This window comes from Malus domestica, chromosome 16 (genome assembly GCF_042453785.1).
Source record: "Malus domestica chromosome 16, GDT2T_hap1".
NCBI lineage: Eukaryota > Viridiplantae > Streptophyta > Magnoliopsida > Rosales > Rosaceae > Malus > Malus domestica.
In genome coordinates, this window is record NC_091676.1 from 20125878 (window position 1) to 20197966 (window position 72089).

General features: G+C 36.7%; 3 protein-coding genes and 1 long non-coding RNA gene across 6 annotated transcripts; 3 read left to right on the forward strand and 1 right to left on the reverse strand.

The window, feature by feature from the left end:
- Nucleotides 1-4636: 4636 nt before the first annotated feature.
- On the forward strand, nt 4637-8458 carry LOC103407756 (uncharacterized). 3 transcript variants are annotated; one of them, XR_011577444.1, is made up of 9 exons: nt 4637-5075; nt 5254-5337; nt 5579-5767; nt 5891-5987; nt 6724-6813; nt 7232-7504; nt 7591-7692; nt 7776-7867; nt 8041-8458. It is a non-coding gene; the product is annotated as an uncharacterized lncRNA (long non-coding RNA). The 3 variants fall into 3 exon arrangements; XR_011577443.1 differs by having other exon boundaries at nt 4677-5075; nt 7976-8458; XR_011577442.1 differs by having other exon boundaries at nt 4677-5075; nt 7983-8458.
- A 30216-nt stretch (nt 8459-38674) lies between these two features.
- LOC139193045 (uncharacterized) lies at nt 38675-41817 on the reverse strand. The gene is made up of 5 exons (XM_070816001.1): nt 41337-41817; nt 40945-41195; nt 40691-40835; nt 39844-40212; nt 38675-39006 (listed from the first exon to the last, which is right to left on the reverse strand). Exons 1-5 carry the CDS (start codon nt 41815-41817, stop codon nt 38675-38677), a joined length of 1578 nt encoding a protein of 525 aa, XP_070672102.1.
- A 5079-nt stretch (nt 41818-46896) lies between these two features.
- On the forward strand, nt 46897-47851 carry LOC103404043 (ethylene-responsive transcription factor 1B-like). The gene has a single exon (XM_008342898.4). The coding sequence runs from the start codon at nt 46899-46901 to the stop codon at nt 47646-47648; it is 750 nt and encodes a 249-aa protein (XP_008341120.3). The 5' UTR covers nt 46897-46898; the 3' UTR covers nt 47649-47851.
- Nucleotides 47852-60533: 12682 nt separating this feature from the next.
- Nucleotides 60534-61667, forward strand: LOC139193046 (uncharacterized). Its single transcript, XM_070816002.1, has 3 exons — nt 60534-60626; nt 60720-61095; nt 61498-61667. Exons 1-3 carry the CDS (start codon nt 60534-60536, stop codon nt 61665-61667), a joined length of 639 nt encoding a protein of 212 aa, XP_070672103.1.
- Nucleotides 61668-72089: the final 10422 nt, after the last annotated feature.

Genomic DNA, 72089 nt, shown 5'->3' on the forward strand with positions numbered 1-72089 from the left:
TTTTCATAGAAAATGGGTCCCGAATCAAGCCACATCAACAATTAACTGAGAAATTAACAGAAAAACTGACGGAGGTATGACATTGGCACAAATTCGTAAGATGAGGTATGAAATTGTCAATTTTAAAAGATGAGGTATAAAAGTGTCATGACACCAATAGTTGAGGTAGTTTTTTGTACTTTACCCTTTTTTTTTTTTAAATATAACTTGCGTGACATCACAGTTGGGTTGTTGCGCAAACACACTTTGCGAGACGCACCACCAATGTGTTACACAATGACTGTTTGTGTGACACACCAACCAATGTGTCACGCAAATGTTGTATGCGCGATGGCCCAACCAATGCGTCACGCAAAGGTTGTTTACGCAACGAACAAACGCAAAGGGTTTTTGTGGTCCACTTGTATAAATATTTTAAATTGAAGATCGAATTAGTTCATTGTATTCATATAGGATCAAGGATTGTAGCTATAAAAAAATCATCAAAATCGGAGTTAAAACTACCGTTAAATCATGATTTTTCATTTATAACTGTCAAAAAGTTTTGTCCCGTTACATGATTTCTGAACATTTATTTGTTGCAATTTTTGGCGTATGTGATCTCGAAGTATATACAAACAAGTTTGATGGTTGAACCATTGAAGCTAATTTCGTAGAGTGTGTATCCCATCAAAACGGTAGATTCACTAACACTGAGTTTCATTTATACTTTCATTATGTATAACATAAGATTTTGTGGTATCCACTTGTGTAAATATTTTAAATTGACAATCGAATTAGTTCATTGTATTCATATATAGTCAAGGAGTGTAGCTGTAAAAAATCATCAAAATCAGAGTTAAAATAACTGTTAAATCGTGAATATTCGTTGATTACTGTCGAAACGTTTTGTCCCATTACTTGATCTTTGAATCTTTGTTTTTTGTGATTGTATGTGATCTCAAAGTATAGGCAAATAAGTTTGAAGGTTGGATCGTTAAAATTAGTTTTGTAGGATCCCATCAAAACGATAGATTCACTAACACTTAGAGTTTATTTACTTTTCATTAAGTACAACATAAGATTTTGTGGTATCCACTTGTGTAAATATTTTAAATTGAAGATCGAATTCATTCATTGTATTCATATAGGATCAAGGAGTGTAGTTGTAAAAAATTATCAAAATCGGAGTTAAAACTATCGTTAAATCGTGAATTTTCGTTTAAAACCGTCAAGTTCAATGATATATATGTTTATTAAGTAGCTTTAAATTTATTTATTTTGTTATAACACTTAAGAAATTGATTGGTATATATATTTATTAAGTGGCTTTAAATTTATTATTGTTGTTCGATCAGGTTTTTTTAGAAAAATATATTATTGTGTTTTATCTAAAAAAAATGAATTTGAAAGGAGTAAAGTCACATTTTTAGTAAATTTTATAATAATTTTTTTTTAAAAATATAACTTGTGTGACATCACAGTTGGGTTGTTGCACAAACACACTTTGCGAGACGCACCACCAATGCGTTACGCAATGACTATTTGCATGACACACCAACCAATGTGTCACACAAATGTTGTTTGCACGACGGCCCAACCAATGCGTCACGCAAAGGTTGTTTGCGCAACGAACAAACGCAAAGGTTGTTTGCGCAACGAACACACGCAAAGGGTTTTTGTGGTCCACTTGTGTAAATATTTTAAATTGAAGATCGAATTAGTTCATTGTATTCATATAGGATCAATGATTGTAGCTATAAAAAATCATCAAAATTCGAGTTAAAACTATCGTTAAATCGTGATTTTTCGTTTATAACCATCAAAAAGTTTTGTCCCGTTACTCTTTGGCGGTTATAACCGTCAAAAATCACGATTGTCCCATTACTTGAGCAACAACGCCAGAGATAGCTTTGGCGGGGAAAGAGAGGGACTCACCGTTGCTCTTCAGAGGTGTTTCAGAATCACCGACGACAAGCCCTGATACAATCCTAGCAGACCTTGCTCTTGCACAATCTCTGAGGCGACCCGAAACGCACGTTGGCATGCTAACTGCTGTGCAGCGGAAACCAAGTCTTTGTTACGTCTACCGAAAACATCATCGTCTCTGCCACCATGGCCGAGAACGATGCCATTAAGATCTTCAAGTTGTGCCATGGCTGAGGTTTGGCAAAAACCCTCAATTTTTTCCAGGAGCTCTCTCTCCCTTGCCGTGTATCAACTCTCCTCTCTTGTGGACGCTTGCCCCCTTTCGTTTCTTGGGAGAGCCGGATGCTCTCACCTCTCTCACTCTGCTTAGCTCTATTCTTATTCAACCAAAAGCAACAACCTTTATTTCTTTTCCCTTAAATTAAGGCACGGAAAGGCAGCCTATGCCTTTCATTCTTCTTTGCCCTTTCACATTGGCTTTAATCCTATACCTAATAAAAACTTCAAGGAGCAAGCAAAAGCAATAATCTAATTTATACGTTGCCAGTAATCATAAAAAGAATCTATGAAGAGTTAGCCGATGCTCTGATACCAAATGTTGGAATTTATCGTTAGCCACATGCATAGATTACAACGTAATACAGGGGACGAAAGAGCACACAAATATGATGAAGCCATTACTAAATGATTGAGGAAGAGTCTTCTACTCAATGGGGACCTTATGTTCTCACTAGAATAGGGCTAGTTGCTAAAAGAACGTATTCCTCTTGAGCAAGGACTAAACCATTTTATAGACGTATAACCACAACCATTTCCACCTATCACAGAAACTGCTTGGCAAAACTGCATGCCCATTTACACTCCAACATGGGATATCCACTCAACAACATGTTTAACCTTATTGTCCTACTTTAAAGGAAAGAAGACTTATTCAAATATTAACTCTAACTGATTCAAGTTTCAACTAAACTCAAAACCCTAATGAGATAAGTTTAGAGTCCAATAGGGTTCCAACATTGTCCCATTTGGACCTAAACTGATCATCCTTGTTTCGAGCCATGTTTCCACCAAAACCAATTCCTTAGTGATCACGTGAGTTAATAAACGAATAACCAATTCCTCACTCATCCACCATGAGTGATTCGAGACATAGAACTTCAGAAAAGACATGCACTATCATAGCACAACCACTCTGAAATCACCATATCACACAACCGTTCACGTATGATGCATAAACATGTTGGCCAGAAGGGAGTTTTACTTTATACTCCCATTGGATAAACCATTACCTTATCATTGCTTGGTTTTAACAAAGCATCTTCAGCTATCTTTCACGCTAAAATAGTTAAAACCACCTGAAGTTTCAAATAAGCAAACAATGCTACAAGGGATAGTAAAATGTATAGAAACCCCAATAGCCAAACATTTGCTTATTATTAAAACCAACATATAGAACCAAATCAGCAAGTTTTCTCACATTTATTTGCAGAAATAGCTATAAAGTAAACAAAATCAAATTATAAGTTTACTGTCACATAGCTGCTGAATCGAATAATTCCAGCACTCCCATCCTTGCAACATGCTCTTTAAACACAGAGACTTTGGTACTTTATCAAACTCCAACGAGTTTGCCTAAATACTTCCAATGAAGCATCAATATTGCCATATGCAACTATGAATTTAATTGAAAGTCTTAAACAGAAACAACATAGTGCGAACAACACTCCCACTAATTCAGCATATCAACAATGTAATGTCTAAAAGACTTTCTCATAGTAGTAGAATTAGATAATTATTCTAACTGGTTAGCCACAAGGATTCTTTATTGCGTGCATCCTTTAAACAAGCCAAAAGAAATCCTTACGACATAAGTGTACATTATAAGTTAATATGCAAGATATAAGGCAAAACAATACAGAATTATCTCCCCATTAATCTACAACATCATAACTTGATTGTAGAACAAAAACATATTATCATAAAATTTCCTTTTCCTTTAAACTTTCCTTAACCATGTATGATTGAAACACAAAATCATACCTAAAGTAATCAAACAGTTAAAGTTTTGTCCTGTTACTTGATCTCTGAATGTTTGTTTTTTACGAATTTTGGCATATGCGATCTTGAAGTATAAGTAAACAAGTTTGGCGGTTAGATCGTTGAAACTAGTTGCACAGAATGCGTATCCTATCAAAACAATAGATTCACTAACACTTAGAGTTTATTTATACTTTCATTAAGTATAACATAAGATTTTATGGTATCCACTAGTGTAAATATTTTAAATTGAAGATCAAATTCATTCATTGTATTCATATAGGGTCAAGTTTTGTTTGATCTCTAAATGTTTTTTTTTTTTTTTTTTTTTTGCGATGCGATCTCGAAGTATGTAAAAATAAGTTTGACGGTTGGACTGTTGAAATTAATTTTGTAGAATGCGTATCCCATCAAGTTGAATGGTATATTTATATATATTTATTTATTTATTAAGTAACTTTAAATTTATTTATTTTGTACGTATAACACTTAAGAAATTGAATCGTATGTATATTTATTAAGTAGCTTTAAATTTATTATTGTAGTTCGGATAGGGTTTTTGTTAAAAAAATAATTATTGTAGATTTTATGTAAAAAAACCTGATTTTGAAAGAAATAAAGTCATATTTTAAATACGTTTTATAATAATTTGTTTTTAAAAATATAACTTGTGCGACATTATGACACGATTGTTGTGCAAAACCACTTTTGCGCGACGTAGTAAAAGCGTTGCGCAATTTAAAATTTGGCTGGAAAAAATAGGCGCGTTTTTTTTTTTAATTTTCCCAAAAGAGCCCAGGCAGAGAGTCCGTTCGGTCTCTCTCTTCCCACTCGCTCATCTCGCCCTCTTCATCTCGCCCTCTCTCTCACTCCGTCTCGCTCTTTCCTCCCATTTCGTTAGACGAAGACGAAGACGAAGGAAGATAGCAGCCACAACCCATTTCTTTAATTTTTGTTTCTTCATGGCGATTTTTTGCTTAATTTTGAGTATTTATCTTGATTTTGCATAATTTTCTTGTTTTTTGAATGGTTTGGATATGTGGGTATTTTTGGCGATCTGTACTCCGGCGGACTACAACACCCTCCCGCTCGACACCGTCTACAACAACTTCATCGATGCTTTGCCGGTGGTGGGTTTTCAGCTGCTGCATTTCGTTTATTGTTTTGGGTTTTTGGGATGGTGAAATTTGATTGCGAAATTTGGGATTTTTGGTTGGTGGGGTGGGAATTGATTGAAGTTGATGTGAGATTTGATGTGGGTTTTTCTAAAATTTTGCTCTTTTTGTTTTTGTGACTAATTTTTGTTAGGTGAAGTACTGCTCCGAAAACAACAAGCGGTTGATTCAGTGTTTCACTGGTCTCTAGACACTCTCGGCATTTCGCAGGAACACGGTATGTTGTAGTTTGAATATCACACCACACCATCTTCATTTCTTCTAATTATTCACATAGCTGTCCACATGGCATATTGAAACAAAAGTCAAATTTTTTTCAGCAATACATTTTTCTTTAATTTAAGAAAAGGTTTAAGTCTTTTGTTTTGAGGGTGAAATTTCACTGTTATTAGCTTGGGTAATGTTTTGAGATACAGAAGTTTCTTGTTGTATTAATCATGTTTTCGATTGTGTTGCAGTTAATTGAAAAGGGTAGTGAATTATAGGGGAAGAGTTGCAAATGATGTTGAGACACAGCAGATAATCCTCGATGAAGAAGCTGGCTCATGCAAAAGGAAAAATGAGTTCTGTTGTCCAGATGCGTGGCTCGATTCCCCTTTTCGGGTCACAAGAAGCTTCAAGATTTAGTCTTAAGCCTGATATTATATGTAAGAACACTATGTGATGCATATTAATTTCATTCGTTCTGAATCATATGCTACATGTCACACACATTGTTACAAGGGTAATTGGAATTAATCATTTTTTGCATGTTTTTAATATGATTTTAGTACAGAGATATGACCCCACATATCAAGCTACCAAACTACATTTCGAAGACATGGCAATGAGATATGGCACCCAGTTATTTTGCTTAATTTGATCAAGGTTTGTTTATTTCTAAATGCCTTCTGAACAGATGCTGGGACGACGTTTATTGTTAGTCCTCTTTAATATTACTGCATGTAATGGGAACATTTTTATGTGTTGGATGACCAATTACTATTTTATTCTTCTTGTTTTCATTTTAATTAGATGGGGGTGGGGGATTCTATAAATGTGAAATTAGATCATTATGAAACCCCTCTTTGTTTCATTATGTTGTTCCTACATTGGGAAGGGATATACCACTAGACCGAGAGCTAGTTGGTTATTGGATATTTACCATAAACAACCTATGCAATTTTTTCAGCCAACCTATGTAAACTCTAATAAACTATTAGGAAGAGAAAGAATACAAAACTAGAAAAGTCTGACAATGATGCCGAAGTTTCTGGTTAATAGTTAAAAGTGAGGTTTTATAAGTCTTCCTGTTGTATGAGAGAAACATTAGTTTAATGTGCATCTATTCTGCAGGGGCTAATATTTATGTGATAGCTATCACCACATAGTAGATCCTCTATTTAATAAATTTGGTTATTTATAGAATGAGATGAAGAATGAGTTGTAGCTATTTGAGGATTGTATAAGTATGGTGTTATATTGCGGGGCAATATTGAAAATAGAATGCATCTCTTGTTTCTCACATCTCTCTGATGTTCAGTATAAGACTATAAGTTGACGATTTTTTCTGTGCTTCTGATCTACAATGATTGAGTTTTCTACTCGTGTGTGTGTGTCATAGGGAGGTTGCGGTTACGAGGATGTTAATTGGTGTGAAGTGTATGGGAAAATCATTGGAAGCTATCTTCCTAAAGATAGCCCTCTTCGTCAGGTATCCCCTCTCTTCCTTTCTTTTTAATTTTCTTTTATTTATTGTTTTGTTTGTTTTTGTTGGACACTATTCAGATCTGTGCCTTTGTTGGTGTTTGTTTTATCACAAAGTTCTTCATTTGGATTATTTAAATCGTTTGATTGCGTAATTATAATCGGGATCTACAATTATTCGATCTTATGGCGTTATCCCCATTTTCTTAAACGTGTAGCATGGGATCTAATACTAATTAGAGTACGTAAATTGTAGATCCAGAACATTATTTAATGGTTTTTCTTTGGATATGATGCATTTCTTTGTTTTCATTGTGTAATGTGACTTCTTCAGATTGAGTCACTGATCGATGCAATAAGTTGCATTGAAGTTCGTTGATTTTGTTAACGGGAAACTTTACTTCTTGCGTGCTATGTTTTCATAGGATCCTGCTTACTATGTGCTTAAAGAAGATAAGTCCCCTTCATTTTTGGATCTATTGAGAAGCAGAGATGGTCCTATGCATGTGCAAGGCAATTGATCGAGAGGCTGATCTATGGCTAGTCATTTCTTTGTTCTACTTTTATATGGTGCGGAAAATGGTCTTCAATTTATCATTGTGAGACCCTTTAACTGGATTGGACCTAGGATGGATTTCATTCCTGGCATTGATGGCCCAAGTGAGGGTGTTGCAAGAGTTCTTGCATTCTTCAGTAATGTATGTCAGATAATAATTGTAGCATTCCCTATTTATTTGGTATTTCAGTATGTGTTGTGATCGTGCTCTGCTTTCATCTGTTACAGAATCTTCTTCGCCGTGAGCCTCTCAAGCTTGTACATGGCGGCCAATCTCATAGAACTTTTGTCTACATAAAGGATGCTATTGAAGCTGTTATGTTGATGATCGTAAGTGAAAATAAAAATCTCTTTTGGTCAAATTTTTATTTAGCATGCAAAAGTTGCTCAGTAATGTAATATGTTTGCCTCAGGAAATCCTGCTAGGGCCAATGGTCACATCTTCAATGTAGGCAACCCTCACAATGAAGTTACTGTAAGGCAGCTTGGTGAAATGATGACTGAGGTGAAGAATTCTCTTTGATACCGTCTTCCTTTTAGTTAATGTACTATGTCTCCTTCTTTGCTTCCATAAGTTTTCGGTTAATTTTTCTAATTTTTATGGTTCAAAAAGTGTATAGATGTTGCAGTTGATCACTTGTTGTCAGAGTGTGACCAATGTGCCTCTCGCATTTTCAGCACCTATTGCTACAACTGTGAGTGCTCTATTGATTGGGGAGCCTACACCCCTTACTGAGGCTACTCCTAGGGCGTCCCAGGTGCTCGCATCATCGATGTCATTAGTGTCGGTTCAGCCGCTCAATGCACGGCGGCCTCACCGGCACCGTTGTGATGCGGAGCCTTCTGATCACACTTGGGACCTCTCAACCTTCTAATTACCGGCGCCCAGGACGAGAAGATGAGTATGATCTTATGGGCCTTATAGATGTCCGGCATCCAAATCCCAGTGCCAGCACCCGATCTTGCTCCACCTTCGACCTCCTAACCACTTCGCCCAGCCGATATCCAGACTACTTGTAGTTTTTTCTTTTATGTTCGGACATCTTGTATGTACATTTTCAAATATTTTATAATTAAATACTTTTTTCTTGGTTTATTAATTATTTTATAATTTAATTAAAATATTTATAAAAAATTAAATAAAAAAATATTGTGTCAAAAAAAAAAAAGGAAAAAAGGGATTGCGCGATGCAAGCATGGTCGTCACGCAAAGGCCTTTTGCGCGTCGCATAAGATAACGGTTGGTCTGGGCATACACGTGAATGGTTATAAACGATAAGCAAAATATTAATTTATTAATTTTATACCCCTAAGAATATATATATATATATAATTAAATTTGGAAAAAATGAGGTAATATAATTTTATATGGTATAGTACTATTGTTTTATTTCTTTTCATAATTATTTTGGTAAACTTCTTATAATTTGAATGGTTTATAATATTTGGTTTTTCTATACTTAATTTATGCGGAAGAGAGTTTTGATGTGGAAAACCTTACTGAAAACATCATCAACATAACTCTTGAAGGCAATAGATCAAGCCAAAGTTCCAATACAATTTTCCCATGGTGATCAATGAAAATTGAAGAATTTTGTAAAAGGAATAAAATGCAATCTTTGAGTTTCATTGGCAAGGTTTTAACTTTTGAGAAAAACTTCACAACTTTGAAAAGAAAAAATCATTCATTTTGCATACCCTTGCACATTTGATATTTTGTAGTAGACTAGTAGTGTATTGGTGCTTTTTTTATTAAGCTCTTATTTTGTAATGTAGATGTAGTACTTAACGACAAATGTGTTGTTATGTTTTGAAATAATATTTATATGGTAATGTGGTATGTGCAAATTTAAGGAAAAAAAATATTTTTCTTAACGGGTCATTACGGTTCAGGTTATTTTACTTGTTGGGTAAAGTGACCCAACCTGTTAAGGACCTATTAAGATAACGGGCATGACATGACATGATCTGTTAAGATAACATGTGTTACATGAGCACGACACGAAACATGACAAACACGATCCGTTTGCCAAGCATATATGAGACCATCAGATTGGGTTAAAGATGCTTCCTTGCAAGGGGTTACAACCAAAGAGACTAATTGTCTTAAGGTTGGTAAATTGATACAATGCAAAAGTGAAAGTAGCAGAGCAAATTCTAATTGGTAGACTAATGGAAGGTTTCCTAAATCTCTAAGGTCTTGGTTTCAAGTGGTCTTTTGATAAGGCAAAAGAAATGAAACAAGTAAAGATAGATTCCTTTTAGTTCAAAAATTTGTAGTCTATTTTGTTGAATGATTTGAGTATCATTTGCTCTAAGTCATTTACTTGAAGGGTAAATCGCCAAAATTGTCCTTGAGATTTGCATAACTCATCACTTTGGTCCCTGAGATTCCAAATCGATAAAAATGGTCCTTGAGATTGTCCACCATCCATCATTTTGGTCCTTCCGTTAAAAACTCCGTTAAGTGTCCTAGAGCTCTTGGCCGGAAGTTTGGGCAATTTTCAAAGCTTCGTAACTCATTCGTTTCTTAACCAAATTCGACCCATAATATATCAAAATGAAGATAGGAAAGTGTAGAATAAGATTATACCTATTTTGAAACCCAATGGTTGCCGGAGATTTCCGGAAAATAGCCTCAAAGTTGACTGGTCCGAGTGAAAACTTGAAAACTCGCCGGAAACTGGGTAATCTTTAAAAGTTCATAACTTCTTCAATACTTAACAAAATCAAGTGATTCAAAATTAAAATCATACTTCTTGACGAGACGAAGAGAATGGTACCACGGCTAACTTGAGGCCAAGCAGCCACTTTTGAGCCATTTTCCGGCCAAACCACCGCAAGTTAGCCATCGAAAAAGGAACCATTCTTTTCGTCTCGTCGAGAAGTATGATTTTCGTTTTTGAATCACTTGATTTTGTTAAGTATTGAAGAAGTTATGAACGTTTAAAATTTACCCAATTTCCGGCGAGTTTTCAAGTTTTTACTCGGACTAGTCAACTTTAAGGCTATTTTCCAGCAATCTCCGGCAACCATTGGGCTTCGAAATAAGTATAATCTTATTCTACACTTTCTATCTTCATTTGGATATATTATGGGACGAATTTGGTTAAGAAACGATTGAGTTACGAAGCTTTGAAAATTGCCCAAACTTTGAGCCAAGAGCTCTGGGACACTTAACGGAGTTTTTAACGGAAGGACCAAAATGATAGATGGTGGACAATCTCAGGAACCACTTTTATTGATTTGGAATCTTAGGGACTAATGTGTTGAGTTATGCAAATCTTATGGACCATTTTGACGATTTACCCTTTACTTGAATGTATAGATCTTTCATTCTTCCTTCTTTCACCAAGCATTGTGTAGCTACTTGGAGCCGACTTGGTAATTACCTTCCAGAAAATAATTCTTTGGAGGGATTGCAATCCCAAACTTTATGGGTGGTTACCCAAAACTAACTTAACCAAGACAATTATTTTGTTAATGAGGGAAGCTAATGAGACTCTCTTAAGGTGAGACTATTTATGAACTCTCCGTTATCTTAATTATGTTTTTGGCACAATATTTTATAATGTTGACACGAAAATTTGTGCAAAAAATATAAGGTGACAGAAAACCAAAAAACAGTCTCACTTTTAAGAAAGTTTTTAACATTTCCCTTTGTTAATTTCTAGAGTAATGCTACAAAGACTAAATTTTTTAAACCAAATTGCAAACCAAATGATGTGTTACCAATAAGAAACAAACACGTTAATCGATATTTAGTTAATAATCAAATCATCTACAACTACATAATTTAGTTTGCAAATTTAATTTAAAAAATTTGGTCTCTCTAGCATTACTTTAATTTCTAAAATCCTCTATGCTGATGAGTCGGCCTCTGGCATCTTTGACAAGTCAAAGGCCAATTTGGGTCCAAGTGGATTTCGTAAAGGAACAAGGCCAGACAAGCTTTGCCTCTAAGTTTTCCAAACCCTAATTAACCCAAGGTGTTAATTTACCTATTTAGATTTCAAAAAAGGGTTATGCATCCCAGCAAATACGTGCACTTGCAGACTGTCCAGATAACGCACTCGTGAGGCGGCGATATTATCCTTGATCACAACCTAATTGATTTATCAACTAGTTAATCAATTAAGATGATCGCAAACGAGTTCAACAATTATTCAATGTTTTATTACTCAATAATAATCATCACAAAAAGAAGAAAAAGCTCAAGTAGTCAATTACCAAAATATAGATTCATTGAGCCTAGCCACAAAAAACCAAATGCTTCACTTATGTAAGAGAACCCAAGGAAAAGTTGTTTTTGAGGCTAAAGGAATGATGCATCTTTCCTTCTTGTGAAATGAATTACATGTAACAGGAATTATCGATATCATGATTTTTCAAATTAATAATACAGAATATATAGATTTTTTATTGTTGTATTTATCTAAAAGGTGTTTAAAGTAAAGGTATTGAGTGAGAACTTACGATGGTATTCCCTGGGACCCATATGACTTTACAACTTATTACCTGAGCACCAACATTTGACTTGGTTAAGGTATAAGATCGGAAATATTCTGTAATCAATAACTTTGTCATCTTTTAAAATCCAACCAATACTAATATTATAATCCTCAATTAGTTTGATAAAGTTTGTACAAATTCATGTATCGGCGACATCTACCGCACAAATCCCATGTACCGGTTACATCTGTTATACTGAAATGATGGAAAAACTTCATCTTAGCTAGCATTTGATGATGATATCAAACTTATCTTTTGTTCATTTTCATCTAGATAGATAGTTTGAAGAATAAACACTTAGTATGCATAAAACAAACCAAGTAATTTCAAGGAGCACTCGGAGAACTTTGTAGAAAATAGAGAAGTAAATTTTCAAAAAGATATATTGTTGCAGATCAAATTCACCATCTATTAACGGGCGATCAGCCATATTCAATGATGATTTTATGTTAAAATAGAAACAATTTAGAAAAAGATCAAACTTATTGATTGATATTGTTTGAAATGAATGAAGATAAAAGAGGAAGCGTACTCTCATACTAACAGACTACAACCATCTTGTAACAATATGTTGGTGCATTCTTAATCTTTACTAACTAATAAAATCCTCTTTGTCAACCAAAAGAGGGTGAAAAGACAAATTAGACTTCTATCACACAAAAAAAATGATGGGCTATAATGTAATTTCACAAGTCTAAATTTTACTGTTTTTATTGAATACCTCCAATATTAAAAAAAAAAAAAACAAAAAACTAAAAACAAAAACCTCCCACTCCCCCACGCGCTCTGTCTCCCTCTCTCCCTCTCTCCTCATTTTCTAAAAACAATGTGTTTATACACATAAAATGTATAGGCAAATGCTAGTATTAAATAAATTAACTATTTGTTATTCGGAAACTAAGATGATTGTTATTATTTGTTGTTAGTGGGAAATTCAAATTCAATCTTTTAACCTTCTTATGCAACTTTGTAACTCTTTCCTTGTTGTTTTGTGTTTATTACCCTATTCACTCATGGTGATAATAAATTTATATTATTCACTAACCAATATCTTCTACAACTATTATATTGTCAATTTTCTCCATCTTTTTTTATTGTTACTTATTGGCCAAATAAAGGTGTTCGTGTGGTGGAGCTTTGGACTCTTCATTGTGTGCAGATAGGTTTGAGTCACACAACGATCCAGGGTTGTTGTATCTTGGATTGGACATATCAAGGGATATATTGCTGCACTGGTTCATGGACGTTGTCAAATTGCAGTGAGCTTGAACTCCTTAAAGAGAGCGAGATACTCGTGCCTCAGCCTAATTGTCAGCATACTTCTTAAGGAGATTCAAGCAATTTTAAGGAGATTCAATTCATGGAGCCTGCACCTAAGAAGTCATTCGACAATATTGGAGATCTCAACAAGTCATTATATTTCAAGGGAATTCATTCCAAGATGTGGAAGGGGAAAGTCCTTTTTCTATCTCAATCTTTTCAGGGCGCGTTTATTAATCCGTAATCAAATTGAGAGGAATTGAATTGAGAAGGAATTGAAATAAGGTGGAATCTGAATCAGATTCATGTTGAAGTTGTTTACTAAAACTGTCTGGAATAAGAGTAGGAATGATGTTGAGTCCATATAAGTTGTTTACTAATTCACTTCAATTGAAATGAAAACTAAGTTTATTACTATATTGCCCTTACATAAATAAATTATTTTCATGCTAATTAATTAAATTTATATAATAGGATAAACAAAAAAATGTAAAAAATAAATAGGAGAGGAAATAAATAGGATAATTAAATTTATATCATCATCTTCCCCACATCATCACGCATTAATTTTCTCTTTCTTCTTTCTCCTCCTCCTCTTCCTCCATTTTCTGTCTCTAATTACAGAACCCTTAGTCCACAGTATTCAGAACCCCCACCCCGCAGCTTGGGGTATTTATCTAGAACCCCCATCCAATCTCAAGAGGACGCCACAACCTATCACATCAATAGAATTTTTTTTTAAAAAAAAATCAAAAAAATAGTTTTCACAGAGCGAAAGTGATAAGGAGATCGTTCCTTCCATTCAGTGGCCCGTTGCAAATCACAATTTTCCTCTCAATTGAATTTGTGAAATGACGATTAAGGCGTTCGTTGTTCCAAATCACAGTTGTTGTTGAGGCATCGTTCCAGATCGCGATTAAGGTGTGTTTGCTGTGAAAGAAACACACATGGAGGGGAGTGAGTGCAAATGGGTATTTTGGGTAGAAAAGTTTGATTCCTGATGTAACCTTCTACCACAGAGTCCAATTACTACCCCTATAGAGGTAATCCAATTCGAGATATTAAGGAATTGAACTCCTGATATTGGGTGGGCCCTACATAATTTATGATTCCCTACTTGTTGGTAAAAGCCAGAATACTTTGCGAGGAGTGCAATTCCGTTTCTCTACATTCCAACCCCGATTTGTAAACACACTCTCAAAGTTGCCCATGCTCTCATCGACAAAAATCTAACAAAGAGAGCACGGAGTACATAAATGAAGATGAGCTCCATGACCACGAAGAAAAGTTTAAAGTCCAAGAATATGAAAAAGATGAGTACAAATGTGGATATTATTTTTTAAATTGTCTATGTGCTTCTTAGAAGAATGTCATAATTTTCTTGTAATTTTCCCAAGACAATACACATGACGTAGGACAAGCCAAGGGTTCTCGAGGAGACGAGGGATAGATGACTTGTGATTTGCTCAACCAGGGGCAACAAAGCTTGCTCACGTCACTAATCGTGGATTCACTCAGACGACCATGCCAAATGCTTGATTTTAGAAAGAGAAATCACTCTCTTCAAATGCACAAGGCAAATACAATTTTTTAATTCATTCAAGTCTGCCTCCTGCATCAACATACATACATACATATATATACATATACATACACACACATATATATATATATATATCAAAACCAACTTATATATTATAAATAAACAATTATGTATGCATTGAAATTATATACAATGAATAATGTGATGACAAGGAAAATCCGGCTTTTGGTTTGAAGATTTAATCAATAACTAAGGACGGCATTCCAATACATAGCTAGTAATTATTCAGGTTCTCTAATTGTTTATTTTAAACAATTGCATAATAGTATCCTAATATTCAAGGCATTCAAGGTATATCTTGGTATCAATTAATGTTTTCTTAATAGTATCCTATTGAATTAAATTACTCATGTGCAAGGTTCTAAGAGACGTTAGACATTAGTCGGGCGGCGGGCTGGGGCCTAGCGCCTAGGCGGGGCTTAGACGGACTAGGGGGATTTAAGTAAATTTGTTATATTTCACATAAATAAGTGTCTGTTTATACTTAAAATACATATAATTACATTATAAATTACAAAATAAAATGACATATATATATATATATTATGAAGTATTGAAACATAATGAAAACATGGGGAACAAGCATATAATGTGTGTTTATTTAAGTATTCAACAAGTCTCTTACAATTTTTTTTTTCTAAAAAATGCAAAATGAAAGTTATCTATTTTTTGTCTAAGTAAGTCGCAACCTAGGCGGGTGTCTAGGTGGGTCTAGGCTGGCTAGGAGGGCGCCTTAGCAGGTCTAGGTGCCATTTCTAAATTTTCAAACGCCTAGGCATTTACCGGGACAGTGTCAAACCGCCTAGCGTCTAGGCGGGGATTTTTAGAATAGTGCTCATGCGGCTTCACAAATGCGAATAAGTGATCATATAGATGGGTAGGTTGGGTACATATTTTGGGAAGTGAGATTTGAACTTAGTTACATAGAGAGAAACAATTTGTTTTAGCTAATTTCGCTACTTTCATATTTACGATTAAGCAAAATCATATTAAGTTTGAAGTATTCGCACTCTGCTAATATCCTATATGCATAAATATAATTGACTTTTAATAATGAAATAAAAAGTATAAGATAATGACAAAAATGTCATACTCCAAAGGTGCTAAATGACATGCAGAAGTACGTGTTGTTACGATTCACCTCTATCATACTTAAGAGTACAATTATTAACAATAAAATTCATTTTCTAGATTTATATAATAAGCCCCTACTGGTTCATGAGAAAAAGGAGCCCTCACTAAATATAATTTTCTGGCTTCGTCTTTGAACTACATCTTAAAATAATCTTTCACCCTTTTTATTTCTACATACTCATAACGTACTAACCTTAAACATCCAACATGATCTTGGGTTTTCGATGACATTCTTGAGGTTTTATAATCACATAATTAGTCAAATTACTTTTTATTGTAGTAACTAGGGGGCGCAGTCGTGGGCTTGAAGATGTTTGAAATGCTAAGTTGATGCAAAGTGCACGGGTGGGTGGGGCATATGATAATTGCAAGTTAGATATGAAAAATATATGAATCGACCATGTACGATGAATCTGTATGCATCATTTCAGGCCTAACTGGCTAGTCAAAATAATGGTGATGAATTGGCCGTTTGGAATCACCTCTATTTTGGTTCAATTTCATTAGTAAAAAAAAAAAACAGTTCATTTTATATACTTTAAACAAAAATTTAATGGAGAAATAATAAGCGATATTAGCTCTTCGACAATAGTTGCGTGCGAGATACATACCCTCTTCCAAAGGGGTGAGGGGCATTACACCTAGAAACCCCACACATGTCCCTTCTCCACTATTTTTATTGATGATATAAAAGAGGGGAGAGGAAGGGGGAAATAGGCCAAGACCCTCAAAGATAAAATGATCAACGAAAATGATAATAAGGACAAAATATAATGTCACAAGCATAGGCAAAGGCTACAAATTTGGAATTGTAGACCACCACTTATTAAGCATATATAACTATCTGTAACTTGATTTCCTTCTCGATAAATATGTGTACAAATAAATCGCATTTGACGAAGTTGCCACAAATAGTTCTTTCAATCCACCATAAGATACAAATAAACTACTTTTGGAGCCTTGAAAAGATAATGAATAACCAACATGAAATCTATTTCAATCCAAATGCTTCCAATCTCTTTTCCAAGTTATACGCACAGCCTTAATGAAAGTAAATTTCTGCAACTGAACTTACAAATTTTGTGTGTTTAGGGAGTGATAAAAATAGGATCTGAGGACCTCCACAATTAGCAAACAAGTCTAACATTTAAGCACATGTGAAAAATAAAAACAGATAATTCATTTTTTTTGTTGTTTCGTTTCAGTATTCGTCATATATATGCATTTGGAACAAAGAAAATTGAAGTTGAAGATGGAATAGAAATGACCTAGCAGCTTCCTTTGTGGTTTTTATTTATTTTTATTTCGTTCTTATACTTTTCTATTCGTTTCCTCTCTTCTAGTTTTTCTATTGATATCTTTATGTAAGATTTGGCTTATTTATTTATTTTAATAGTGGTGGGGTTGTAGACAAGAAAATTGATGGAGGGCACAATTAACTACGAGGGAATAGCGTTCTCTTCCCTTATGAACACAACAGGTAAATTAAAAATTAAGATGTGAGCTATGACTTGGTATAATAATATTCATGCATATATATATATATATATATTATTGCAGTTGGCTATTGTAGTGTGCCATCTTGTTGCATTAAAGTTTGAATATCTTTTCCGACGGATTAGAGTATTAAATAATATTTATGCCTAATTTAAAATTAAAAAAGAAATAAATATGCCAAGTGGGAGTAGTCTTGCTTGACCGGTGATATGGGCACTAATTGTAGCATGCGCCCTTTATTAAGGACAAAAGTGTAAATATCTCTTCAAGAGATAAATCTTAGAGACTAAGTAATTGTTACAGTTTGTTAGGACAGTTAGTTTTTTTGTTAGGCTTGTCTTACATGTATATATATACTCAAGATGTAATATTATAAAAGTTGAGTAAATGAAAATATATTTTCTGATATGGTATCACCGCCTTTTTTTGGTCTGACGACCGCCTCTCTTTTTCGATCCAAACTCTTCCGCTTCCTGCTTTGATCTTCTTCCCCGATTTGTCTTCTTTCTCCTTCCCCAACTTCAAACCCTAGCCATGGCGACTAGTGCATCTCCGTCCTCTGATGCAGATTCTCATCGCTCTTCCTCCACCTCTTCTGCAATTTCATCCATCACGATTCAAAATATTGGATCTCTGGTCCCGATTAAGCTCACTACTACCAATTATCTGACATGGCGTGCTCTTTTTGCTCCGATCTTCCGTCGGTATAATCTCACTGGTTTGATCGATGGATCCATGGCGGCACCACCTCAATTTCTTCCTGATGCCTCCGGAAATTGTACTACGACATTGAATCCGGATTTTGTGAATTGGTTCGAGAATGATCAGAACATTCTCATCTGGTTAAATTCAACCCTCTCGGAGTCTCTCATTCCCTACACCGTTGGTGTTACCTCTGCTCGAGAGCTTTGGGCTAAATTGGAATCCCGTCTTGCCACCGCCTCTCAGTCGCATATTCATGAGCTCCGATCTCGCCTTCGTAATCTTTCCAAAGGTGAATCCACGGCTGATCAGTATCTTCAGAAAATTGAAGAAATTGCTGATGCCCTTGCCAGTGCCGGTGCACCGATTGATGATTCTGATCTCATCTCTGTCACTCTGCATGGCCTGCCTCCTGAATTTGATTCGTTTGTTGATGCGATACAATTTCGCCTTGGATCTACAACGATTGATGAACTTCATGGCCTCTTAATCAGCAAAGAAATTCAACTCAACAGTCGCAAGAATTTGTCATCTGCGCCACCTTTTCAGGCTTTCTCATCCTCCCCTGGTATTTTGCCTACACCGCCTTAAGCATTCACTGCTCAGAATTTCGCCCACTCCACAACCAACAGCCGTGGTGTGGATCGAACTTCAAGGAATTACTCTTCCAATCGAGGCAACTTTCGTTCAAACAACACTAACAATCAGCGGCAATTTTCGTATCGCCCAAATCAGAGGCCAACCTATAATAATAATCGTGGAGGTCGTCACAACTTTCAATTTTCTAGCAAGAAAGTTCCTTGTCAAATCTGTCGCCAATTTGATCATGAAGCTTGGGACTGTCCTCATCGCATGAATGCACATTATGGTGTGGAATCCTCTCCCATTGCAATGGTGGCGAACACTTCTACTTCTGCTCCTACTTGGATTGTAGACTCAGGGGCTACATCTCACATGACCAATTCTTATGGCAATCTTCAGAATCCAGAACCATATACCGGACCTGAACAAGTTTATATTGGCGATGGAAAAGGTTTATCCATATCTCATTCTGGCTCTTCTCTTTTGCCTACTGCACATCATAATTTTCGATTACAAAATGTGCTTCATGTTCCTGAACTTAAGCACAATCTACTTTCTGCAAACAAATTTTTAATTGACAACTGGTGCTCAATGCATCTTTATTCTTTTCACTTCACTGTGAAGGATCTTTCTTCGGGGAGGACACTTTTTAAAGGTCCTGTCAACGACGGTTTCTATCCTTTTCATCCTGCTTCATCCCATGCTGTGCATCCCAAGGCTTTGACTGCAACTGTTAAAGCTTCAAATACTGTGTGGCATCAACGGTTGGGCCACCCCTCTGTGAAGATTTTGCATAAATTGGCTACAAATTCTTGTATCTCCATTTCAAATAGTAGAAATACGTCTTTTTGCTCAGATTGTGCATTAGGCAAGTGTTCTAGACTTCCTTTTGTATCTACTCCTTGCACTACAAGTAAACCTCTAGAACTTGTTCACACAGATGTTTGGGGGCCAGCACCTGTGTCTTCTCTTAATGGTTCTCGATACTATGTACTGTTTGTGGATGATTACACCAAGTACACTTGGTTTTTCCCTTTGAAATACAAATCTGAGGTCTTCTCTGTGTTTGTTCAATTCAAGAATCTTGTTGAAAACTTTCTGTGTACTAAACTCATTGCTCTAAGATCTGATGCTGGAGGTGAATTCATGAGTACTTTTTTCTCTCAGTTTTTAGTGGATAATGGCATTCAACATCAACTTAGTTGTCCTCATACACCTGAGCAGAATGGGTGTGCCGAAAGGAAACATAGACACTTGGGTGAAACTGCAAGGACTTTGTTGGCAGCTTCTAATGTACCTCATTTCTATTGGGTTGATGCCTTTGCAACTGCAATTTATCTCATCAATCGATTACCTACAGCATACAAATCTTCACCTTGGGAGTTGTTATTTCACAAAGTTCCAAATTACAGTACTCTTCGAGTGTTTGGATGTGCTTGCTTCCGTTGGTTACAACCCTATTCTCCTTCAAAGCTACATCCAAAGAGCAAGTTATGTGTTTTCTTGGGTTATAGTCTACATCATAAAGGATGTAAATGTCTTGACCCAGTGACCAAGAGAATCTACATATCTCGGCATGTTCTCTTTGATGAAACTCGGTTTCCCTGTCAACATCCTTTAGTCCCTGTTCCTACCACACCTCCTTTATCTCCTTCTCAGCACATCCCATCCTCTCTCACATTTACCACTTCCATTTCCTCTCCTCCGTCTTTATCCCTTCCTGCTATATCACCACCCTCTCCTCCACCCTATGCCTTATCCCGATCTCAGCAACCTCCTTCCATCTCCACAGAGTTACAAGTTTCCTCCCCTCCTAATCAACCCTTACTATCTTCCTTACCTTCATCTAATCATCACCAAATGCAAACACGATCCAAATCTGGAATATTCAAACCCAGGGCATTCACAGTCACAAAGCATCCAATTTCAACCCATGCCTCTTCTGATTATACTCCTCATACCTACCTGCAAGCATCAAAACATCCTCACTGGCGCAAAGCAATGCAAGACGAGTATAATGCTCTTCTCAGCACAGGTACATGGTCTTTAGTCCCTTCTATATCATCTCAAAATATTGTAGGCTGCAAGTGGGTATTCAGAATAAAGAGGAATCCGGATGGGTCTATTGACAGATACAAGGCCCGATTGGTTGCTAAAGGCTACAATCAATAAGAGGGCTTGGACTATTCTGAGACTTTTAGTCCCGTGGCCAAACCAGTTACCATCCGCATACTTCTCACTCTTGCTTGTCAATTTGATTGGTTTCTCAACCAACTTGATGTTAGCAATGCTTTTCTGCATGGTACTCTTACAGAATCTGTGTTTATGCAACAACCTCCTGGCTTTGAGGATGCCACCAAGCCAAATCATGTTTGTCATCTTCACAAGTCTCTCTATGGTTTGAAACAAGCTCCTCGAGCTTGGTATGAAAAATTGCATTGTGCTCTGGTTTCCTTGGGATTTACTGGTTCCCAAAATGATCATTCCTTGTTCATTAAAAAGGATCCCCATTTGGTCTTCGTCTTAGTCTATGTGGATGATATTTTAGTCACTGGACCCTCTTCTGCAGCATGTCAAACAGTGATCACGAAATTGAGCAGTTTGTTCCCTGTTAAAGACCTTGGTCTGTTGCATTATTTCTTAGGCATTGAAGTTAAGAGGTCATCTTCTGGGATCTTTCTTAATCAATCAAAATACATTCTTGATCTTCTGCACAAGTCTCATATGGATGGAGCCAAACCCTGTGCAACACCCCTGAGTACAGACAAGCTTGATCATGACTCTCCACTTCTTGCCAATCTTACTGAATACAGGTCTTTGGTCGGTGCATTACAGTATCTCACCTGGACTCGCCCCGATTTGAGCTTTGCTGTTAATCTGGTTTGTCAGTACATGCATCGTCCTCGAGTCTCTCATCTTCAAGTGTCAAAAGAATCATTCGGTACTTAAAAGGTACTATTGATTTGGGGTTATGGTTTTCTAAAACTTCAGCTCCCTTGGATATTCAAGCATTCTCTGATGCTGATTGGGCAGGTTGCCCTTTAGACAGGCGATCCACTGGTGGCTTCTGTATTTTTCTTGGCAGTTCTATTATCAGCTGGAGTGCTAAAAAGCAACCAACAGTGGCAAGATCATCCACTGAAGCTGAATACAGGTCTCTTGCTCATACTGCCGCAGAACTGTCCTGGATTTCTAAAATTTTAACTGATATAGGCTACTCTCTTCCTTGTGTTCCTCAGCTGTGGTGTGATAATATCTCTGCCATTTCTTTGGCAAAGAATCCTATTTTTCATGCTCGCACAAAGCATGTCGAAATAGATTATCATTACATACGGGAGAGAGTATTAGCCAACCAAGTTGCTATCCGTTTTGTGTGTTCACAAGATCAGATTGATGATATTTGTACCAAGCCTCTGTCCAAATCCAGATTTACACTTCTCAGATACAAACTCTCTCTTCGGCTACCTCAGTTTCGTTTGAGGGGGGATATTAAGGACAAAAGTGTAAATATCTCTTCAAGAGATAAATCTTAGAGACTAAGTAATTGTTACAGTTTGTTAGGACAATTAGTTTTTTTGTTAGGCTTGTCTTACATGTATATATATACTCAAGATGTAATATTATAAAAGTTGAGTAAATGAAAATATATTTTCTAATACCCTTGTCCCCCTTACAAGAGAAAATGAGGGCTGGCAGCAAAAGTCTTTAATTTTCATCAAATTATCTGGACCAAAATTTGCTAGCACACATCTCCATATTTTCACTGTGTGAAATACAATGTAGTTTAAATGGAAAAACCAAATTTATATTCATGTTATAGGTTATAAGCAAATAGCAAATTTTTGTGGAAAATATTTACCTTGTGTACATGATAAAGACATTAGAAAAGAATGATCCTAAAATGGCATTTTCCTAGAAGCTCCATATGCATGAGATATGTCAAAGATGCATGCTCTTCTACTGCAGAGTTGTCTCTTTCGTGCACTAGTATCCAGTTCACTAGTATCCATTCTTTCTGGAGGACTTTCAAAGTTGATCAAAGTATCTTAGTTTTGATGACTTTGAAATGAAGAGTTTCAAGGGGGCATGTATCTATAGCTTTCAAACATCAATTTTTCAATGCCGACTTGATCAATTAGTTTTTGTACATTTAGCATAACATTTTTGGCCGTGTATATCCCAATCAGAAAACTATTCGCAACGAAAATTAACCCTAGTAAATTTGGAGGTTCATACAAATTAAGGTCACTTTCATTTGGGTGGAGGTTTACGTCCAGATAGCAGCTAAGCAGGATTTTTGGCTAATCATTTCACATGAATCCCGATGTTATACAAAGAGAGAGACGTAAAGAAAATGCAAAGTGACACCAATCTACCTAATGAAAGATTAGTTCCCTATTGCCTTTAGCTGTTTTGTTTTTAATTTTTTTCGTGCTTTCAAAAGGTTATGATTTTGATTTTACTTGTTGCATCAAAATCAAATAAAAATATATAAGTTGTGTGTGCGAGTCTTTTGCATACGTTTAATGAAGTTCGAACAATATAAATTCAAATGAAGATAAATTTAGAAACATAAATAAAACCATTTTCGTACCGAAGGTGAAATTTTACTCAATATTCGGAGCTCAAAATTTAGCAACGGGTGATATTTATGCCTATATTCGTCCTCTAACATCTAGAGGGGGCGGGGTCATGTTCAAGCAGACATCTGGGCCAAATATAAAACAACATAGTCTAGTCCAATTTTAAGTTTTCAAAGCATCACTATAAATATAACAGTAGCGCTCAAGCGGTAATTGATTAGTAAGTTTATATGGTGCGAAACACTTGTTTGAGCCTTTTTAAAAACATCCTTGAAAAAAATTAGCCAAATCAAATACCATTTAGTCATGTAACTATAATAAAAATTTGACCAATACAATACTTACTATAACTAATGAAAAATTTCACAAGAACTATTAAATTATGAAATGACTGCCCGTTGAGCTAATTTTTTGTAGGATGATCAATGGTTAGGGCTTGATTGTCTATTTATGAGTGCATTTGTGCTGTGATTATCATTTATTTACCTTCGTAATTGTTACTTAAGCCCAGTTTGGTATTTCTTTTTTTTTTCCACCAAAAACTGCTTCAATTTAAAGTTACGCAGTAAAAAGGTGTTTGGTAAAAATAAAATATACTGCTTATTTTAAAAGTAATGGTCTCTAAATAGTAGCTTTTAAAAGTAGCTTGTAGGTTTTTTTTTAAAAGTTACTTTAATAAAAAACGGTGTTGAGCCTTTAGAATATTTTTAATTCCTATAATAAACTCATTAATTTTAAACAATGATATTATTTATCCTTCTAGACATTGTTTTACATTGCTTTTCATACTCATAACACTTTTAACAATACAATTTGTCAAATGCTTACATACTTTATTTTGCAGCTGATTATTCTTAAAACACATAAAAAACAATTTATTAAAAAATTACAACAATCCCGAAATGGCCTTTAGTAACATCCAATAATCTTGTTAGCATAATATTGTAGAATGTCTATTTATTACATTCACATGTCCAAAATTAATAGACACAAAACCTAAGAAAAAAGACAATCACGTATACTCCAATTTTATGAGTATCTATTATATAATTATACAGTTATTTAGTTATTTTATTATTTTATTTTTACTTTAATCCTTGAAAAAGATTGAAATTTAATAAAAATTCGGTGTTAGATTACATATTGATTATAATCTCTTGATGTGTCCTTAATTCAAATTAATTAATGTATATTTTGTTCAATGTCTCCCATTAAATATTTAAATATATTAATATACACATTTTAATTTATTTTTTAAACAAAAAGTTTTTTTTTTGTTTTTTTATTAGTTTTATTTAAACATTCTTCAAACTTGAAAGACTCAATTAATGTACCTAAATGTTAGTATCAAAATGTATTATGTTGAATTAATGTGCCAAAATGTATGCATTGAAATGTATTATATTGAATTAATGTACCTAAATGTGTGTATCGAAATGTTTGCACCAAAATGTATGCACCAAAATGTTGTGCTGAAATGTATGCACCAAAATGTATTATATTGAAATGTACTTAAATGTATCTACCAAAATGTATGTGCCAAAATGTGTTATTGAATTTAATGTACCTAAATAAAGAAGATAAAGTATATTGAAATATATTGTATAACAAAAATTAGTTTATCTAAATGTTTACAACAAAATATATTACGATGAATGAAATGAAAATTATAATGAAATATAATTAATACATTAAAATTAGGAAGAAAAAGAGAAATAATTAAAACATCAAAATATAATTAATAAATGAGGTGATTAATGTATCAAGGGACTAAAATTAGATTTTTGATCTTACTCATGGTTTTAGTCTAAAAGTCATATTTGCCGAGGATTAGAATGAAGTTTGCTATTAATTATATTACTCTCACTTACTAACAATTATTATGTTACTTCGCACATGACGCTTTATCATAATAGCAAAAAATAATAATGTCTTTTTTCTTATTTTTTTGGATAACAAAATAATAGCGAAAAATAATAGTGTCTGTTGATGCACAAAATCAGTAAGGACTTTGGTACAATAGAAAATGTTAAGTTTGTAACCTTCACTAGATTGCTCCAGTCACTAGTGTGAATAAGTATGTAAATGGATAGGGACAGGGAAGCAAACACGAGATGTACGTGGTTCACCCAGATTGGCTACGTTCACGGAGTAGATGAGTTCTCATTAATTGTGAAGGGTTTACACAAGTACATAGGTCCAAACTCTCCTTTAGTGAGTACTAGTGAATGATTTAGTACAACTGACATTAGGAAATATTGTGAGAGAATGATCTCTATTTATAGAAGAGAGTTTCTAGTTTCATTCTGACATTGACACGTGTCATGTTGTGATTGGCTTCTGATGTTGACACGTGTTGCGCTATGATTGCCTTATGATGTTAAGACGTGTCACGTTGTGATTGGCCTCCTGGTTGGAGGGAAACTCTTCTGGGTCCTTGACGGTATAACGTTTACCAGTGCTCAGTAGTTTCGGGATTGGTCAAGTATGGTATAAACAGTGCTCCCCTAAGTTCCTGAGTGAGGGAAGCTCCTCGGTTGGAGACTTGTAAGATCCAAGCCATTGAGTAATCACTAAACTTCTAAGTACCAAAGTGTGGTATCATTTTCACTTGCCTTATCTGTTTCATATGTAGATGTGGCATCTTTTCTGGAAGTACTTTTCCTCCATCCAAGGGTGGTATCTTTAACCGATGAAGATGCACAAGGTAATGTATCAATTTCACTTGAAGCTTACTTGTAATTTCGATCTTGGTCAAGTGCGATACAAACCCTATAGTAGGAGTCCCCCAAGTCGCCGAGCTAGGAGATTTGCCGAAGGAGGTAACATACAAGGTAAGCAATCAGACTTCTAAGCAAGCAACCTGGATCAGAGGTTCGACTTCGGCTTCCGGTTGATTGTTCTCCTTCTCTTTGTGTCGTAAATAACAACAAGTATAAAGAGAAGCAAATGGAGAAGAGATGATATGATATACTTTTGCTTTTGAATAAGTAACTTTCCACAGGCTTATTCTTGAACTGGGCTGGAGGGTTTCTGGTTTCCTCCAGAGTATAAGGCCGACTCAAGAATTTGAGGGTCAAAACAAGTCCATCAAATCTAGAGTACGTTCGACCCTGATGATATGGGATACTTTTGCTGTTGACAAAGTAGTGGATGTATCGGCACATGTTCTGCTACGCTTGTCTCCACATGTTTCCTTGTATCCTTCTCAGTTGCCCTATCTATTCCTCAGGCAGATGTGGTATCTTCTTTAGAATCATAAGATGTTGAAGATGAGTACTTGAGAGCAATGCCAGGTAAGTAATTAGGCAAGGGGTTCCAGGCAGTCAGTTCCTGACTGGAAGCTTGATTTCAAGTGCTGATTGATTGCTTTCTTTCTTATTGTCTTGCAGGTAAGAACAAGGCCAAAGGAAAAGACAAGGAAAAAGCATGATATTAGATACTCTTTCTTTTAACCCTGATGATATGAGATACTCTTGCTCTGGTGTGGCTTGTTTGCAGAGGTATTATCGGGAGGAAAAGAAGCTGAGTATTTCGAAAGACTCTGCTGAGAGTGCTCTCTCGGATGTGAAGAAAAGTTGAGCCTTTTTTTTATTTGTAGGTCTGCCTGGCTGTGGAGGATGAAGGTCGACATAGATAGGAGTCTCCCTAACAATAAGTAGTAGTGCTATTCCTTTACCCTTCTTGGTCATAGCAATGTAGTGGGAGCTGCAAGCTTCACGTGTTTTAACTTTGTCAGAGCACTTTGAAAAAATGGTCTGTGGTATCTGGAAAGCTGATGTTGTGTGTGAAGATTGCAAACAAGCTTTATCCAAGGAAATCTAGCTCTCGAAGTTTGGAGAGCGGTGCTTTTTCAGTTTTCGAACAAGCAATCTTGTCGGGGATCTGGCTCTCGAGATTCAGAGAACAGTGCCTCTTCGATTTTTGAGAAAGCAATCCTGTTGGGAGTCTGACTCTTGAGATTCGAAGAGCGGTGCCTCTTCAATTTTTGAGAAAGTAATCCTATTGGGAGTCTGGTCTTGAGATTCGAAGGGCGGTGCCTCTTCAATTTTTTAGCATGTAATCTTGTTGGGAGTCTGATTCTTGAGATTCGGAGAGCGGTGCCTTTTCAATTTTTGAGAAAGCAATCTTGTGGGAAGTCTGACTCTTGAGATTCGAAGAGCAGTGTCTCTTCGATTTTTGAGAAAGTAATCCTGTTGGGAGTCTAGCTCTCCAGATTCGGAGGGCGGTGCCTCTTCAATTTTTGAGCACGTAATCCTGTTGGGAGTCTGGCTCTTGAGATTCTGAGAGCGGTGCCTCTTCGATTTTTGAGCAAGCAATCTTGTTAGGAGTGTTTTCTCGAATGTGAGTAAAGGTTAGGGATTTTTGCCAGTCTGCTTTGCCACGGAGCACGGAGGTTGACACACATTGAGATTTTCTAGTTATCAAGCAGTGGTGCTGTTCTTTTACCCTTGTGGGTAATAGTAGGGTAGCTGGACCTTCAAAATTTATGTGTCTAACCTTTGTCAGAGATCTTTGGCAAAGTTATCTGTGATACCCAAGGAGCTGATGTTGCGTGTGGAAAGTGGTGCCTTTTCAAAATCCGGAAAGTGGTGCCTCTTTGATTTTTGAACCAACAACCATGTTGCCCTTTCTTTTATAAGGGCACCAATTGTGTGCAGGAAATACATTCAGAGAGTTATTAATTGTAGGAATTTTCCCCTTACTTCAGAGATATATTGCAACTCATTTCTCCTTCATCATTTCTGAGAATGTTGGTGAAAAGGCAGCCATGCCTTCTCAAGGTAACATATGGCACCCATTCTTCTTATCCCCTACTAGTCTTCTTACCGTTGGGGATTCTGTGATAAAGAATGATATGACCGCTGCGGTGGTGGACAGGAACCTTCTCACTCCCAAAGATAACATACTACTTTCCAAATGGTCTGACGAGTTGGCTGTTAAGGATTCTCTGGCTCTCAGTGTTCAGTGTGCAGGTTCTGTGTCTAATATGGCCCAACGCCTATTTGCTCAAACCCGCTAGGTTGAATCATTGGCGACTGAAGTGATAAGTCTCAAACAGGAGATCAGAGGGCTCAAGCATGAGAATAAACAGTTGCACAGGCTCACACATGACTATGCTACAAACATGAAGAGGAAGCTTGACCAGCTGTAAGAATCTAATGGTCAGATTTTACTTGATCATCAGAGGTTTGTGGGTTTGTTCCAAAGACATTTATTGACTTCGTCTTCTAGGGCTGTACCGCGTAATGAAGCTCCAAATGAACAACCTTCGGTGCCTCCTTCTTCTAGGGTTCTGCCTAGTACTGAGGCTCCGAATAATCACCCTCTGGTGCCTCCTCTTTCTGGGGCTCTGCCGACTGCTGAGACTTCTCCTGAGCAACCTTTATGAAGGCTCCCTCTTGTTTGTTTATTTTGATTCATGTATATGTACATATTTGTAACTTATTGGAGATATCAATAAACAAGTTTTGCTTCATTTCAACGTATTGTGTTAAATACACCAAGGCATTCTTCAATAAGTTCTTTGAATTTTAAAGCTTTGTGAGTGAATCATGTAGGTTGAGGTAGTGCACCCTTAATTTCTTGAGTGAGGAAAACTTCTCGTTTGGAGACTTGAAAAATCCAAGTCATTGAGTGGTCGTGAGACTTCCGAGTATCAAGCTGCAGTAGCATATGGTAGGAGTCCCCAAAGTCTCTGGTCGAGGGAGTTGACGAATGAGGCATTTCCTTTCTAAGTGGTAGCCCAAAACTCCTTCTTCATATATATTTGTTATGAAAGTTGTTAGGCCCAAAGAAGGGGAGGCCTAGGCAATTGTTTTTTCAAAATTTTTGTTTCTCGATTTTTTTTTTCTTTCGAATTTCTGAATTTTTTAATTTTCGAATTTCCGAAAAAACAAAATATATATATATATATATATATATATTTTAAAGTTTTGTAGGTGAAGCTTTGAGGTTGAAGCTTTGTTGGGTACCATGAATTGATTTTGCTTCACACTATCTTGATCAAGATAGTGTGAAGCTTTTGTAGGTGAAGCTTTTGTGTTGAAGCTTTTGTGGGTAAAGCTTTTGTTGGTGAAGCTTTTATGGGTGAAGCTTTGTGGGTGAAGCTTTTGTGGTTGGGGAAGCTTTTGTGGGTGAAGCTTTTGTAGGTGAAGCTTTTGTGGTAGGTGAAGCTTTTGTGGGTGAAGCTTTTGTTGGTGAAGGTTTTTATGGGGGAAACTTTTGTAGGTGAAGCTATTGTGGGTGAAGCTTTGGAGTTGAAGCTTTTGTAGGTGAAGCTTTTGTGGTGGGTGAAGCTTTTATGGGTGAAGCTTTTGTTGGTGAAGCTATTATGGGTGAAACTTTTGTAGGTGAAGCTTTGGAGTTGAAGCTTTGTAGGTGAAGCTTTGGAGTTGAAGCTTTTATTGGGTACCATGAATTGATTTTGCTTCACACTATCTTGATGAAGATAGTGTGAAGATTTTGAGAATGTGTAGTTGTCCTCCATTGATGAAGTTTTTGTTGGTGAAGCTTTGGAGTTGAAGCTTTTGTTGGGTACCATGAATTGATTTTGCTTCACACTATCTTGATCAAGATAGTGTGAAGCTTTTGAGAATTTGTAGTTGTCCTCCATTGATGAAGTTTTGTTGAATTTCCCTCATTTTTTTTTTGGGAAACTAGAAATTTGAAAATGTGGGAGAGACAACATATACAAATTTTGCTTCCACATTGTTGAGTAAGAGATTGTGATGCAAGTCACACCTTGTAGTAGTCGAAGGTTTGGATGAACCATAGTCTTGAATTTCCTTTGAATGTTTGAGAATTGTAGTTGCCCTCCATTGATGAAGCTTTTGTTGGCACCATAAATTGGTTTTGCTTCACACTGTCTTGATCAAGAGTGTGTGAAGCTTTTGAGAATTGTGGTTGAACTCGTTTGATGAAGCTTTTGTTGGCACCATAAATTGGTTTTGCTTCACACTGTCTTGATTAAGAGTGTGTGAAGCTTTTGAGAATTGTGGTTGCCCTCCATTGATGAAGCTCTTATTGGCACAATAAATTGGTTTTGCTTTACACTGTCTTGATCAAGAGTGTGTGAAGCTTTTGAGAATTGTGGTTGAACTCATTTGATGAAGCTCTTGTTGGCACCTTAGATTTTGCTTCACACTGTCTTGATCAAGAGTGTGTGAAGCTTTTGAGAGTTGTGGTTACCCTCCATTAATGAAGCTCTTGTTGGCACCATAAATTGGTTTTGCTTCACACTAACTTGATCAAGAGTGTGTGAAGCTTTTGAGAATTATGGTTGAACTCTTTTGATGAAGCTCTTGTTGGCACCATAAATTCGTTTTGCTTTACACTGTCTTGATCATGAGTGTGTGAAGCTTTTTACGAGTTGTAGTGTTTGCATTGTTACAGAGGGGAAATGTCTGAAACAGATGCAAGAGGGCTGAATAACTTGATCTTCGTATGCCATGCACTGAAGTTGTTGTTGGCTTGCAATAAGACTTTGTTGGTGACTATAACTCTTGTTGGGCATAAGTGCTCCCCTAGTTAAGTTGTCAAGCTTGAGGGTTTTTGATTATTTGTGAATGTTAGGAGTTCACATGTACAAGTTGTACCACTTGTCTTCTGGTAGGTAGAATGAATGGTGAGTTGCTTTCATCACTTGGTGGGTGGTACGAAGATGAGTTCCTTCTTCACCTGGTTGGTGGCATGAGTGGCAAGTTGCCAAATGATATTAGAGTACGGGTTATACATTTCATCACTTGGTTGGCGGCTTGAAGGAGAGTACGGGTTGTACATTTTATCACCTGGTTGGTGGCACGAAGATGAGTTCCTTCTTCACCGGGTTGGTGGCATGAGTGGCAAGTTGCCAAATGATATTAAAGTACGGGTTGTACATTTCATCACCTGGTTGGTGGCATGAAGATGAGTTCCTTCTTCACCTGGTTGGTGGCATGAGTGGCAAGTTGCCAAATGATATTAGAATACGGGTTGTACATTTCATCACATGGTTGGTGGCACGAAAATGAGTTCCTTTTTCACCTGGTTGGTGGCATGAGTGGCAAGTTGCCAAATGATATTAGAGTACGTGTTGTACATTTCATCACCTGGTTGGTGGCATGAAGAAGAGTATGGTTTGTACATTTCATCACCTGGTTGGTGGTATGAATATGAGTTCCTTCTTCACCTGGTTGGTGGCATGAGTGGCAAGTTGCCAAATGATATTAGGGTACGGGTTGTATATTTCATCACCTGGTTGGTGGCAAGAAGGAGAGTACGGGTTGTACATTTCATCACCTGGTTAGTGGCATGAAGATGAGTTCATTCTTCACATTTCATCACTTGGTTGGTGAGAATAAGGGCAAGGTGTCGAGGCACATTGTAGCAAGTGTCGAAGACACAAAGTATGTTAAACCCTTTCGAAGCACAGTTGGCTTATGTATGGATGTGTTGGAAATGTATGATGTTTATATATGAATGTGTTGGAATGTATAATGTTTATGTATGAATGTGTTGGAATGTATGATGTTTATGTTGATTGATATGAGTGATGCTTATGAATGTTTTGCTATGCATGAAAGGCTCCATGCTTTTGATATGTGAACCATGTTGGTTGTAACACTTAGTATCACATACTTTGTGTCAAAGTATGCATGTTAAAGCTCTGAGTTGGAGTATAAGGGTAGGTCAGCGTAGACCAAGTTTTCCAGTGCTAGGAACGTAAAAGACTCAAAAGAAGTTGTCTGAATTCCCTCTTCTTTAAATATTTGCCGAATGGCCTGTGTGACAAAAGATCTCAAGCGGTTGAGAGTCAAAACATTTGTAATGTGTATGCCTTCTTATAATAGCATTTCCTTTAGTACCTAGTCCTCCATTTTGAAAGAGTGAGGCTTGGCCCCATAGTCATAATAGTCGACGGTACGTTCACCCCTGGTTGTCTTGATACGAACTTTTATCCCTCTTGTTGTAATGGGCTTACTGAGAGTAAAAATCATTCCTCTTACCAAGAAACAGATACGTTTGGTGACTTAGCGAGTAGCTAAATGAGGCAGGAGATGATGCAATAGGTGTTTGAATGGCCAATATCTCTTCACTTGGTAGAACTTGACTTTCACTTCCCATTTGTTGATAGGGGTTTGATAGGAGCATATTTATGCGACTTAGTTGGCTTGTTCTTGTGCATTTATGTCGTGTTTCCTTAGTTATTTTAATGTTTAAAGTCATTTTCGTGTGTTTTCAGACTCTAAGTACAAAGTATGCAAGAAGATGCATTTTGGAGGCCTTTGGAGCATGTTTCGGGCTTGGAATGGATAGCAAATGCATGGGCCAAGTGGATGGACGAATTTGAGAACTAAAGAGGCCAAGAATATGAAGAATTATGGTCCAAAAGATGAAGAAAATAGCCCAAAAATCTGTCACCTCAACTTGCATTCCTTGCCATGCAAACCACATAGAATTCCCTTTGGATTCCATGCCATGCTTGATCACTCTTGTCCCCTACATAATTTCTAATTTCATGCTTCAATTCATTTAATTATTACACTCAATTGCTTGATACCTCTTGTTCCCTTCACTCATTAGATTTTAGACAACATTTACATCCATTACATGCACCAATTGATGCTCCATCATTCACATTTGGAATCCCATGCCTTGTGTACCACATGTTGCTGCACCTTTGACCCATTTATTGACACATTTTCACCTCCCTTTCCATATCTATGCAATGTACACAATCATTCATGCCCCCTAGCTACAAGACCACTCCATTTTACCCTTCACACTTTGCATCATCACTTCATTTTCACCCTTGGACCATTGCACACCACACACACAAATTGCCATGCATTTCATCCTTAACCTAACTTGATTTTCTAAGGTTTTTGGGGGCCTATAAATACATGTTTACACCCCTTGGCCAGAGGACAATCCCCCATATTCATCATTTTATCACAGAAATTCGTCCATACACACCCTAGGAAGCAAAACACCCCAAAAACACCATTCTAGTGCCTAGAAAACATAACAGCCACTCCACCTTCTTCCACCCTCTTTGCCTAGTTCTCCACCACCTTCCAACCATCAAACACTCTTCCACACTCACCCTAAACCCCTCCATATCATTCCCCATCCATTCTACACCACAAATCCACCCAAAAATCTGTCCACAAGCTTCATGCCGCAACAAGGAGGAAGGGAGATCCATTGATGCACTTGCTTTCCAAGTTGGAGCATTTTAGGTGTTTTCTTTCCTTTGATTTTAATGTCTAATTTTATGTATCTTTGTATTGCAAGAATGAGGAACTAAACCCCCTTAGTTGGGGGGTGATTCGAAACCATGTACATGCTTGCAATATGATTTGATTACATTCAGTTGTTATTTCATAAGTTGCGGATTCAATTCGTTCATCTACTTGATTGATAACTTATTTGTGTATGTTGATTGAGAGTGCACGCTTAGTTTTCATGCATGAATATGATGCTAGATTATGAGGGAATTTCACCTAATAGTTACAATCTTATAATCACAAGTAGTGAAGGTCGCTTGAAAACGATCGCGTTGAATGAATTCTTGGCACTAGTTTCATGCTCATCATAGTAACGAATGCCTCGTCAACACTTATAGTTCTCATTGTGCTACATGATTCTTGATTGTATCTTTATTGTGCTCATCACGTAAGGAACCTTTGAGGAATGCTTTGAATTGTTGTATGCGTTTTTCCATCCAATTCATTAACTTAAGGAGAACTTGACGGTTAATTTAAGCGTATCTAATTAACTTGGGGTGTTGAGTTTCATAATTTATTGAAAGAACAACTGAAAATCATTTTGTTTGCAAGTGTGTCATGTGTGGAGAAGAACCTCCTAACTAGCCTTTTATCCATCATTTTCATCCAAAAACGTTTTACAATCTGTTTTGTTTTAAAGTTTCTGTTTTGTTTTCAATTTTCGTCCAAAACAAATCCCCCTTTATTTTGAAGTCTTAGATTAGTTAGAAAGTGTTTTGATTTGTGTTTCTAAGTGTTTTGATTCAAGTTTTCATCCAACTTCGTCCAAGTTCTTGTTAGGTTCTCAAAACTGCCCAGAAAGTGGTTTTTAGGCACTTTTGAGTCATTAGGTTGCTGTTTTGAGTTTTATGTTTGTTTAAGTATTTTAAAGTATAGTTTTGCATTCTTTGAGTCTAGTTTAGTGTTTTAAATTTTGTGTTTATGTTTTTAAGTCAGTTTTCAAGTGTTTAGCAATCCCTCCTAATCCCCGGCCTAGAACGATCCCTACTTACATACTTTACTACATTTGATAAAAAGAGGGTTTAATTTTGTGTGTTAACTTATTTTACGCATCAGGGTTAACCATATGGGGGTTCCCTTGGTATGTCCTTGCTTCGGCGGAGACGTGGTTATAAGCCTGTGCCATCACCTCGGAGTAAGTCTTCCAAGTGTTGGCATTGATCATGTACTTGAAGAAACAATCACATAGGCCTGGCGTGAAGGCCTTGAGGGCGGTTTTGTCATTTGCCTCAGCGCAGCGAGAATACTCATGGCTGAAGCGACCGGTATACTTTCGTAGTGACTCGTCCGGCTTCTGGCGAATAGTTAACAGGTCATCTGTAGAATGCAAGTGATCGGTTTGGAAGATGTGTTGAGAGAGAAACAGTTTCCTCAATTCCTCAAATGAGTCTACTGTCTCAAGTGGAAGACAGCAATACCAGTTTAGAGCTCCGTCAGAGAGGGTGGAGGGGAAGAGAAGACATCGCTATTCGTCGGTATACATCCGATATGCCATGGTGGACTTAAAAAGGTTAAGGTGTTCAATTAGGTATTCTCTTCTAGTATAGAGTTGTAAACCAAACTTTTGTTTTGTCTTCGCTTGAAGGGGGTGTCGATGATCCTTCTTGTGAGAGGGCCAGGCCTGGGTTGGTTCCAGTCAGGTATCTCGGCCTAACGTTTGGCCTTCAACTTGTTTACTTCCTCAAGGAGCTGTAGGACAAGGGGGTCCTGAGTGGAGTCATGTATCACTGGAATTTTCTTTCGTAAGTCTCCATCGCCTCTTGGAAGTAAGAAAGTTTGAGCATGGGCGTGTGGTTTTTTCTTGGACTCTCCGTACTGACTTTTAGGGCGAGTCTGTCGGAATACCTTAGAGTCCCATGTACCTTCATGTTCCTCTGGGACCTGTCGTTCCTTCCCTAGATTGGCAGCTGGCCTCGGTTGCGGAAGGGGACTGAGTCTTTTAGAAACCCTTGGGTCATTGATCTTCGAGCATATGTGGAGGGGATTTTCTTGACGTTGCTTTAGGAAGTCTCGGCAATCACGATAAACGACTTTCGATCCTTCTAACCTTTCTGCAAGGAGGTGTTTTCCTCCACTTATTCTACTTCGGGTCGAAGCATCTGGGTTGAGAGAAGTCTCATGTTGATCAATGTTTTGATGATTAGCTCGCTCCTCATCAGGGATACCCATGTCGAAGGGAGGTGACCCTCCGTGTTGGGGGGCACCCGGATGATGGTTGATGTCCACAGGGGTAACGAGCTTGCGTGTTTGAGTCTACCTAGTTTCATGGAGTGTCTCAAAGAGCTTCTCATACTGCTCCTGGAGGACCTCATTCTTCATTACTATCTTGTTGTTCTGAGCTTTTAGCTCATCGACTTTAGCTTGAAGAGCAACCCTCTTTCCTTCATTCTTTCGTTGCTTCGCACTAGGTGCAAGATGGGTGTCATTCTGTGTGTTGTGGCCTCCTTCGCTCCCCATGTTGGAGAGGGATGCCTGGTCAAAAGAGAGTGAAAAAATGGTGGAAACCAGCTTGGCAAAGCTGAAGAGAATGGTAATAAGTGTGTTTCCCACAGACAGTGCCAAATGTTGATGCACAAAATCAGTAAGGACTTTGGTACAACAGAAAATGTTAAGTTTATGACCTTCACTAGATTGCTCCGGTCACAAGTGTGAATAAATATGTAAATGGATAGGGACATGGAAGCAAACACAAGATGTACGTGGTTCACCCAGATTGGCTACGTCCATGGAGTAGATGAGTTCTCATTAATTGTGAAGGGTTTACACAAGTACATAGGTTCAAGCCTCCTTTAGTGAGTACTAGTGAATGATTTAGTACAAATGACATTAGGAAATATTGTGAGAGAATGATCTCTATTTATAGAAGAGATTTTCTAGTTTCATTCTGACATTGACATGTGTCGTGTTGTGATTGGCTTCTGATGTTGACACGTGTCGCACTATGATTGACTTCTGATGTCGACACGTGTCGCGTTGTGATTGGCCTCCTGGTTGGAGGGAAACTCTTCTGGGTCCTTGATGGTATAACGTTGTCTGACACACCTCGGCCTAAAATCAAGGTGTGCTGGCCGTCACGTGAGGGTGACGTAGCCATGTGCACTGTGCGGAAGCAATAAGGATATGAAATATACGAATAATAAGAATCGAAAGCTAATTAATGTGCACTAATAAGCATAAAGTGCTAGGAATGAGATGCAAGTGTAAATACACCTAATCAGAGCATAGAAGTCTAGGTGCAATCCAGTAGGACAAGTACTAGTTATACAGTACCAGAAGAAGTCCTACGAAAAATATAAAACAGAATAAGTAACTCAAGTGAAAATAAATTCATGAAAAATAACATTTTAGCCGGAACCCTACAGAAGTCTGTACAATTGAATTCATTGCTCATTAATCAATCTAGCTAGAGTCACTACAAGTGACCTATACGGCACTACACTGCACACGTGTCGGAACACGACAAGACTGGGTGTAATATAGTTATGCTCGATGTTACGCACTCATGATGGCTATGCGATAAATCGCTAGTCACCTACGAGTCGGAACCACCTATGATGGTCTGTATGACAAGAATGTGCACCTAAATTGGATCCAATGTAAGCATAGAGTGCGGGAGGTGACATTATATTCTGGCATGTACCATATCTCTAGCTAAATCAAAATCACCCGGGGTGTAGGTTTATGAGCTTTCAATCACATCTCATATTATAAATATCTCATATAATAAAATATAACTCACCTGGTACTTACCTGAGCGTCCACAGCACCAATTCATATTATACATCATATACTAATTCATATGCTGAATATAAATTTATATGCATGGCATTTCAATGCATACTTTCATTTAAACGCATTTTCTGGGAAAATATCAAGTATATAAGTATATGCTGAAAACCAAAAGCCCACTCATTGGTATGTCGAAGGGTCGTAGCCCCCGAGTCATCCTTGACTGCGCTCGTCTTTGGGATGAGTCTCCCCTATATGCGAAACAACTATAAAAATGTTAATTTAAAGCACATAACCAATACTAGCTAATAACTTCTCATACATTGCTTAATTGAGGCATATAAATATACCATCGTGACCTACACAACTCCATGAACACGCCCAAAATTTTAAAATAATTTTCGGAGCCTTCACGCACTGTCACTTGCCGATAAAGGCATGGCCCTATGTGTGACCATGCGCAGGGAACCCTAACAGAATCCCCTAACTCCGTTAGGAATATTCTGTTAAAAAGTAATAGAAACCATTAATTCTACCGGACGGCGTCAGAATATTCCGTCAAACTTTGACAAAATATTCTCTATCTTCTACCTTCGAACTCCGGTGATCGTCACCGTCGCCGGAAATTGAAAAATCTTAAAATCCTTGTATCTCAGTCATTTCTTACCCAAAACTCATGAAATTGGTCTCAATTTAAAGCTTATAACTAGAAGAACACATCCCTACCAATTTCAAGGCTTGAGATCCACGAAAACTCGCCGGAGAAAGCCCGATAATCCGGTGAAAACTTAAAACTCGTCGAACTCGATTTCCCGACGTCCAAATCGCTTGGTTGTTCTTCTCCGAGCTTCGTGAGGATGATTCAAAGCTCCCTATGTCCTTAAAAACTCCTAAAAAACTCACATTAATTAGTGCATGAACAGTGCATGAAATCTGGGGTTAGAGTTCTAGGGGTTTTTGAAGCTTTCAAGTTCTAAAAATAGCATATACAAACTCAGAAGCTTATAAGGAGTTCGAATCTTACCTTTTTGACGTCGATCCGCGTCTGAATGAGAGGGTTCGAGATTTGTCTGTACACTTGTACGGACGTTGCAGAAAAATCGAAATGGAGGGGAGAGAGAGTGCACAGGGAAAAGGTTGGGTGTGTGGTGGTCCTACTTGGTCTTCTAATACTCAAAACAAACACTTTAAGTCCTAAGTGTTCCAAAACTTAGGAAAATCTTTGAATTGGTCCAAATAAAGCTTAACCCACATAACCACACAAAACGTCCAAGGGTAATTAAGTAATTTCACACCGTAAAAAATAAATAATTCGGGACGGGCTGTGACAATCTACCCACCTTATAAAATTTCATCCTCGAAATTATACACAACAAATACATCCACTAATAGTCATAAAACAAGCGTGGATACATCTCTCTCATCCGATCCTTTGTTTCCTAAGTAGCCTCTTCCACTGATTGATTTCTCCATAGAACTTTCACCAGATGCACTGTCTTATTCCTCAGCTCCTTATCCTTCCAATCCAAAATAGTCATTGGCTCCTCATTATAGGATAAATCCGAAGTAATTTCCAATGGTTGAGGAGGTATCACATGTGAATGATTTGAGACATAATGTCGAAGCATCGAAACATGAAACACATTATGCACTCTTGATAACTCTGGAGGTAACTCAAGTCTATAAGCAACCTCACTGACTCGCTCGGTGATCATATACGGTCCAATGTACCTAGGACTCAACTTGCCTTTCTTTCCAAACCGCACAACACCTTTCCATGGTGATAGTTTCAAAAATACCCAATCACCTACATTATACATCTGGTCAGTGGCATGCTTGTCTGCTAAGCTCTTTTGTCGATCCTGGACGGCTTTCAAGTTAGACTTAATTACTTGAATATTTTGAGTAGTTTCATCCACAATCTCCCGGCCCACCAAAACTCTTTCACCCACTTCTAACCAGCATAATGGCGTTCAAAAATACTTGCCATAGAGTCCCTCAAAAGGTGCCATACCAATACTCGAATGGTAACTATTATTGTAGGCGAACTCCATCAAATCCAAACAATCATGCCAACCATCGCCAAACTGCAGCACGGAAGATCTTATCATATCTTCTAACGTCTGAATGGTCCTCTTAGATTGCCCATTTGTCTGATGATGATATGCCATACTATAAAGTAATCTCGTACCAAGAGCTTCCTGGAATGCTATCTAGAACTTAGAAGTGAATCTAGGGTCCCGATCCGAGATAATATCAACTAGAACACCATGTTACTTCACGATCTTCGATATGAATAACTTAGCTAATTAACTTAAGGAGTATTTTTCCCTCACTGGAATAAAGTGGGATGACTTAGTGAGCCGATCAACTATCACCCAAATGCCATCATAACCATTATGTGTTCGAGGAAGCTTGTGTACAAAATCCATAGTAATATTTTCTCATTTCCACTATGGAACGGGAAGTGGCTGCATCAATCCAAAAGGTTTCTTTCTTTCCGCTTTAACTTGTTGACAAATGACACATCTACTCACATACTTAGCAATTTCTCTTTTCAAACCCGGCCAATAATAAAATGGTCGAATGGTATGATACATCTTGGTACCTCCTGGATGCATTGTATATGCCAAAATATGCGCTTCATCAAGGATTTCTTTCTTAAACTCTGCATTATTCGGCACATACATTCTGCTCTCCTGCATAAGCATGCCATCAGTTTCTTGAATTCTGAAATCTTTCTTCTTGCCTCGATTTCTTGCTTGAATTATTTCCCAGGTCTCTTCATCAATCATATGAGCTTCAAGTACATGATCAATCAAAATTGGCCTAACTTGAAAATTTGCAAGTAAGGCTTTCTCTTGATCTTCCACTCTTAATTCCACTCTAGTGGACCTTAATTCTGCAAGGAGAGGAACATGACAATCATAGATGGCATTAAGTCTAGCTGGAGTCTTCCTACTAAGTGCATCCGCCACTGCATTTGCACGACCAGGGTGATATTCAATCATGCAATCATAATCGTTAAGTAACTCAATCCACCTCTACTGCCTAAGATTTAGATCCCTCTGAGTAAAAAGATATTGAAGACTTTTATAATTTGTGAAGATCTTACACCATAAAGATAATGTCTCCAAATCTTCAGAGCAAAGATGATAGCCACTAACTCCATATCATGAGTAGGGTAATTCTTCTCATGAGGTTTCAACTGTGTCGAAGCATAAGCAATCACTCTACCATGTTGCATCAATACACAACCCATACCATTCAAAGAAGCATCACTGTAGACCTCAAAATTACCACTATCATCTGGGAGTGCTAAAACAGGTGCATGAGTGAGATAATACTTCAACTGCTGGAAACTTTGCTCACAATTATCATCCCACTCAAACTTAACTGCTTTTCTAGTCAACCTCGTTAATGGTAAAGCAATAACTAAAAAATCCTTAACAAACCATTTATAATAGCCTGGTAGGCCAAGAAAACTCCGTACCTCAGGGACGGTTCGAGGTTGCTCCCAATTGTCCACAGCTGCCACTTTTTGAGAATCCACTCGAATGCCTTGAGCTGATATAACATGTCCCAAAAATGCCACTTGATCTAACCAGAATTGGCATTTGCTAAACTTAGCATATAGCTGGTGTTCCCTCAAATTTTTCAACACCAATTTAAGATGTCTAGCATGCTCTGCTATAGACTTAGAGTATACCAGAATGTCATCAATGAAAACGATGACAAACCTGTCCAAATATGGTTGGAATACTCGATTCATTAAATCCATGAAAGCTGCTAGCGCATTAGTTAACCTGAATGGCATCACAAGAAACTCATAATGACCATATCGAGTCCTGAATGCTGTTTTCGGGACATCTTCACTTTTAATCTTCAATTGGTAGTAACCAGACCTTAAGTCAATCTTAGAGAACACACAGGCACCTCGAAGTTGATCAAACAAATCATCTATACGTGGCAATGGATAATGGTTCTTAATTATTACCCGATTCAATTACCGGTAATCAATGCATAGCCTCAAAGTTCCATCCTTCTTCCTTACAAATAAAACTAGAGCTCCCTAGGGTTAAGTACTAGGTTGAATAAAACCTTTATCCACTAATTCTTGCAACTGAACTTTCAATTCCCGTAATTTAGCAAGAGCCATTCTATAAGGAGTCAAAGATATAGGATCCGTACCTGGAAGCAGATCAATAGCAAACTCCACATCTATATCTGGCGGCAATCCAAGCAAATCATCAGGGAACACATCCGAAAAATGCCTGACCACATGTACATCTTCCACACTACTAGGAGCATTATCATTCAACACCACATGAGCTAAATATCCCTGACAACCTTTCGACAACAATCTTTTGGTTTTCATGGCATAAATAACACCATGCCTCACCCTGCTAGGTTCTTCTACAAATGTAACTTCAGGTAATCCAGGACGATGAAAAGTAACTGTATTTCCATAGCAATCTATCTTGGCACGATTGTAGTGTAACCAGTTAGTGCCCAAAATCACATCAAAATCAACAATGTCTAACGGAATAAGGTTAGCTGGCATAACAACATCCTCCACCATCACTGGACATCCTGGATATACCCGATCAACATAACATCTCTCCCCTCTAGGCATAGAAAACTCTAAATCGTATCATAGAGGAGTATGATGAGGTTACGTCACTTGAGCAAATGTATGAGAAACAATAGAATGCATAGTACCACATTCAATCAATACTCTAGCAAAATGACCAATAATATTTAACGTATCCATGATTAAATCAAGATTGTTTTGAGCATCTTGCAGTGTCATGTTATGGATACGTCCCTGATTCTACTGTCGTCTACCACGACTTCTGTTAGCATGAGTACCACGTCCTTGTCTTGGCTAACTAGACTGCCTCGAAGATCCTGCACTGCTAGCAGCAATCTCTACCTACTGTGGCTGTCCCCCTGGTACCACTGAGATCCACCTGCTAAATGTGGCTGATATGGCATAGAACCTCCCTGATATTGAGGGTAACCACTCTGATAATGAGGGTCCTGTGAGTACTGATACTTCCCTAAAGTATAAGGGGCGGCGTAACCCTGATAATGATAAGCACCACCACAACCAGTCTGGGCATAACCACTAGGTCCTGAAACTTGCTGGGCCGGCACAAGTGGTGGTAAGGAAGGCTGTTGGGGCTTCTGCTGATTCTGAGGGCAATGTGCAGCCCTACACCCCATCTGTCCACAAGTATAACATGCATTGCTGCCTCTCATACACTCCCCAAAATGCCTATTATTACACCTGCGACATAAATGAGCACCTGAACCACTTGAACCACCAAAGTCCCTCTGCCTCTGAAATCTCGAGCATCCAGAAAATCTACCACCTCTCATCTGTATATTAGAGCTCAAGCATCCACTAGAAGAGCTGGAATTGCCACCACTTCTCTTAAAGCTCTGGGTCTTACGAGGTCCCTGAGATGATTGACCTTTACCTTTATCATGTCGCATCTGATTCCCGTTCTTTTCTTTTTCATCTTCACTTTCACTGGGCATGTTCTTTGAGTCTTCAATTTGCAGTAAAGCCTCATAAACTCTTGGTAAGTGGCACAGGGAGTCGATGTCGCTATAGAACGCCATTTCTTCTTAGTACCCAACCTGAAACGACGGAGCATCTCGATCGGATTAACAGCAACCTCCGGATCATATCAAGACAAATTAGTGAATCTTTTGTAATATTCATTCACCGTTATCTTTCCTTGTTTCAGATGCGTAAATTCTTATTTCTTGCGATCAATATACTCAGGGGGAATAAACCTTTTCCGAAACAACTGTTTAAACATTTCCCAATCGGCTGCTACCTCTGGTGGCATTTGATAGGACTCTTGTCTCCACCAGGATGCAAGCTCCAGACCTAGAAACCAGGTAGTCGTCTCGACCCACCTATCAGGAGGAAGATTCCCCTGACTTTGCATCATAAGGAAAGTCTTCTCAACATGATTAAGCCACTTCTCTGCTCCTTCATGTCATTCATTACCCATCAAATTATTCAGCTTCAGATTATACACAGTCTCAAGAGGTGTCCTTTGAGGAGGACGGAGCGAAGACTGAATGGCATTAGCTATAGCTTCCCCTAACTAAGCAATATCAGGGAAACTAGGCTTAGCTGAGTGACGTGGCTCTCTACGAGGAGGCATAGTTCTGACAGAAGACATCATAATGATTAGATTATTCACGAGATATATAGGACTACTAAACCTAGGCTCTGATACCAAATTGACACACCCCGACCTAAAATCAAGGCGTGCTGGCTGTCACGTGAGGGTGACGTAGCCATGTGCACAGTGCGGAAGCAATAAGGATATGAAATATACTAATAGATAAGAACTGAAAGCTAATTAATGTGCACTAATAAGCAAAAAGTGCTAGGAATGAGATACAAGTGTAAATACACCTAATCAGAGTATAGAAGTCTAGGTGCAGTCCAGTAGGACAAGTACTAGTTATACAGTACCAGAAGAAGTCCTACGAATATTATACTTTGTCAGAACCGCCAAGATCCACAAACGCCACCAACATCAAGTTTACCTAAAACCTGGAGGAGCGCAAAACAGAAAGTGTGAATGGGCAAAAACAAAGCTTTTCAAAATCATTTCATTTACCAAATACTCTAACCTCTCGCCGTAAAACATGTATAATTTTCCCAGAAATGGAATATAAATATATAAATATATATATATATATATATATATATATATATCAAATCATGCTTCACATATCCATAATCTTAAGTATGCCATGCCAAAAATATAAAACAGAATAAGTAACTCAGGTGAAAATAAATTCATGGAAAATAACATATTAGCCGGAACCCCTGCAGAAGTCTGTACGGTTGAACTCATAGCTCATTAATCAATCTAGCCGGAGTCACTACAAGTGACCTATACGGCACTACACTGCACACGAGTTAGAACAACTCAATGCTACGCACTCATGATAGCTATGCGATAAATCGCTAGTCACCTATAAGTCGGAACCACCTATGATGGTCTGTACGACAAGACTGTGCACCTAAATTGGATCCAATGTGAGCATAGGGTGTGGGAGGTGACACTATAAATAGGCATGTACCATATCTTTTGCTAAATCACAATCACCCGGGGTGCATGTTTATGAGCTTTCAATCACATCTCATATACGAAACAACTATAAAAACGTTAATTTAAAGCACATAACCAATACTAACTAATAACTTCTCATACATTGTTCAATTGAGGTATATAAATATACCATCGTGACCTACACAACTCCATGAACACACCCAAAATTTTAAAATAATTTTCGGAGCCCTCACTCACCATCATGTGCCGACAAGGGCATGGCCCTACGCGCGGCCACGTACAGGGAACCCTAACAGCATCCCCTAACCCCTTTAGGAATATTCCGTTAAAAAGTAACAGAAACCGTTAATTCTACCTGACGGCGTCAGAATATTCCGTCAAACTTTGACGGAATATTCTCTATCTTCTACCTTCGAACTCTAGTAACCGTCACCGTCGCTGGAAACTAAAAAATCTTAAAATCCTTGTATCTCAGTCATTTCTTACCCAAAACTCATGAAATTGGTCTCAATTTAAAGCTTATAACTAGAAGAACACATCCTTACCAATTTCAAGGCTTGAGATCCATGAAAACTCACCAAAGAAAGCTCGATAATCTGGCGAAAACTTAAAACTCGTTGAACTCGATTTCCTGACATCCAAATCGCTTGGTTTTTCTTCTCTGAGCTTCGTGAGGATGATTCAAAGATCCTTATGTCCTTAAAAACTCCTAAAAACCTCACATTAATTAGTGCATGAACAGTGCATGAAATCTGGGGTTAGAGTTCTTGGGGTTTTTGAAGCTTTCAAGTTCTAAAAATAGCATATACGAACTTAGAAGCTTATAAGGAGTTCGAATCTTACATTCTTGACGTCGATCCGTGTCTGAATGAGAGGGTTCGAGATTTGTCCGTACACTTGTATGGACGTTGTAGAAAAATTGAAAGGGAGGGGAGAGAGAGTGCACGGGGAAAAGGTTGGGTGTGTGGTGGTCCTACTTGGTCTTCCAATACACAAAACAAACACTTTAAGTCCTAAGTGTTCCAAAACTTAGGAAAATCTTTGAATTGGTCCAATTAAAACTTAACCCACATAGCCACACAAAAAGTCCAAGGGTAAATAAGTAATTTCACTCCGTCAAAAATAAATAATTCAGGATGAGCTGTGACATTGTCATTGTGAAAAAATAAAAATAACAATTTAATCATATCATCTACAGCTATGCTCACAATATCTCTTGCTGGATTATTTCACATTGGATTTTTTCTTTTTCCAATTGGAAACTTTGATCCACCACTTTTTAAGACTCATAATGTGGAGATGGTGTCAAGTGGCCAAAGCTGGTCGACTGATTCATATTGTAAGTTAAAGTTTTTAATCTACTAATCTAAATATACCTAGTCTACTAAGAATGTGGTGACAAATGAAATGAGTATTTTGCAACTGTACACCAACTTAAGGAAATTGACCAATGAAGAGATAACAAAGTCGTTTGATAACTTTTTTCATCTTAATTTACGTTTATGAACATAATATCCTAATATTAAAATAATCAAAAACAAAAAGTTAAAACAAAATTCCGAAGCATATATAGTTTAATCTTCTTCAATAGCATGAGTAAATTTGAGATCAATAGAGTGAAAAACGTTTGGTCAAGTTCATTTGTAAATCTAAGCCACGAGAACCTTGACCTTTTTTTTTTCAAGCCTCATTTCCTCGAACGCTCGTAAAATGGGAAAGAGAAAACGACCTCTTTCTTCCCAAATAAACTTTGGGCTCCAAGCAAATATCACAAGACTTTTGATTTCTTTAAATGAAAAATTAAAAAAAAGGGTTTAAAATTTTTTAGTTTTAACGATGATTAGGATATAAAATATTTAAAAACTTTAGTAACGCCTTTAAATGCGCAAATACATGGGCAATCCAACGGTGTTTCTTGAAGTGGTTAGAGAGAAAAACATGTATACTATCTCAAACGGAGAATGATTCTTTTCACTCATAATCTCTCTTCCCTTCCCTTCTCTTTTATTTGAACGGTTACGGTTAAGTTACATCAATATCTTATATTGATTTTTTATAAAGATAATAAAATAAAAAATAATGTATAAGAAAAACAGATGGAAGGAGATGTGAATAGGAGAGGGAGAATTCTACTCCATCTCAAATGGCCATTCAACTACCAATGGATTTATCTGTCAGAAGAATCAGCATGCTGACACGTGGACAAGATCCTAAGCGTCGAAGAACAGTGATATCAGAAGCTGATGTCACTGCATATTTCTCTCTGACTTGGCCGCCATGCTTCAATTGACCCATGTGCTCAAATTCATCTCAACTTGTGTGGCATCCCACAATAATACAATAATCCAAAAAACTAATAAAATATAGCCACCACATCTATTTTAATATGTATCTATCTGGATGATTTTACCATTTCACCCTCGTAATTTTACCCCGTCTTTTTGTCATTTTAACCTGGGACCCTATTGGCCTCTATTGGTCCACATTGGTCCTGTGGGACCCATTGGAATTGGGTATATATAATGAGGATGCAAATCTTTAGCAAACCAACATGCGCGCGCACACACACAGAGTGATCCAAGAAGAAAACAAAAACACCCTAACTCTTCAAATGAATTACTCGACTTTTGATTCCCCAAACTCCAATTTGTCACCAGAATCTTCATTTGGATCATCATTTTCTTGGGATGATGGTCTTAAATTTGGCAACAATTCACTTCCTTTCAATGAAAATGATTCAGAAGAAATGCTTCTTTATGGTCTAATTTCGGAGGCCACCCAAGAAATAACGTCAAGTTTTTTTGTTTCTGCAAACCCAATTAAGGAAGAGGAGGTGAGCTCCGCATGCGAAGAAGAAAACCTGAAAAAGGAAAAGTCCTATAGAGGGGTTCGGAGGCGGCCATGGGGCAAGTTTGCTGCAGAAATAAGAGACTCCACTAGACATGGCATAAGGGTGTGGCTAGGCACATTTGACAGTGCCGAAGCCGCAGCTCTTGCCTATGATCAAGCCGCCTTTTCCATGAGAGGCTCTAAGGCAATTCTCAATTTCCCAGTAGAGAGAGTCCGCGAATCGCTTAGGGAGATCAACTATGGTACCTTGGATTTGGAAGGATGTTCGCCGGTGATGGCGCTTAAGCGAAAGCACTCGATGAGAAGGAAAACTGGGTTCAAGAAAAGTCAAGTTGACAGAGATGTGATGATAGAGAATGTGGTGGTGTTTGAAGATCTGGGAACAGATTACTTGGAAGAATTGTTAAATTCAACCGAGAATACAAGTACCAGCGCCACTCCTAATTGGTGAACCAAAACAGCAAATTCATCTTTATTGAATTCTTCTTTTGTTTGTTTGTTCTTTTTTCTGTAATCAATCTCTTTGTAATTGTATGAACCGTGGCTCCAATCTTTTGTTTTTGCTGTAAAGTTCGTAGAAAGATAAAGGTGTTACGCATTAATGTGTCCTAGTGTTTAATCTGTGGGGCTGAAATCAAATTAGTTGAACCTTGAGGTGACTGTTGCTTTGAAATTTGATTAGGTCAACTAGTAGGGCCAAGTGACTCATAAAATGACATTGGCTCATGCACGCCTGCAGCACTACTCGAGTGACATGCATGGATGGGATTAATTGACCCATCAAAGTTAATCACTCTAATACTATATTTTTCAATCATCAAATCTTCTGACCATTTTATTTCAGTTATTACACAAAAATTCCTAATACACATTCCTTCAACAACCATCTTTTGTATTGGGCTAGTTTTGCATGCTCAAGAGATTCTTATATCTTTGTACTTGGGCGTGGCGGCCCAATGCATTGCTTCGAGCATGTTCAAGAATTTTACTTTCCTCAGCAAGCTAGAAACTGATGCTTGCTTTACAAAATGTAATATATAGAAGGCTCTTAAGGAGAAGGATTCCTAATTTTTTTTTAAAATGGGAATTATTTGTGGGATCCACACCACATCAAACTTTAAAGATCCGAATCATTTATTTTTCAAGTTGCACTTTATAGATTATCATTACAAAATATTAGCGAAATCGGAAGTATTTGAGGTATTTAATTGAGTTCAAATAAATTAATGAACACTTGTTCCAAGAATAACTTTGAAAATTTCATCGTGATAATTAAATAGTAAATGGTTTCGAATTGAATTGAATTTTTACAAGGATGATCTTTTGAATCAAGACTTAAAAAGTAGACGGTTCGGATCGTTAAAGTTTGATGTGTAGTGGATCCCACAACCTGATCCCCCAATAAAATTGCCTATATATATATATATATTTATTATCTTCCAATAGCGAAGGGTCTGGGATGCTGAAATATCAAGCATATATACAAAAAAAAGATATACAGCCAGGACCAGCAAAAGAGCTGCAACTTGTTGAATTTGTCATCAATCAAAATCTCAATCAAAGTTTTCTTGGTATTTCATAGCATTTTATGATTAAGGATTCAGGACTCATAAGTGCGGGAACATGTATAATTTAATCATGCAATAAGGTCGAGGAATATGCAGATCAATATCAACTAAGGTAATACTAATTTTGATGAAAAGAAAGCTATTACTAATAAATAGGAAATTTTAAATAGAAATTAGTAGTTCTGTGGAGAAGGGGAAAAGAGTGAGGCATGCACTGACCCAGCTGAACCACTTTGAACACTGTTTTGGTCGAATTTCAAAGAAGAGAAGCTTCTCAAGGGCAACTCAGTCTTTAGCAATTTGGGTTTGGCTACGTACGACTTTCTAATTCATGCTGTTATAATAATAATAACATACAGATAATCTAAACATATATATTATCTTCACGTCGGTCCAATTTGGTTGTATTAAACTATGATAAAATTGTGATCCTCCTCCCTCCCCCTTCCTTCCTCCACCTCTTTTTGTTTATTTTTCTTAGACCATTTTCTTTCTAATTTTTAATATCATTAATGGGTTAATTAGCAAAGTATAACTCTATTTCTAACAGCGGTGGCCGTAGAAGATATCTTAAATTTGAATATTGTATATATGCATAAAAGAAGAATTATGTTAGCTTATAGCATCGTATTTTGCGGCCGTTTGAATGTTAGTAATTTATGAGCTGTTAATATATATATGAATGAAATACAATCATATTATTGTTAGTCATTGCCAAATGACACTACGCATAATTGCATGAATAAGCTGGTTGTGCAACAGTCATAACTAAGGTTTTAAAAGACACTAGGCACTAGACGGGTGGCGGGCTAGAACCTAGCACCTATGTATTAACAGTACGAATCTTAATGAATACTTAGCTTAAGAATTGAGATTCAGAGAAAGAAATGAAAGCAATGAGAGAGAAAGAGAATGAAGAAGAAAGACTTTGAGCTTCAATTGATAAGTGAGAGAGAATACATTCTCTGCTTTATAAGCAGTAGCCGTTACAATAATTCTAAGAAACTAATAGGCCTTTAACAAACTAATAGATTCCTAATAGAGCTCCAACCAATCTAACTGCTCTATGATGGCATGGACACTAACGAATACAATTGTGACACTTGTACATATTCTATTCCTTCACTTATCATCCCCCCTCAATCTCAGCTAGGGTAACCAAGCCTACGATTATAGCAGTGTTTAACAAATGTTAGTCCATGTAATCCTTTAGTGAGAATGTCTGATGTTTGCTCTCCTGTTGGAATGTATTGTACCACTAAGTCTTTCCTTTGCACTTTCTCTCAATTGAAGTGAAAATTTGTGTCCAAATGTTTAATTCTAGTGTGAAACACTAGATTGGAACATAAAGCCAAAGCATAAAGGTTATCACAATGTAACAAAGGCGTTTAAGCAATGAATTGATGTAGATCATTTAACAAAAGCCTAATCCATACCATGTCTGCAGCACAACGTGCTAAAACCTTGTATTCTACCCCTATAGAACTTTTGGATATTGATGCTTGCTTCTTTGATTGCCATGTTATTGGATCGTTTCCCATATAAACCACAAATCCAATAACTGACCTCATTATGTTGGGATCAGTTGCCTAATTAGAATCCGAGAAGGCAGTAATTAAGTAATTTGATGATGTTGAGTATGTTAGACCACACTATATGGTACCTGGTACATATCTCAATATTCTTTTGACAAGAGCAAAGTGTATATCTGTGGGATTGGTCATATATTCACATATGCTACATTTAATGCATATTAGAGATTAGGTCTAGTGAATGAGATATTAAAGTACATCAACTAAACTTCTATATTCAGTAGGATTAGGTAATAGTGTACCCCCAGATGCTACTAGTTAAGTATATGGCTTACATGGAGTTATAGTTAGTTTGCAAGTATCCATCCCAGATTTGTGTATCTAGTCTTTTGCATACTTGGATTGATTAATGAAGATATCACATTGTGTTTATTCTGTATCTACAATCCCATAAAATATGACAACTTTCCCATGTCTTTTAACTCAAACACTTCACTGAGTACTTGAATAACAGCTTGAACTTTGATAGAAATAGACTCTGTCAATATAATATGATCTACATATAATGACATTAGAGTAATAACATCCACTCCATCATGCTTGACAAATAAGCTGGTATCAGAATGTGACATTTGAAATCCCATTGCAGGCAAATACCCTATGACTTTTGCATTGCATGCACTTGGTGCCTATTTCAAACCATACAACGACTTCAGTAGTTTACAGACATAATTTGGGTGTGTAGAGTCCACAAAATCCTGAGGTTGCTTCATGTATAACTCTTCTTCCAATTCTCCATGCAAGAAATGCTTTTTTGATATCAAGTTATCTTAATTCCCACTTGTGATGAGCTACAAGTGAGATGATTAACCTGACAATAGTATGCCTCACAACTAGACTAAATGTTTCAAAATAGTCTAAGCCAAGTTCTTGAGTGTACCCTTGAGCCACTAAACAAGCCTTATATCTTGAAATTGATCCATCATGGTTCTTCATCACCTTGTATACCTATTTACTATAATGGCCCTATGAGTTGGTGGATGAACCAGAATCTATGTACCTTGGCTTTTCAATGCATAAACCTCTTCTTGCATTGTATTTTGCCAATTAGTACTTGTTGCTGCACTTCTAAAAGATTATGGTTCGGTTATATAAATGTTATGTGCAAGAAAAGAGAAACCACTATAACTGGAATCTTGATCATCAAGTTTCAATGTTTCCAATTTAGCAATGTTGCTAGAAAATTTGCATAAATTCTTCTTAAGAGAGCACTTGCTTGTAACCTGGTTTGCTTTTTCTATCCTGGCATATCATTGTGTGTTTGAGATTGAGGTATAAAAGTAGCAAAGGGAAGAATTATCTCTAATTATGCAGGATTTAGGATAAGTAACATTGAAGCTGTATTTGGAGGAGAGTGAGGTGAGTCGGTTGTTTTAGATGTTTGTGCACGAGTGGAACAAGTTGTTGCGACAATTTTATATTAGAAACATTTGAAGAAATTGAAGAAGTAAAATCCATGTTGTCATGATTTATGTTCATAGTTTAAGATCCTAAAGTCCTAGACAATGTTTGTAGGAATAGTCACTATTACTAGAGAATTTGCTAAACTAGAGGCCTGAGTATCAACTGACAACTGATTCCTTGATGTATAAGTAACATTCTTGTATGGGAAAACAATTTCATCATGTATTACATGTCTATAAATAACTTTCTAGATTGTATATGAAAACAAATCACTCCCTAATACCCCACTACATATCCAACAAAAACACACAAAGATGCTCTTGGCTACAGTTTATTCTCATTATAAGACCTAATATATGAATACACAGTTGTGCCAAACACTTTAATCCTTGCAATGGTGGGTTATATCCAAATAATAGCTGATACAATGACTGCATACTCAAAACCTTACATGGCATTCTATTTATAAGAAAAACAAAATGAGCAAATGTATGGAACCATAACTCCTGAGGTAATTGTATAGTAGTAAGCAATGTTATTGTTGTATTCACTATGTGTCTATGTTTCCTCTCAGCAATTCTATTTTGTTGAGGGGTATATGGACAAGAAAATATATGAACAATACCTTTATTATTTTAAAATCCATCAAATCTATTGCTTATATACTCTCCACCACCATCTATTTGCAAACATTTAATACTATAACCAAATTGATTATTAATAAGACTATAGAACTTTTGAAGAACATCACACACTTCTAATTTATTCATCAAAGGGAAAATCCATACATATCTTGTGAATTCATCAACAAAACCCACATAATACTTGTAATCCTCTATGGATTTTGTAGGTGAAGGACCCAGAGATCTGAATGTACTTTTTGAAAGGGAAAAATTACAAGACCCTTTCCTATCTACAAATTGTAACCCAAACATCTTGATAGCAGTACAAAATGAACATAAGTGCTGTTTATTATAAATGTGTCTGCACATAGAAATTGGTATATTACAACTTTTGTTGGAACATGTAAAACCAGCAATAGTTAGATTGTCCTGCACATAGAAATTGGTTTCATCATAAACAAATCAGCAATAGTTATCATTGCACAATTGTTTTATTGATAATAGACAAACAACAAAGGTTGGAACATGTAAAACACTCCTTAAAATCAAGGAATGTGGTAGTGTTTGTACCAATGTGTTTAATTGCTAAACCTTCACCATTACCAATAGTAATTTTGTCCTTGCCTTCATATGGTGTAACATTTTGCAGAGGTTGCACATCAGCTATCATGTGGTGATATGCTTCTGTATTCACAATCCAAGAGTCATTGGTAAGAAATGACCAACATGCTTGAAGTGACTGAGGTGCTTGAGCTTGCATAACACTCAAAGAAGGAGCTGGTGCAGAACCTAGATATGCAAAATTATTCTTGTGATAACAATCTAAAACATTGTCCCTTTTTTTTTCCACATATTTGACATTCCGCAGCTTGTCCCATAGAACTAGAATTAGTTGATATCTTCCAACAATTTGGAGCTAATGTCTTCTCTTTGAGCAAACTTGACACTCAGAAACAATGTTTGTCCTAGGTTCAATGTTTCCAGCCCATGACTGCCAATTCCCACCTAATTGTTTGTTTTTAAAAGACTGGCCCCTTCCATTATATGATCTGTAACTTCCATTCTCATTTGTCGTTGGTCCATAATACTATCTAGAACCATTGCTTGGATTACTATTACTTGAATTGGAACTGTCTTGGTGCATTATTCAGTCCAACAAAGCCATAACTATTTGAAAAATTAGGAAATGGTGCTGGTTGATGAAATAGGGTTGATTAAGATTGTAGATCAATATACTGATTACTCATGTATGGAAAACCTTGTTGAGAAAATAGCATTGATGGAAATGCATTTTGTTGAGGATATGAAAAACCAATAGTACTTGAAATACCATAAAATGGACCTTGTTGTGGATATGGCACATCAAATCTTGGAACACCATTTGCTACCATAATAATTGTACCTCCAGTAGAGTATGAAATATCTTCAAAATGAGTTGAAGATCCATGTGTCATACCATACATAGAAGAAGATCCAGTAGAACCTTGCATATACAAACTAGAAAAATTATTTGCCAACACATTCACCATATAATCATTCTCCCTTTTAGCACAGAGTAATTGCTGCCTAAATTCTCTCTCTCTCTAAAAAAAAAATTAAAAAAAAAAGTATCCCTAGTAAGGCTTATTGTTCTTATAATCGAGTATTCTCTTGGTAGACCAGACAGAGTAGCTACAACAAAACCATTATCAAATACAAATTCATCAGTAGCAATTCAATCGAGTATTCTCTTGGTAGACCAGACAGAGCAGTTACAACAAAATCATTATCAAATACAAATTCATTAGTAGCAATTCATTGTTCTTTTATATTTTTGTGTTTAGATAGATATTGATCAATAGTATCACCTTTTTTTTTTTACACAGCCTTGAACTCAATCTTTGAAGTATTAACTCTGGCTTTAGAAATGGAAGCATACCTATCTTGTAAACTAACCCGCACATCATGCGTAGTTTTGCAACCCAAACATCGATAAGCTCATTTGACAAAGTTGCACTCAATAAGCTCCTTAATGTTATGTCAGTAGCTTCCCTTTCAAGAAATACATTAGCTACCCCAAGCTCAGTATGAATCATTAACTTTGGTACACACGCAGCAGTTCCATCAAAGTGATCAAACAATTTGTATAAATAAGTGTCCATTTATACTTAAAAATAATTATATTGGTATACATAAATTGCAAAAATAAAATGAGATATATATTATAAAGTATTAAACCTTATTGAAAACATGGGGAACAAGCATGTAATGAGTGTTCAGCCAAGTATTCAACAAGTCTCTTACATTTTATTGAAAAATTAAAATGCAAAATGAAAGTTATCGATTTTCCGTCTAAGTGAGAGTCGAGACCTAGGTTGGTTTAAGCGGGCTAGGTGGGCGCCTAGGCGTGCTAGGCGGATGCCTAAGTGGGTCTAGGGGTACTTAATTTTCAAATGCCTAGGGACTAATGTTCAGGGCAGTGGTCACTCACCTAGTGCCTAGGCGGGGCATAGGCGGTGCTAGGAGGGAATTTTTAGAATAGTGTATTTCACAGAAAACCAATAACCAAGCCTACAAATCTCCAAGAAACATTGAGATCAAGAAAAATTCAGACTATATCCCTGGAGACATTCTTCAATTTAGCTCGCACCCTAAAAAAACCCAAATCACCATTGATGATGTTCAAAGATTAAAGAACTGAAGCAATGAAAAATCACACCGAAAGCCCCCAAAAAATTAATGAACTACAAACCACAACAAAATCGTTGGTTCTATACCATATTATTAGTACTAATCTTAATGAATACTGAGCTTAAGAACTGAGATTCAGAGAAATAAATGAAAGCAATGAGAGAAGAGGAGAATGAAGAAGAAGGATTTTTAGCTTCAATTGATGAGTGAGAGAGAATACATTCCCTGCTTTATAAGCATTAGCTGTTACAATGATTCTAACAAACTAATAGACATTTAACAACTAACAGATACGTAGTAGAGTTCCAACCAGTCTAATTGCTCTAAGATGACATGGACACTAACCAATACAATTGTGACACTTTTACATACCATTCCTTCACTTATCACTAGGCGGTTAGGCGGACCTTGGCGGACTAGGCAGTTTTAAGTAAATTTATTAAATATCATATAAATAAGTGTCTATTTATTCTTAAAAATTCATAATTGTATTGGAATACATAAATTGAAAAAGAAAATGACACATAGATTATAAAGTATTAAAACATACTAAAAATATTGAGAACAAGCATATAATAAGTATTCAACAAGTGTCTTACAACTTATTGAAGAAAAAAAATGCAAAATGAAAGTTATCGATTTTCTGCCTAAGTGAGAGTTGCGACCTAGGCGGGTACGTAGGTCAGCTTAAGTGGGCACCTAAGGAGGCTAGACAAGTACCTAAGCCGGTCTAGGTGCCCTTTCTTAATTGCAAATGCCTAGGGATTAATTTGGGTGGTGACCAGTCGTCTAGCGCCTAGAAAACATAGGGGACCACTTGTCCCCCTATTTTACACACAAATAATAAAGTGGAGAGCTCATGTCTAGAAAAAGAGAAGGCATAAGTTTCTGCCATTTGAACCAGTAGCCAACAGCAGGCCACCGCCGTGTAGTTTACATATGATCATGCGTCGCCACTCTCCATGACTGTACGCCGTCATTATCCACCATCAGCTAATAGTCTGATTAATATTATCGGATCATTGTGTAAGCGTCGAGGGTGCATTTAGAGAGAAATAACAAGAACAAAATAAGAAAGGTCTTGATAATGATGTTCTTAAAATAGAAAAAAGAGTTAAATCAAAAGAGTAGTCTCATATGTCCTTGTGATACATGTTGGAACTCGTATTGTGGTACTATAGTAATTGTTATGTTTCAACCTGTGGTAGAGGTGCTTCAATGGATTAAAGGTCATTGCAACCAAGGTAATCTACGTGAAGCAAATAGGTTATTCAAAGAAACACAAAACTTTTGTTCGTTTGTTTGTTTGTTTCACCTTTTTTTTTTTATGAGACTTATATTGGGACTTACATATGAGTTTACAAAAGAAAGACTGAGATATTGTGAATGTGATAACGTTAGTGAAAGTATGCAAGTAAAGACTACAATTCTTGAGAGATGATGACTTTGAGAACATGTTCCATAATGTATAAAAATTTTGTGAGGAAAATGATATTAATGTTTCTGACATGGAAGATTTGCATTTCGCACCCGGAAAATCAAAGCACAAAGCTCCAAGACCCCCAAACTTCCTTACTATCGAGTAGACCTCTATTTTCAAGTCCTTGGTATGCGCCTAAAAAAATTGAATGATCACTTTAATGAGGTAAAGACCAAGTTACTTCTTTCTATAGCATGTTTGAGTCCAGTTAAAATTTTGCATCTTTTGACCGACAACAATTGTAAGTTGTTTGTATTGATAAATTATGAACGAAATTAATATTGTCTACTATCTATAAGGATTTGGTTGTAACATTTTTTTGGGACCTTTTACTCTTTTAAATTTCGTCCCTCCCCCCAACAATTCTTGGCTTCGCCACTGGCTACTCCCATGCTGCCAATTGGTTTGATATATGGTGGAACCTTAACTTTCTTCAAATACACTCAAACTTTATAATTAATTGATAAATTCTTTCAAAGAAAATAAAACAAAAATGATTAGAGCTCGTTTATAAGTGTTTTTAAAATCACTGAATGTGTTTTTGCTTACAAGAGTGAGAAATGCTAGCTTATATATGGTGTTTTTGCTTGTAAGTGTTTTAAAATCACTAAATGTGTCTTAACCCCTTCTCCATCTCTCTCTGCCTTACTTTCTCTCCTTTCATTAAAATAGGCCACAACACGTTATCGGCACGCTCTCATTGTTTCGCTCAGGAATCGAAGGTTTTTCGGTTATAAACCTGTTTACAAGATTCGTCATCGCAATTCAGGTTTTAGACACGGTCTGAATGTTGATGCTTTTTTAGACTGATTGCATGAAATATTCACCAGTGCGCATAAGTATAATTTTTTGTTTACCGAATTATATACTCTATTCAAATTATAGGTCGCAATTATATTATTCTACTGCTAATATAACAGTAATGAATTGATTTTGTGGGAATAAGCAAAGAAAAAGGAAGAAAAAAATTCTTGTTCACAATTATATTATACTATTGTTGGTATATTATTCTCAATGGTTTGGACCCCCTGTCGGAACCCAAATTCACCCCCGACACATTGCTTATGTATGTCCCACCGCTTGTAGTCGCCCCGTCAAGATTTCCCGTATAAGCCCAAAGCCCTATCTTTACTGGGCTTGAATCTAAAATCACCCGAGGTCTTTGGGCATTCCCTTGTGCTCATCCCATATAAAACTGATAGGATTTTTACCACCTGCACAATTAGGGTTTGATCACATAGAAGTACTCGCAAAAGAACAAGGTAATTGTAGTATAGCTAGCTTAAGTAAGGTTGTTCTCCTCAAGAATTGATATGAATAACTTATATGTAAAACCGATTCTTCGTTAACTAAGTAATAAAAATTTAAAAAAGTCAAAACTGTGAATTAAAATAACAAAAGCAAATAATAAAATAACAAAATTAATAATAATAAAATCCAACAAAAAATTGTAACGAACGGTTTGAGAGAATCAAGTTTATGAAAAACTAAGGCTTAGCCATCACCATTAACAATCATATTAGTTCTACCTATTACTTATGAGTTAACACAAGCAAACTTTGAGATGTATGCTCTTCAGGAAGACCATCAGAATCTACTTGAGGAGGAGTTTGATATCAGATTCCTCATTGATGCCCTTGGTGAATCCTCTGCTACATTTAAGGGAAAAGATGTTCCAAAAGAAGATTAATTTGCAGTTGCCCTTGGCTAGTAAGGGAGCCTGTCCCTTTCACAAACTTTTGTCATAATACCAGCCTCTCTTTCATTCTTTCTCTCCTCGGGAGGAAATCTTAATCTAATAAATTTTTTCTGCTCTGAGGGATGGAGGCGCTGTAGTGTTTGAAATGAGCAATGCGAGGCTAGGGATTGGTTTTGGAACAAAATAAGAAAGAAGGTTCTTAGAAAAAAATGAAAAGGTAAGTGACAAAAATGAAGGAAAGAGGAAACGGTAGGATTTGGCTTGGTTGCAGGCTGAGAAGATGAGACAAAGATGAATGAGGTGTGAGAGAAAATTTGAGAGAGGGTTTAAGAGGCGTCGTGACACAACTAGGGTTTGGGGAAATGAAATGAATGATGATGAGCTTTGGCTTATATATGAGGCTTTTTGGGTTTGTCACCCGTGTGATGCACATGTGTGGGCTCGGTGGGCAATGATGCTTTCAGGTCATGTGCCTTCTTTCTTTTGATTTAATTTTTGGCTCTTTATATTAGCACCCCACAAAATATTGAATGCACACTACATTAAAATTTAATATTAAATGGCTTAATTACCCTATTATGTAATGGCAATAGGTTTTAAAACAAACAAAAAATATTTATAAATATACCCCAATTCACTTTTAACATATTATTTATCTTCTTCAACTACCAAACCCCCTCCGACCTTCCATTGTTGAACAAAACCCTAACCAACGAAATTGCAAACATGTTGACAAAAATTATTTTTGATGAATGAAACACAAAATTGGGATAAGACTTATTTTTTATTTTTTATTTTTTTTATTGTTTTAGGGATTTTGACGACATTGATTATTATTTTATGTTGCTTTTGCTTCGTTATTCAAGTTTCTATGTTCGTATTCATCTTTTATGGATCATAGGGCTGCATGAAGAATGAAATACCTAAAATTACCACCAAATATTAAAACAGACGATATGGGTTTTAATGGTGGAATTGAAAAAACCCACATATGCTTTAAATCCCAGGTGGCATCTTTTGTCAAAATTGCAGTCGGCATCTTTTGTCCAAATTAAAAACTTTATAAGATTTGAGAAATGTGGGGTGTATAGAAAATATGGGGAGCATGTAGAAAATGTTAGGTGTATATTGAGAATGTGGGGTGTGAGGGTATTATGGGAAAGTATGTGAGGTGTATTAAGATAATTTTTAATTCAAAAAGCAAATGTGGTGTGTATTAAGTATGTGGAGTTTATTCAACAATTTGTGGGGTGCTATATAATAAGTCTAATTTTTTCCCCGTATTTTTGTTTCTGTTTGCATCATTTAATTAAGTACTTTGTCTTATATGCATTTGTGTGTTTTATTTTTTGTCGTTAATTTTGTTGCAGTCATATTTAGAATAGGAATATGATTGTGTAAATCCTAGTAGATCTAGGAATATCTCTTATATTCCATTAGAGTTGATTACTTATTAAGAGTTGTAATTCTAAAAGGGTAAGGTTTTTGCCTATCCTACTACTATAAATAAAGGCACAATGGGGTGATACAAACACACCTCACAATTAAATCACTCTCTCATCTTTCTCAAAACCGCTGGCCCCTCTTTCTTTGATCCCTTAGATTAGTTCGATCAAATAATCCTACAACACGTTATCAGCACGCTCTTGCCAAAAGCTTAAGAATTGACGGATCGTAGGAGGAGGCTATCTTCCACAAAATTCAAAGGCTTATAATTGTTTTCTGCTAATTAGGTATTCTTAAAATAAGGGAAGATATTTGAAACGTCCAAGAAGCATGAAAACATTCCCCATGATGCATGAACCCCTCTATGCACTTTTTTGGAAGAGATTTTGTAACATCAATTGTGGTAGCTTTCAAGTATTCTTCATCTTTTCATTGGTCAAGTTTGGTGAATCAAGTATGGTTCGCATGGAATCAAAGCAGAGCATGTCTACTAAGATACAAGCAAAAGGAATGTATGTCATCTATTCTCATGACAAAGTGGGCAAATTATATAATTAACCAAAATGTTTCATTATAGTTGGTAATTTATATTGCATAATAAAGGTTGCAAGAGGAAACAACATTTCATTAAAGCAGCTACAAGAGCAGTAAGATATTACAATATTTATATAATATATAGTATTATATAGGTAATCGATCATATTAGAAGCTGTTGACAACTATGTTTCGACAACTCTTATTTCAAGGAATTATCTAGGTCATATTGACTCAATTTTGACGGATAATTGGTGGGGGTGGTCGTGAATTGTTCAAACTTGGTGGTGGTGGTGGAGGAAGATTGTTTCAACCTGAGGATGGTGGTGAGGGATGATATTTTTGACTTATTAAAGGTGGTGGTGGAGGATTATTCAAATTTGGTGGAGGTGGTGGGGGATGGATGTTCTGAGGTAGTGGAACTTGTGGGGGATTGTTTCAACCACATGATGGTGGTGGAGGACTGTTTTGATCAAGTAAAGGTGGTGGCGGTGGATTATTCTTAGGTGGTGGTGGATTGTTCCGACTTGGTGGTGGTGGTGGTGGTGGAGGTGGATTGCTTGGATAGAGTGGAGGTGGATTCTTTAGCGGTGGTGGTGGATTGTTTGGTCGAGGTGGCGGTGGATTGTTCTGACTTGGTGATGTTAGTGGTGGTGGATTGTTCCGACCTGGTGATGGTGGTGGCGACGGATTATTATGAGGTGGTGGTGCTCGTTGAGGATTGTTTTGACCTGGCAAAGGTGCTGGAGCTGGGTTACTCAGACTTGGTGATGGTGTTGGTGGTAGATTGTTCAAAGGTGGTGGCACTTGTGGAGGAGTATTTCGTCCAAGTGATGGGGCTAATGATAGATTGTTCTGAGGTGGTGTTGCTCGTGGAGGAATGTTCTGTCCTAGTGGGCGGGGCTAGTGGTGGATTATTTTGAGGTGACGAGATTAATGGTGGATTATTTAGATGCGATGGTGCAGATAGAGGATTGTTTTTACCCGGTGATGGTGCTAGTGGTAGATTGAGTTGAGGTGGTGCTTGCAGAGGATTGATTTGACCCAGTGAAGGTGCTAGAAATGGGTTGGTCTTACCAAGTGTAGGTGTTGGTGGTGGATTGTTCTGAGTTGGTAGTGCTCGTGGTGGACTGTTTTGACTCGGTGAAGGTGCTAGAGAGGGGTTGCTTTGATCTACTGTTGGTGTTGGTGTTGGTGATGGGGTTGGCGTTGGCGTTGGCGTTAACATTGGTTTGGGTGTTAGGGGTTGTATTGGTGTTGGTATTGGTGTTGGCGTTGGTGCAGGTGTTAGAGTTGATGTTGGTGGTGAATTCTTTCTAGGTGGTGGTGGTGTTAGTGTTAGTGTCGATGTTGGTGGTGGCGTTGGCGTTGGTGTTGGCAATGGTGTTGGAGCTGGTGTTAGAGTTGGTGTTGGTATTGGTGGCGGATTCCTTCTAGGTGGTGTTGTTGGTTGATTTTTTTGAGGTGGTGGTGGCAGCAGCAGATTTTTCGGAAGTTGAGGTGGGGGTGGATTTTTTTGAGTTGGCGGATTCTTTTGTGGTGGCGGTGGATTTTTTTGAGGTGGGGGTGGTGGTGGTGGATTTATTTTGAGGTGGCGGTGGTGGAGGATTTTTCTGAGGTGGCGGTGGTGGTGGATTGTTGTGAGGTGGGGGTGGTGGCAGATTCTTCGAAGGTGGTGGTGGTGGTTGTCTCACTACAATAGGAGGAAGAAATGAAGGCAGCTATGGCTTGGGAGAGTTGGGGGTGGTGGCGGATTCTTCAGAGGTGGTGGTGGTGGTCGTCTCACTACAATAGGAGGAAAAAATGGTGGCTTGTAAAATGGTGGTATAAACGTTGATGGCTTGTAAATTTCGTGTCTTATGGGAGTGACTTGTGGCTTGTCATCCTCATGGTATTGGGCATTGGATGAAGTTGTGATAAGAATAACCACTACAAGAAATAGCACAAACGACTTTAAGTAAGTCATCTCTACTCTTCTTGTGTTATAAAATGAGAAGGGGCATCATTTTATGGGGGTAGGAATGATGGGCTTTGTGTTAATAATTTTGGGCAATAGGCAATTGGTAATTCATAGGCTCCAAATGGGGTAGTATCTGCCCAACTGCTTTAATAACATTGCTTTTATTGTAGGAGAGGCTCAAAATTTTTGGCATGCTTTATAAATTGTATTCCTTATTCCTAAATTGTTCAACAAAAACAAAATATATTTGTTTAAAAATTTAGTAAATAAGGGGTGAGTCTAGCAATCTTGCATATGTTTTAGTGGTAGCCTCAGGAATTTTATTTCAGGATATTTTTATCCGTTACCAGTTACCATTTCGAGTTTCAAATCCCCAAGCTCAAGCTGTGTAGTCTAGCAATCTTGTTCAAGTGTTTGGAAAAACACTAGAAAAGATATAAAAAAAATGAAGAAGTTTTAAATTGTCTAAAAAGTGTCTGGTGCTGAGGATTGGATTGAAATGTATAAAATATTTCAAGGTATGTTGAAAGAAAAATTGAAAACATTATGGCCAACTTGGAAGTAGGAATCAATAAGAAAACTTAGGGCTGGTTTGTGATCATGGTGCTTTAAAAAAAAAAAAAAAAACAACTTATATAAAATTTGGAACATCAAATGTGATTGATAAAAAAATTTAAAAAAAAAAAACCGATGTCAATAATAGTAGAAAAGCAAAAGTAGAGCCTACCATGCTTATAAAAAAAGAAAACTAATGAAAATGACTTGAAATCTTTGAGTTTTAACAATAATGACAAAATAAAGGGTAAAGTGAATAATACCATGATTGACTTTTTAGTGTAAAAATGTGGTTTTTCGTTAAAGTGAATGATGCGAAATATATAAGCACACAAATTAAACCCTCTTTTTATCAATTGTAGTAAAGTATGTAAGTAGGGATCGTTCTAGGCCGGGAATTAGGAGGGATTGCTAAATCACTTGGAAACTGACTTGAAAACGTAAAAACAAAATTTAAAACACTAAACTAGACTCAAAGAATGCAAAACTATACTTTAAAATACTTAAACAAACATAAAACTCAAAACAGCAACCTAATGACTCAAAACTGCCTAAAAACCACTTTCTGGGCAGTTTTGAGAACCTAACAAGAACTTGGACGAAGTTGGATGAAAACTTGAATCAAAACACTTAGAAACACAAATCAAAACACTTTCTAACTAATCTAAGACTTCAAAATAAAGGGGGATTTGTTTTGGACGAAAATTGAAAACAAAATAGAAACTTTAAAACAAAACAGATTGTAAAACGTTTTTGGATGAAAAGGATGGATAAAAGGCTAGTTAGGAGGTTCTTCTCCACACATGACACACTTGCAAACAAAATGATTTTCAGTTGTTCTTTCAATAAATTATGAAACTCAACACCCCAAGTTAATTAGATACGCTTAAATTAACCTTCAAGTTCTCCTTAAGTTAATGAATTGGATGGAAAAGCGCATACAACAATTCAAAGCATTCCTCAAAGGTTCCTTACGTGATGAGCACAATAAAGATACAATCAAGAATCATGAAGCACAATGAGAACTATAAGTGTTGACGAGGCATTCGTTACTATGATGAGCATGAAACTAGTGCCAAGAATTCATTCAACGCGATCGTTTTCAAGCGACCTTCACTACTTGTGATTATAAGATTGTAACTATTAGGTGAAACTCCCTCATAATCTAGCATCATATTCATGCATGAAAACTAAGCATGCACTCTCAATCAACATACACAAATAAGTTATCAATCAAGTAGATGAACGAATTGAATCCGCAACTTATGAAATAACAACTGAATGTAATCAAATCATATTGCAAGCATGTACATGGTTTCGAATCACCCCCCAACTAAGGGGGTTTAGTTCCTCATTCTTGCAATACAAAGATACATAAAATTAGACATTAAAATCAAAGGAAAGAAAACACCTAAAATGCTCCAACTTGGAAAGCAAGTGCATCAATGGATCTCCCTTCCTCCTTGTTGCGACATGAAGCTTGTGGACAGATTTTTAGGTGGATTTATGGTGTATAATGGATGGGGAATTTTGTGGAAGGGTTTAGGGTGAGAGTGGAAGAGTGTTTGATGGTTGGGGAGTGGTAGAGAACTAGGCAAAGAGGGTGGAAGAAGGTGGAGTGGCTGTTATGTTTTCTAGGCACTAGAATGGTGTTTTTGGGGTGTTTTGCTTCCTAGGGTGTGTATGGACGAATTTCTGTGATAAAATGATGAATATGGGGGATTGTTCTTTGGCCAAGGGGTGTAAACATGTATTTATAGGCCCCAAAAACCTTAGAAAATCAGGTTAGGTTAAGGATGAAATGCATGGCAATTTGTGTGTGTGGTGTGCAATGGTCCAAGGGTGAAAATGAAGTGATGATGCAAAGTGTGAAGGGTAAAATGGAGTGGTCTTGTAGCTAGGGGGCATGAATGATTGTGTACATTGCATAGAGATGGAAAGGGAGGTGAAAATGTGTCAATAAATGGGTCAAAGGTGCAGCAACATGTGGTACACAAGGCATGGGATTCCAAATGTGAATGATGGAGCATCAATTGGTGCATGTAATGGATGTAAATGTTGTCTAAAATCTAATGAGTGAAGGGAACAAGAGGTATCAAGCAATTGAGTGTAATAATTAAATGAATTGAAGCATGAAATTAGAAATTATGTAGGGGACAAGAGTGATCAAGCATGGCATGGAATCCAAAGGGAATTCTATGTGGTTTGCATGGCAAGGAATGCAAGTTGGGGTGACAGATTTTTGGGCTGTTTTCTTCATCTTTTGGACCATAATTCTTCATATTCTTGGCCTCTTTAGTTCTCAAATTCGTCCATCCACTTGGCCCATGCATTTGCTATCCATTCCAAGCCCGAAACATGCTCCAAAGGCCTCCAAAATGCATCTTCTTGCATACTTTGTACTTAGAGTCTGAAAACACACGAAAATGACTTTAAACATTAAAATAACTAAGGAAACACGACATAAATGCACAAGAACAAGCCAACTAAGTCGCATAAATATGCTCCTATCAGTGAACAGTACCAAGAGCTTTTCGTTAAAGTTCCCTATAAAAAAAACTGTTTTTTTTAAGCATAGTGATCAACACCAATTTAATGAAATTTTCAAATGTACCCTCAAAATTGTACAAAATTACAATCTTTACCCTTACATTATTCTCTTTGACAATCATTATATAACATTAAATACCATATCTTTTTCTAGTCATTTAGCATATTCACAACAAATTTATATAAATGTTTACCAAACACTTAAAAAATTTATTTTACAGTTGTTTATTCTCACAGCACAGTAGAAGAAGTTTTTTTTTTTTTTTTTTTAAAGCATATTAATACAAAACTAGCCATTATTCACTACAATCATTCCTAAAATGGTAGGATGAAAGGAAAAATTCCATTAATGTTTAGTCTCCTTTAATCCGATCCTTTATATGAAACGAGACCTATATTCAAGAATGTCATAAATAAAATAGTTTCCGAAAAGCTATACAAATATAACCCCTTGGATATACATATGGAGCATTTTAATTCAAATATTTTATACTCAATTTGTATGCCACTTAGTATTACGATTTAGAGATATTTTTCTTTACTTGTAAGTGAGAGATCTTTTTTTTTTTTTGAACAAACAATATTATCTACATTAAGGAGGTGGGGGAGTGCACTAAACCTCACAATGAGCTAGCAATAATGTAGTTCAAATTCTCCCTTGGCGAGCATCAAATCTAAGACCTCTCACGTACCAGTGAAGAGGAATACCATTAGACCGTAGTACTAAGTGATTGTATGTGAGAGATCTTATATTCAAGTTTTGTAAATAGCGAATTCGAAACAAATTTATTCTAAAAAGATTGGAATTGAAAAAAAAAAAAAAAACTGGTGTGAGATTGCATATTGATTTTAATCTTTGAAGTGTACTTTTATTAAAATTCATATTATATTTTTGTTATTTAATGTCTTCACATTAAAGTTTTGTTTTTATTAATATCACTACAAGAAAAATGGCCTTTGGGCACAAAATTAGGGACACAAATGAGGTCTTTGTGTGTGTTTGAACACCAATAGGGTTCATTCCCTAATGGGCACCATATATTGTGCGCAATGTTAAGAAAAATGGACACAAACACATTATTGGGCACGAAACCATGACTTTTGTGCCTTTAATGTCAGCAATGGAAATTTTTTTTATTAATTTGCAATGACACCATAAATGTTATTGTGCCCTATAATTTAATATATTTAAATTAAAAGTTGATTTTTTATGCCCTTTGTTTAAAATAATGTTTTAAACAACATAAAAAAAAAATGCGATCCTCAATTTTCATCCTTACTCCTTCCTATTTGCTTCCTTTTGTCTCTCTGTGTTTCCCCATTCAAACCCAGCATGTCCTCAATTCCTCCAACTCTCTTCTCTCTCTCTCTCTCTCTCTCTCTCTCTCTCTCTCTCTCTCTCTTTATCTTTTCCCTAAATTTTTCTATTTCCCTCTTCAATTCACATATCACGTCTCTTCAATTCCCAACTCCTCCAACTCTCATCTCTCTCTCTCGCTCTCTCTCTCTCTCTCTCTCTCTCTATCTTTTCCCCAAATTTTTCTATTTCCCTCTTCAATTCACATCTCACGTCTCTTCCATTCCCAACTCCTCCGACTCTCATCTCTCTCTCTCTCTCTCTCTCTCTCTCTCTCTCTCTCTCATTCCCCTTCCCAATCGAACCAAGTCTCTTCAACCCCAGGCTCTTTCTCTCTTTATCTTTTCCCCAATTTTTTCTATTTTGCAAATTCTATTTCTCTCGCCTTTCCCCTTCCCAATCGAACCAAGTCCAGTTCACATCTTACGCTAAAACAGAATTTGCAAATCCTTCCCCTTCAAATTTCATTCACACTGCGAATAGGCGGGTCTCAACTCTCATCTCATCCCTAGTGCCTCTTCAGTTCAGTATCTACATAATAGGATTCTTTCCTCTCCACTTTGTTCCAGGTAAAATGGTAAGAACTTAGAACTTGTATTGGTTAATTTAGTTAATAATTTGTGATTAATTTTAGGGTTACGGTTACGGTTAGGGTTCGTTTGAAACAAAAAGGGAATTGAGCTTTTTTCTCTTGGAGCTAATAATTTAAATGTTAAATTGAAACCATAGTGCTTTCCATTACTGTAATTTCCTGTGCACGGACACAAAGTTTAGCTCAAATTTGTTCATATTTCTTATTGATTGTACAATTTAGGTTGATTGTTCACATTTGTGACTTGTCATTATGAACCCATTTGTACAATTCAGGTTGATTGTACAATGAGTGGTTTTTCTTATTTGAACAGTAGGCAATGATTCTTTAAGGAAGCTGAACTGCTCAAATTTAAGTGCCGCCGCTTGCAGTGGGCCCGTCAAGATTTCCTGTATAAGCCCAAATCCCTATCTTTATTGGGCTTTAATCTAAAATCACTCGAGGTCTTTAGGCCTTTCCTTGTGCTCAACCCGTATAAAACTGATAGGATTTTTACCACCTACACAATTAGGGTTTGATCATATAGAAGTACTTGCAAAAGAACAAGGTAATTGTAGTATAGATAGCTCAAGTAAGGTTGTTCTCCTCAAGAATTGATATGAATAACTTATATGTAAAACTGATTCTTCGTTAACTATGTAATACAAAATTTAGAAAAGTCGGAACTGTGAATTAAAATAACAAAAGCAAATAATAAAATAACAAAATTAATAATAATAAAATCCAACAAAAAATTGTAACGAACGGTTTGAGAGAATCAAGTTTATGAAAAACTAAGGTTTAGCCATCACCATTAACAATCATATTAGTTCTACCTACTACTTATGAGTTAACACAAGCAAACTTTGAGATGTATGCGCTTCAGGAAGACCATCAGAATGCACTTGAGGAGGAGTTCGAGATCTAATTTCTCACTGGTTATGCCCGATGAGACCATCCTTTGGGTTTAAGTGTCTTCAGAATTTATGAGGAGATCATTTAGACTTGTGGATCAACATAGAACGGATCAATAATTCTAGTTGCCACTAGCATTCAAAGTTCCTCTATTCATAGAAGGCACCTCTTGTCACTTCTTTTAATTTCTATATGAAACCGCAATTCTGGGTGAAATGGATCCCGAATCAAGATCAACTCTATGAATAGATTTTTCATTGGGATATTCTTCGAAGTTCCCTTCATCACAACATCTGTTGGACGAGATTTTGGACTTGGAGGCGGAGCAAGAGGAAGGCGATTTTGAAGGCAATCCAACAACTGATGCCCTTGGTGAATCCTCTGCTACATTCAAGGGAAAAGATGTTCCAAAAAAGGATTAATTTGCAGTTGCGCTTGGCTTGTAAGGGAGCCTATCCCTTTCACAAACTTTTGTCATAATACTAGTCTCTTTCTTTCATTATTTCTTTCCTCGGGAGGAAATCCTAATCCAATAAATTTGTCTGCTCTGCTATGAGGGATGGAGGCGCTGTAGTGTTTGAAATGAGTAGTGCGAGGCTAGGGTTTGGTTTTGGAACAAAAGAAGAAAGAAGATTCTTAGCAAAAATGGAAAGGTAAGTGACAAAAATGAAGGAAAAAGGAAGTGGTAGGATTTGGCTTGGTTGCAGGTTGAGAAGATGAGAGAGAGATGAATGAGGTGTGAGAAAAAATTTGAGAGAGGTTTGAAAAGCGCTGTGACGCAACTAGGGTTGGAGGAAATGAAATGAATGATGATGAGCTTTTGCATATATATGAGGCTTTTTGGGTTTGTCACCCGTGTGATGCACATGTGTGGGCTCAGTGGTCAATGATGCTTCCAGGTTAAGTGCCTTCTTTCTCGTGATTTAATTTTTAGTTTTTTATATTAGCATCCCACAAAATATTGAATGCACTATACATTAAAATTTAATATTAAATGGCTTAATTACCCTATTATGTAATGGCAATAGGTTAAAAAAAAATATAATATACCCCAATTCACTTTTAACGTATTATTTATCTTCTTCAACTATCAAAACCCCTCAGACCCTCCATTGTTGAACAAAACCCTAACCAACAAAATTGCAAACATGTTGATTGAGAAAAATTATTTTTAATGAATGAAACACAAAATCGATGTTTCAGAAGCTTCACATGAGGTAAGACTTTTTTTTTATATTGTTTTAGTGATTTTGACGACATTGATTAATATTTAATGTTGCTTTTGCTGCGTTATTCAAGCTTCTATGTTCATATTCATCTTTTAGGGATCACAGGGTTGCATGAAGAATTAAATACTTAAAATTACCACCAAATATTAAAAATAGACGACATGAGTTTTAATGGTGGAATTGAAAACAACCCACATATGCTTTAAATACCAGGTGGCATCTTTTGTCCAAATTAAATGGCTTAATTACCCTATTATGTAATGGCAATAGGTTTTAAAACAAAAAAAAATATTTATAAATATACCCCAATTCACTTTTAACATATTATTTATCTTCTTCAACTACCAAAACCCCTCCGACCTTCCATTGTTGAACAAAACCCTAACCAACGAAATTGCAAACATGTTGACAAAAATTATTTTTGATGAATGAAACACAAAATTGGGATAAGACTTCTTTTTTATTTTATTTTATTTATTGTTTTAGGGATTTTGACGACATTGATTATTATTTTATGTTGCTTTTGCTTCGTTATTCAAGTTTCTATGTTCGTATTCATCTTTTATGGATCACAGGGTTGCATGAAGAATGAAATACCTAAAATTACCACCAAATATTAAAACAGACGATATGGGTTTTAATGGTGGAATTGAAAAAACCCAAATATGCTTTAAATCCCAGGTGGCATCTTTTGTCAAAATTGCAGTCGGCATCTTTTGTCCAAATTAAAAACTTTATAAGATTTGATCAATGTGGGGTGTATAGAAAATATGGGGTGCATGTAGGAAATGTTAGGTGCATATTGAGAATGTAGGGGTGTGAGGGTATTATGGGGAAGTACGTGAGGTGTATTAAGATAATTTTTAATTTAAAAAGCAAATGTATGGTGTATTAAGTATGTGGAGTTTATTCAACAATTTGTGGGGTACTATATAATAAGTCTAATTTTTTTTCCCGTATTTTTGTTTCATTTGGATCATTTAATTAAGTACTTTGTCATATATGCATTTGTATGTTCTATTTTATGTCATTGATTTTGTTGCAGTCATATTTAGAATAGGAATGTGATTGTGTAAATCCTAGTAGATCTAAGAATATCTCTTATATTTCTATTATAAGTTGATTACCTATTAAGAGTTGTAATCCTAAAAGGGTAAGGTTTTTGCGTATCCTACTACTATAAATAAAGGCACAATGGGGTGATACAAACACGCCTCACAATTAAATCACTCTCTCACTCATCTCTCTCAAAATCGTCGGCCCCCTCTTTCTCTAATCCCTTAGATTAGTTCGATCAAATAGGCCTACAACATGTTATCAGCACGCTCTTGCCAAAAGCTGAAGAATTGATGGATCGTAGGAGGAGGCTAACTTCCACAAAATTCAAAGGCTTATATTTGTTTTCTGCTAATCATGTACACTTAAAATAAAGAAAAATATTTGAAATGTCCACGAAGCATGAAAACAGTCCCCATTATGCATGAAACCTCTATGTTTAGATTTTCCTTACGATATATATAATGTATATGTTTCACATATTTGTCAATATATATATATATATATATATATATATATTTGTTTCATGCATTACACAATTAAATTGCCATGTGGAATTTGTGAGTCAAAGCATATAAATAAATTAGAAGCAATTTAAAGATTTTCTTTAAACCTTAACAATTTTGAAAGAAAAAAATAGGAAAAAAATTGGACATGATGTTGCACCACCGTCGACAACTCATGTATAGTCGTTGGCCTGAAGCCTTACTGTATGGACCACCGCAGCAACTAGGCCTTGACCTGGGTCAGTTTCAACGGGCCTAAAGCCCCGAGCCCGCCAACTGTTTGGCCCGACTCACCAGCAAATTTTGCTGGGCCTTGATTTTGTCCTAGTCTGTAGCCAACCTACCAGGCTAGTAGGCTAGGTTCATTTCCTCGGCCCAAAGACCAGGCTACAACTTCAGTTGGGCCTTATGTGTGCTAACCCACAAGTCAACGTCAACTGGGCTTGTCCCTACTCACCCCCTGTGGCTCAATACCAGCAGCCTTAGCTGTTGAGCTTACCCAGTCCCCTCTGCCCATGGCTTGCAGCCACCTGTGGGCTGTTTTTTTACAGCCAACCCGAACCTAAATCACTTTTTGGGCTATGTTTCTCGACCCATTGCTAATATTTGGCATTATTTTGCTTCCATGATCAACCCCGTTTGGTCCTAATCTATTGAATTAATTAAAAGTGACCTGCAGTCAATTAATTTGATAATGAATCCAAAATTATTAACCTAAATATCACTTTTGAACATTAACGATTCAATAATTTATTTTTATACTTTGAACCGTTAACATACATTCGTAGTAACGAAGCTCTCACACTTGAGTTCTCGAAGAAACTAAAATCCACTACACTTAAATTAGCATAGGATTATGTGATTTTTTTAGGAACCTCTCCTTTATGAACTAATCGTTCATAAAAACTAAATTGAACCTGTAGTTTCAAATTTAGTGCCTTTGAAACCTGAAGTTTTCATTCAAAACTTACCACATGAAACCTGTAGTTTTCATGCATAAATTAAACCAATACATGTCTATAGAACCCGAATGTTCTACGATATATGTCTATGGATCACCATATGACTAATCACGTTCTTTTGTACCCTCCATTTTAGGGACATGTCAAACTTGAACAAGCTCAATTTCACTACTCTGGAAGTATCTGGAAGAAACTACCTGAAGTGGGTTCAAGAT

Coding starts and splice junctions, on each gene's coding strand:
- LOC139193045 (XM_070816001.1), bottom strand. CDS start 41,817: ATGGTGGAGGATGTTGTTATGCCAGCTAACCTTATTCCGTTAGACATT. Junction 40,213..40,690: donor CTACCAGGCTATTATAAATG/GTTTGTTAAGGA, acceptor GTGCAAATGCAG/TGGCGGATGCACTTAGTAGG. Junction 39,007..39,843: donor ATATACAATGCATCCAGGAG/GTACCAAGATGT, acceptor CACCATGGAAAG/GTGTTGTGCGGTTTGGAAAG.
- LOC103404043 (XM_008342898.4), top strand. CDS start 46,899: ATGCGCGCGCACACACACAGAGTGATCCAAGAAGAAAACAAAAACACC.
- LOC139193046 (XM_070816002.1), top strand. CDS start 60,534: ATGGTGGTGAGGGATGATATTTTTGACTTATTAAAGGTGGTGGTGGAG. Junction 60,627..60,719: donor TGGGGGATGGATGTTCTGAG/GTAGTGGAACTT, acceptor GATTATTCTTAG/GTGGTGGTGGATTGTTCCGA. Junction 61,096..61,497: donor GGTGTTGCTCGTGGAGGAAT/GTTCTGTCCTAG, acceptor GCGTTGGTGCAG/GTGTTAGAGTTGATGTTGGT.